The sequence below is a fragment of the Prosopis cineraria genome, unplaced genomic scaffold (assembly GCF_029017545.1).
Source record: "Prosopis cineraria cultivar Desert tree isolate PC_DT_omini unplaced genomic scaffold, ASM2901754v1 PC12, whole genome shotgun sequence".
NCBI lineage: Eukaryota > Viridiplantae > Streptophyta > Magnoliopsida > Fabales > Fabaceae > Prosopis > Prosopis cineraria.
The window spans coordinates 34,992,206-35,062,896 of record NW_026555343.1 but is presented as its reverse complement, the minus strand read 5'-3'; the positions used below and the strand labels follow the sequence as shown (position 1 = coordinate 35,062,896).

At 32.3% G+C, this 70,691-nt stretch overlaps 8 protein-coding genes across 11 annotated transcripts; 7 read left to right on the top strand and 1 right to left on the bottom strand.

The window, feature by feature from the left end:
* The first annotated feature begins 19,764 nt into the window (after positions 1–19,764).
* On the top strand, positions 19,765–25,516 carry LOC129288157 (uncharacterized). The gene is made up of 5 exons (XM_054924579.1): positions 19,765–20,310; positions 23,561–23,611; positions 23,903–23,965; positions 24,059–24,127; positions 24,775–25,516. Exons 1-5 carry the CDS (start codon positions 19,957–19,959, stop codon positions 25,024–25,026), a joined length of 789 nt encoding a protein of 262 aa, XP_054780554.1. The 5' UTR covers positions 19,765–19,956; the 3' UTR covers positions 25,027–25,516.
* Positions 25,517–29,494: 3,978 nt separating this feature from the next.
* On the top strand, positions 29,495–31,843 carry LOC129288156 (uncharacterized). Its single transcript, XM_054924577.1, has 5 exons — positions 29,495–30,557; positions 30,693–30,775; positions 30,967–31,078; positions 31,212–31,264; positions 31,371–31,843. Exons 1-5 carry the CDS (start codon positions 29,588–29,590, stop codon positions 31,512–31,514), a joined length of 1,362 nt encoding a protein of 453 aa, XP_054780552.1. The 5' UTR covers positions 29,495–29,587; the 3' UTR covers positions 31,515–31,843.
* A 3,466-nt stretch (positions 31,844–35,309) lies between these two features.
* Positions 35,310–36,272, top strand: LOC129289285 (uncharacterized). The gene is made up of 2 exons (XM_054926062.1): positions 35,310–35,537; positions 35,583–36,272. Exons 1-2 carry the CDS (start codon positions 35,310–35,312, stop codon positions 36,270–36,272), a joined length of 918 nt encoding a protein of 305 aa, XP_054782037.1.
* Positions 36,273–36,323: 51 nt separating this feature from the next.
* On the top strand, positions 36,324–37,849 carry LOC129289284 (uncharacterized). Its single transcript, XM_054926061.1, has 4 exons — positions 36,324–37,038; positions 37,114–37,318; positions 37,411–37,589; positions 37,686–37,849. The coding sequence occupies exons 1-4, from the start codon at positions 36,324–36,326 to the stop codon at positions 37,847–37,849; spliced, it is 1,263 nt and encodes a 420-aa protein (XP_054782036.1).
* A 17,418-nt stretch (positions 37,850–55,267) lies between these two features.
* Positions 55,268–57,950, top strand: LOC129287473 (cinnamoyl-CoA reductase 1-like). Of its 2 annotated transcripts, none has more exons than XM_054923637.1 (6): positions 55,268–55,507; positions 55,693–55,862; positions 56,545–56,730; positions 56,996–57,161; positions 57,337–57,523; positions 57,615–57,950. In XM_054923637.1, the coding sequence occupies exons 1-6, from the start codon at positions 55,309–55,311 to the stop codon at positions 57,751–57,753; spliced, it is 1,047 nt and encodes a 348-aa protein (XP_054779612.1). In that variant the 5' UTR covers positions 55,268–55,308; the 3' UTR covers positions 57,754–57,950. The 2 variants fall into 2 exon arrangements, with proteins under 2 accessions (XP_054779612.1, XP_054779611.1); XM_054923636.1 differs by having other exon boundaries at positions 55,693–55,939; positions 56,535–56,730.
* Positions 57,951–58,742: 792 nt separating this feature from the next.
* Positions 58,743–61,561, top strand: LOC129287474 (cinnamoyl-CoA reductase 1-like). The gene is made up of 6 exons (XM_054923638.1): positions 58,743–58,982; positions 59,217–59,386; positions 60,025–60,210; positions 60,405–60,570; positions 60,761–60,947; positions 61,202–61,561. Exons 1-6 carry the CDS (start codon positions 58,865–58,867, stop codon positions 61,332–61,334), a joined length of 960 nt encoding a protein of 319 aa, XP_054779613.1. The 5' UTR covers positions 58,743–58,864; the 3' UTR covers positions 61,335–61,561.
* A 1,744-nt stretch (positions 61,562–63,305) lies between these two features.
* On the top strand, positions 63,306–67,360 carry LOC129288545 (uncharacterized). 3 transcript variants are annotated; one of them, XM_054925173.1, is made up of 8 exons: positions 63,306–63,816; positions 64,252–64,336; positions 64,648–64,689; positions 64,787–64,955; positions 65,424–65,476; positions 65,588–65,809; positions 66,716–66,762; positions 66,855–67,360. In XM_054925173.1, exons 1-8 carry the CDS (start codon positions 63,572–63,574, stop codon positions 66,907–66,909), a joined length of 918 nt encoding a protein of 305 aa, XP_054781148.1. In that variant the 5' UTR covers positions 63,306–63,571; the 3' UTR covers positions 66,910–67,360. The 3 variants fall into 3 exon arrangements, with proteins under 3 accessions (XP_054781148.1, XP_054781149.1, XP_054781150.1); XM_054925175.1 differs by having other exon boundaries at positions 63,606–63,816; positions 64,232–64,336; XM_054925174.1 differs by lacking the exons at positions 66,716–66,762; positions 66,855–67,360 and adding an exon at positions 65,894–66,285.
* A 633-nt stretch (positions 67,361–67,993) lies between these two features.
* LOC129288685 (uncharacterized) lies at positions 67,994–70,026 on the bottom strand. The gene is made up of 2 exons (XM_054925399.1): positions 69,322–70,026; positions 67,994–69,039 (listed from the first exon to the last, which is right to left on the bottom strand). Exons 1-2 carry the CDS (start codon positions 69,866–69,868, stop codon positions 68,168–68,170), a joined length of 1,419 nt encoding a protein of 472 aa, XP_054781374.1. The 5' UTR covers positions 69,869–70,026; the 3' UTR covers positions 67,994–68,167.
* Positions 70,027–70,691: the final 665 nt, after the last annotated feature.

The window sequence follows — 70,691 nt, the reverse complement described above, 5'->3', positions numbered from 1 at the left end:
CCCCACCATGTCCAACTCATCAAAGAAAATAAAAGGCTGGGAGGATCAAGAAAGGTGAGTATATCACTCTAGAGACTGCTGTAATTGCTGAAAAGATTGTAAGTAGTTAAATAAATTTAAATTTATGACTAATTGTTTTTTAGGATTAAGTAATAATTTAGCTCAAATATTGTAGGATTTACTCAATGAGCAAGTTTCTCAAGGTTCCTTCACTCCAAATGGAAAGATGGATATTTTATCAACTGTAATGGGAAAGCCAGAACATCCCAGTCAAGTTAGAGGCATCGGTAGAGGAGTTGGTCTTAGGCAGTACTTTAGACCAACTCCACAAAGCTCTTATAGAGGTATGTCCAGAGATGAGATCCATCAATTGGTGGCCAAGGTTAAGGATTATACTCAAGCTGAAGTTCAAGAAGAGGTTAGACAAGAGATTCGAGCCGAGGTTCGATAAGAGGTCGAGTGAGAGTTTCGGAATCATTTCGGGAAGACATGATGGCCCAACTTCATGAAGAGATGAAATCTATGGTTACTAGTATGACAGTTTAAGGAGTTGATTGTACACCTCAGGTATGTATTTAATTTAACAATTATATAAATTTATGTTTAATTTAACATAGATTTGTATTTAATCCAGACGTCCCCTATTATACAAAGCAATAATCCATAGGGGACAATGGCAATAGCACTAGTTAATCTTGATCCTCCCATACCAAATGACAATAAAGGAACTTCTTATTATCTTTATCTAGAGATTCCAAAAAATGTGTCATTGCCAAAGGTCAAGCATACAAGTTTGGGTCCACAATTCATCATCAGAAGATTAAAGCAGACTAAGTTAGGGTGACAATTACACGTGTTTGAAAAGGTGAGAATAATGTACACGTGCCATTTCTCACTTCTGAGATTACAACAATAGGCCAAGCAAAAGGTTTTTTCATTTATGGCTTAAACATTTTATGTTAGAAATTGATACAACATCACCAGAAATAAATAGAAAGTTAATATTATCTTATTTTCTTTCACTTAATTAATTACCTACATAACTCATTCATTTTGTGTTTTAATAGAAACCTAAAAATACTATTAAATTTCCCTGCCTGGCATAACTGTATCAAATTTACAAAGATATGACGGAAGGTATTATTGTTAAAATGCCATTAGGGGTCATAGCTATGGAAAGGGGATATGATTTTGGAGTTAACAAGAGAGATCTCAAGGAGTTCTTAGATTTAAAGGAGCTGGATATATCATGGGCTAAATTGGAAATCTTGTGACTTTTCTATATACTTTCTTCATTTTTTTCCATTTCATTTACGTACTACTAACATTTTCATATCATTTGATGATAAGTACCTCTAATATTTGTTATGCAATAGAAAAACAAAACACATTTGGATTTTTGTGCCCAGAAACTATGCAGAAAGCTCACAATGTAGTACATAGAAGGATAACATATGTGATGAATCATATGTTAGATATGAAATTGCCATGTTATCTAGCACCAATTATTGATGGGCAAGTATTTTTTATTCATGCATGTGTGTGTGTGTGTGTGTATTCGCGTTATTTAATACCTATTTAAATGATAATATGTTTTCATTTATAAATGATAATAGTGCACTTGAGACATATTATATGCTTACTCTTAGGGAACGCAAGCCAAAATCATCAATGGAAAGGATTTATCCAAATATAAGTAGATATGAACTTTTAAATTTTATATTTAATTATCCCTCGTATTTAATTTTTAAATCTTCATTTATTTCAGTGCCATAGGCAACCAGGAAGCACAAAATGCGAATATTATATTATCCGTTACATGTATGAGATAGTTTAAGTTGGGACTACAGAAAAATTGCAAGAGGTATTTTATTTTTAGTTTTTATTTTAGTTTAAATTCTTGTATTTAATTCCATAAAGTATATTATTCTAATAAATTTTATTACTTAGATTTTTGAAAATATAGAGCCCTATAATGGAGAAGAGATTGACAGCATTTGAGATGTATTGGCTCAACAACTTCTCCAAGACTACTTTTCGAAGTGAAGAGAGGTTGAACAAAATTGTATAATATTTTAGTAGCTGAACAATTATATATAAATTAACATATTAGTTTTATGGAGAACATATTATTTTAATTTATTTTATAAATATATAGTATAGTTGAATATTCATTGTGAATCTGCTGGCTAGCTGTTTGTATTGCTGTATAAACTATAAAATTTACAGGTTTAAAATTTAGATGTCAAGAAAAACAAAATAATTTATAAAAAAAGACTTTTAACAATGGTTGTATAAAAAGCTGATGTAAAAAACTTCTAATATCAATTTCTATTAATTAACCGATGTGGAAACTTGACTTTCCACATCAGTTTCTAGTAACAACCAACGTGACTTTCCACGTCAGTTATTTATATTAACCGACATCGACGTGAAAAGTAACTTTTCACAACTCTCCTTTTAACTATTTCTTTATAACTGATGTAAAAAATTTAAAATAACTGTTATAAAAAATCCATCCTGCAACAATGAAAATGTCACTATTTTGACTTTCTATATCATTTGCTTTTTAACTGATGTAGAAAGTGCTCCGTAAATTTCATATTTTGTTCTAGTGTTGATGAACTTACACCATCCCAGGAAATCCTTACACATTTCAATAAGAATTGATGCACATTGCTTTTTATATTAAACATTGAGGTGAAAAAATAATGAAGAGTATATAAATGTGTGGATATTTTTTAATTAGGTCAAAGTATTCTTTCATTCTGAGTACTTTCATTTACTTTTTTTTCGATTTATTCATAATAAATAATGTTAAAACAATACAGGATTGATCGCTGTCCATGAACTACGAAGAAACACAAGTGAAAGTTTGGCATAACTGCCAATCAAAATAAAAATGAATGAGCAATTTTTTTTATTTGCAAAAATATTAAAAATCTTAATTTAGTAACATATTTTATTAAAAAAAATCTGTTTTGTTAAATGTCCCACGTTACATTGTTGCTTTAAGTATGAACACTTCGAGGCCAGAGGAAACTTTTTCTTTGCCAAGACATAGAAAAGTTTGGATATGATTAAGATCTGAAAAAGCCGCCACTCATGCATGTTGAAATTCACTTTAATTCATTGTATGTTTTCTTTTTCTTTTTTTGCCTTGAAAATATTCGTTGTAAGTATAATAATAACAATAATCATAATTTTGGATTAATTTCAATTTTATGTGAATTATTGTTATGATAAAAAATATTTAATTGGTTCGTTTTTGTTTTTTACATATTTGGGTGATAATAAAGATTTGGGGATAATTTGGCTCAAATGTTCATTACATGACTTGCCCCCTTCAAATAATCTTTTTTTTTTTTACAACTTGCAATTTGTTATTTCCTCCCTCATCATCTTTTGTCCATATAGTCATCTATTTTTTTTAGATCAAATTTATTAAAAAAGGTAAAAAGTTATTTCACAACAAGGTAGTCATCTAATTAATTGCAAATCAAGATGTAGAATTTGCATGAGGTGGCTTTCATTGCATATAATACCAATAAAATTAAGTTTCACGATAACTTTGCATGGCAACAAAATTTTTTGGCTTTATTTATGGGGCAGATTTTTTTTTTATGAAAAAAACGTAACATATTGTTTCGCTAGTTGTAGTTATAAATATAAGACTTGTCATTAAACTGAGATAAGGCACCAGCTCAAGTGTCAATAGTATTATCATGATCAAATCACAGTCAAACTATTTAAAATTAATTTAATATATTTCTGATGTTATATGTTGAATATAACATTAATATATCCAATATTTTATAAGTTTTATTTGATAAAATTAAATTTATAAGATGAGATTTTTTTTCTATTTTGTGCTAAATTAAACATTATTTTATTAGTACATGTATAAAAATTGAAAGGTAAGAGGGTGAAAGGTTGAATTGTTTTCAACCTATCAAAATTGTTATAATAAGTCTTCAAAATTACTCTATAGTACTTTAATATTCTAGAATGCACTTTTATTCTATGAAAAAAATGGTAAAAATGATAAAATATGAAGAAAATGATAAATTAGGAAGGGAATGTTTGAAAACAAAATATAAATAAATTCTTGAAGTATAAAAAATAGAGATATGTTATTACATTAAAAAAACAGTTCAAAATTCAAGCAAAAACTAATGGGAGAATGACAATAAAGTCACAAAACCTGAAATTTATTATGACAGTTAAGTTTCAAAAAAATTTAAAAAAAATAAGTTACTCATATTGATTTAAACAATTTAAATAAGAGATATTTAAAATTTAAATATCTTATTTGCAATTAGAACTTTTGAATTTATGACTACTTAAACCAATATTTAAATTAATTTTTTAAAAAAATTAGTCGAGAACTTAACTATTATAAATTTATTATTTTAGGACTTTTAAGATCATTCTCCAAAATTAACTAACGATCAAAATGGGAAAAAAAAAGAGAGGGAGAAACAAAAGTTTGTGGATACTATCAAAAATTCAAAGCCCACATAAGCCCCACACCGAAAAAGATAGTAACAAGAGGGGGCGACACACTTCCTATAAAAAGCTGATGGGAAAAGCTTGATAGGGTACATACGTTTGGCAAGCTAGCTGTGGCTGAGTTGGGATTTTAGTAAAATAAAAATCGCAACTCTATTATTTATTTATTTTTGTTTTTTAATTAGCTTTTTTGTTTGTCTTTTTTTTTTATTTCCCTTCATCCGGTTTAGGATTGGAATAATCTGGCTTTGACCTATTCATATTTAGTATTTACAAGGGTTACAATTGATGATTAAATATTAGGTCGGTTTATGGTTTACTAGTTGAACAAGCAAGTCGGATTCATTTTTATAACATTGACTGATATAAGGATGAAAATTTAGAGTCTGCCTTCAAGCATCACGTTAATTGGAAGATTCAACTTATAACTAGGTTTGGAAACAAATTTGAGGAAAACTCAACCTTTATATTACCAAATGTTGGTTGGAATAGTAAAAATATGACTTATAATTGGAGTTGAAAATATGAGTTAGGTTACATGTATTGATATGAATAACTTGTTATAAAAGTTGGGTTGGGTTGACAAAATTAATCCAAATAAAAATGTATTTTTTCTAGTTCAAACTAGATAACCCATTAATTAAATGGACTAATTCTAATAGATTAGGATTGCCCATTCAACCCATATTATTTCTTCAAAAATTGAAAAATAAAAGTTGGAGGAGTTTTGACACCACAGCCTTATAAGACAAGTAGATTTGGAATGACTCATGATGAAATTGACATATAATATTAGAACTTATCATTTAAATGTAATTTTTTAAACAAAAAAATTATGAACAAAAATTAAATGGGTTGGTAGAGAAAATAGGCTAACTCACCAACTCAAGAGGAATGGGTTGAAATTTTTTTAACCCATATAAAAATTATTTGAACTCAACACAATTCATATGATTCGGGTTAGCTCATATTCCAAACTCTATTCATAATTTACAAAATTATGAGTTCAAATCATTGCTTGTGTGAGGATTTTATTAGTAAATGATCAATAAATATTTTTGTAATTTTTCAAACTCAAAGGTATGTCTTAGCTTTGACAAATCTCTGGGTTTATTAATTTTAGATTCAAGATAAAGAAGTCCCATTATGTGTCATGTTATACTTCAAAGTGTAACATGTGATATATAGAACTTTTAACAATGAGCTGATCAAATTAATTAAAGAAAATATACTTTAAAACTAAAACAGTGAATTATGTATAATATATACTTCCTTCATGTGATTTATCTTGTTTTAATGTTTGTAATACATGGATACATACTTTGCTTTCAGGCCCCAAAAAAAAAATGCATACACTTCTTTGAAATATGTTTTATTAGTACAAGTTTTACTAGGACCAAGTATTTAGTATCATGTTCAATCGTATACATACATCCATACACACATATACATACATACATCTATATGTTGAGTCAGACCGTTTTATTCAATTTTTGGTCAAATTAATTTGATTTTGAATACTCTTTAATCGATAAATTTATAGTTTTATGAAATTTTGCATGAAAAATACACAAATTACTTACTTATAAGTTCTAATATGAAACCTGGATTAATAAAAAATTAAAATTTTGGTTCCATTATCTCTTTTTTTTTTCCGGCCAGCCTTTATCTTTGACGTTATTTACTTTTTCAAATTCAATTTCTGACAAATATCCTTACACAAATGAGAAGCCCAATATAAATCCAGGTCCAATGGGCTGGAGGCCTAGACAGTGGACTAGCTAGTAGCCAGTTTTACATTGCTCGGGCGCTTGTTTAAATCCTCTCTATCTCTCTATGTGGGAAAATTATGGTGAAGGACCTCAAAAAAATAATAAAAGTTAACCTGTAAGTCTTCATAGTTTTTTATTTAAATTTTAAATTAGATTCTTATAATTTATTTTATTTTAATCAAAATTTTATAGTTTGACCTAAGTTTTTAATTTTTGAAAATTAAAATCCTTGAATTTTTTCCTAAAAAATGAAATTAAGAATTAATATATTTTTATTAAAAGATTATATAATTTAAAATTAATAACATAATTTTTATAATTTAAAATTTATATACTTAGATTATGTCTTCTGATTAATTTTTATACATAAAAATTTGTAGGGATTCTTGTTCTTCTTCACTATTCACTTGTCGCACTACCTGAATACACTTGATATTTATTCTTTTTTAATCATTTGACAATTTTATTTTGAAAAAATGATAAATAAATCCCCGCAAAATATGCAAATAATAAATAAATAATACCAAACAATAAACATATCCAGCAATATGAGAGAAGAAAGCATATCCAGCAACGCATCAATGAAAAAGTAGGGGGGGGGGTTAACAGAGGGGGAAAGTGATTAATTGCCGTTAGACTCTCATATGCCCATTGCACTTGAAAACACACGCAAATGGCAGATTCAACCAAATCACCAATTTTAAATAAAAAAGCAAAAGCACAAAATCTTTGGGTTACAATGGATTTAAAAATCACAAATTAGACTCAACGGAATTGAAGCATAAATTACCAGTCTCTGTTGCTCTAAGATCTACCGACGAAGCAGCTTTTCTTTATTCTACCAGTCTCATGTCTACTTCGCCGTCCAGCTTGAAACCTCATTTCTTCAAGCATATGAACCGGAGATGAAGAAGAAAAAGGAGAAGAAATGGGGGAACGAACACGAAGAAGCAAGACCAAAAAAAAAAAAAGCCAAAAGGGTTAACAGGGGGGGGGGAGAGGGAGAGAGAGAGAGATGACAGGAGAGGAGCTGATATAAATAGGAAGGGAATGCCAATAAGGTTGGAGATGAAGATCACAGAAATGATGAGATGATCAAAAGTTGTGAAGCATCATCTGCAGCCAACCATTCTCATCAAGTTGGATGTCCAGCATCAATCTCAACCTGAAATGGAGAGAAATCATTTATAAGAAATCACCTGATGCTCCATGCCACAAATCGAGCGTTAAGCTGACCCAAAAAAAAAAAAACAAAGAAAAAAAAAGAAAATGAAATTAGAATGAGAATCAGAATTTTTATAATTGGAGTATGCTTACATGATTAGCATGAATGGTATGGGAAACGATTTGATGCTTTTGAAAATAAAGAAAAAGATGAGACATCAAAATAAAACCTAGAAATGAGGAGAAACAAATAAGTATTTAATGACATTAAGCTAGTACATACAAACAAAGAAATGTAATGGTGCTCTAATGCTCTTATAGTTACAACAATGATGGGTTGGCATTATTTTAAGACTTCATATTTTAATTCACAAATTCCTTGGTCATCACTTGTGTCATGGGAAAATGACACCAAGAATCATACATAAGCCACAATAATGAAAACAAAGACCACTTGTTAGCGTGGCAAGTGAATAATAGATAATGAAGATCCTATTAGACGATAGACAAAACTTGTCAAATGTTAGAAAACCAATAAATCAAACCATTCTGTGAATTAAACAATTAGTAGACCAAGTCATATGAAAATAGAACCAGAATTTCGACAATCATTTAGAATAAAAAAAGTGATTTCATAAATAAAATCTAATTTATGCACATGATGAAGTTCTATATAACCGACCCCACTTAATAGGACAATGTTTTTTTTCTTAGAAGCAGTTCCAAATATATGATAAGATGACTCTCGATCTGGAAATTGCCATCATGTTTTTTGTGAATCCAAGGTACCATTCCATTTTTAAGATGTGTATGTATCCAATTATCCATACTACTTGCATCCAATGGAGGAGCATCGGCAATACTAACATCACCCGATGTCATCTAAAGTTTTCAAACAATAAAACACCAAATTAAAATGATACTCATAGGAAGATACAAATGATTGTATGAGAATAGCTCGCGTGAGATCTTCATCCTTCAGCTTTGCTATTTGCCTTTCTCCATGCTCCACCTCTAGCATTGATCTTGGCTCTACTCCTACCACACCCCGACACTAAGGTTATGATCGGCATGAAATGTGAGGTGAACTCATATTCTATAAGTCTTGACTAATTAGGAATTAAGCTAAAATACAAGAAAGACCTAAGGAAAATTACAAAAAGGACCCAAATTCTTTTAAAAATTAAAAAAAATAAAATTTGCTAAGCCCTTTTTTAAATAAAGTATCCTTTGAGAGAAAAATCTTGTTCAATTTAAAATTTAAGGTCATTACAACTTTAGCTAGCAAATGCATGCCACGTAATCACGCATGGTCCACCTCCAGTATTGACCTCGGCTCCACTCTAGCTAGTAGATGCCCACACTCTCCATCTCCAAGCTCCAACATCGACCTTGGCTCTACTCCAATTAGCCTTGCATAGTCACGTACGTTTATCTCTAGCCCTCGTAATTTGAATCTGACCAATAACCACCCTAGTTGGTAAGTAGTAAGTACATGTTTGCCACATTCTATTCTATAAATTTCATACTAAACGTCAATCTTGGTGGATTTTATTTTCCTTTTAACTGCTTGATTCTTGCTCTAAGAATGGATATCTTAGAATTTGATTTAATCTTCTAAACCATAAGCGCTTATAATTTTAGGGAGCTTCTTTTCTTGTTTTTTGTATTGAAGATTCTATTATTGAAGTGGGATAATAGAAGTTAGTTGTTGGATCTTGAATTGAAGATGAAAATTGGTTGTTATTTCAACAAGTTAAAAACAAAGTAGTGTTTGGGGAATGGATTCTGAAGATATTTATTTCAACAGGATTTCAAAGACATTTGTTTTAAACCTAATAGCTGTGTATTGGATTTCCAAATCTACTTGTTTAGTTATATGATTGTCTTTCTATATTTAGTTAATTTCTGCAATCAATTTTAAAGTTGTAATTTCTGGTACTTCTTGAATAGGCTTATCTCTCTGTTATAATATTGTTCTAGCCCTTACGTGAGTGCTTATGCCATTACTATTTAAGTGTTAGATTCTATCTATGTTATTATAAACTTGTAATTTTGTTCATATTTTAGTTAATGTGATGTAACTAGTACTAGATATGTTTGTGATTGGTTTGGTTTGGCTACTGTATAGTTTTTACTTTTAAATTTATTATGAAAAATGTGCAAGTTATGGAAGTGAAACATGAATCTAAGTTATCAGCACTATCACCATCCCAGCAACACCTACTGAATCCAAAGCTACACAAGTTGAACAAGCGCCACCCCCTAAACAAAAAAGGAGTACAACATCTGAAATGTGAAATCATTATGAAAAGCTTATAAATAAAAAAGGTGAACATCAGGGTAAATGCAACTATTGTGAAAATGATTTTGCTAGCCATTATTCTAAAACTGGGACTAAGAACCTTTGGTGACATTTTGATTCTTGCCTAAAGAATCCAAACAAAGCCAAAGCAGGACAGTCCTTATTCTCTACTTCTTTTAGTAAATCAATGACTCATTACTCGTATAATGCAAAGCAATGAAAAAAAGTAGTTGCTGAATTCATCATCTGGATGAGATGCCATTTCGAGTTATGGAAGGGCGAGGTTTTAAAAAAATGTTAGGGGTGCTTGAACTGAGGTTTACATGCACCTCCCGTACCACTATGGCTAAGTTATGCTACAAGATATATCTAGAAGAAGGAAAATGTTTGAAAAGATATTTTAAGAAATCTAAAGTTTGTATGTCACTCACCATAGATTGTTAGACTTTAATACAAAATTCCAACTATATGTGTCTGATAGCTCATTAGATTGATGAGGCATGGACATTACATAAACAAATTTTGAATTTTTTATGTGGTTGAAAACCATAAAGGGGATATCATTGTCTATGAAATTAAAGGATGCTTATTCTATTGGGGTATTGAGAAAGTATTTGCAATTACAGTTGATAATGCTTCTTCTAATGATTCTGCTGTTGTCTTTTTTAAAAAACGTTTAAAGGATTTTAGAGGCTTAGTATATGATGGAGAATTCTTGTAGATGCGGTTTGCTACTCATATTTTAAATTTAATTATTTCAGAGGGCCTTAAATATATGAATCAATCTATTGAACTCATTTGACATGCAATCAAGTTTGTTAGATCTTCTCCAAGAAGGCTTAAAAAATTCAAGGAGCTTATTGAAAAATTGAGGATTGATTCAAAGAGTCTACTTAACATGGATTGTCCCATTAGGTAATTTACATGATTGTTACATTGTGATTTCATCCCTTTATGATATGTAATTTTTCCTAACATTTAAGTCTTTTGCTCATGTTAATAAGTGAAATTCAACATACCTCACGTTGCAGAATGCCGTTAAGTTTACTAAGGTCTTTAATAGAATGGAGAAGGAAAATCAAGATTAAAAGAACTACTTCAAAAAGAAAGTTAAACGATCTTCAAGCTCAAGCTATGTGGATGATAGGATTGAAATGAAGGATAAAGATGAACTTGGTGATCATGATAGTGATGAAGGTATAGTTAAACCTCCTAATGCCTAGGACTGGAGTGTTGTAAAGGAATTCCTCACCTTTTTAGAGTTGTTCTACAATATAATTCTTTAATTTTCTAGATCAAATTATGTCACATCAAACACATGCTTTAAAAATATAGTTACAATCAAGACACGACTGGATTCAATCACAGCTAAATCCAATTCTTCATTGAGTGACATGGCAGAAAGGATGCAAAGTATGTATGACAAGAATTGGGAAAAGGCAGAAAACATACATGAATCCATTGTTGGTAATAATTGTGATTCTTGATCCTAGATACAAATTTTCTTATGTTTAGTTGCTTTCAAACATTTTATTAGTGATTATGCAAAAAGAGAAATGATGACAAAGAAGATTATAAGGCTTTTACATCATTTATTTGATGAGTATGCAACTCTTATAGTCAATGGTAGTGAACCATCTGAAAATGGTATAGAGGTGGGGGATAGCAGTGCCAGTGGCGGGGGAGAAGCAAGTTCCTCCATCTTTTAAAAAAAATTATTGATGTCATAATGCAAGATTTCTTAGCCACTACAATGAGTAAGTATCTGAAGAAACGTATTTTAGAGGTGGAAAGAGTATCTAAATGCAGCATTAGTTGATGCTTGTGATGATAATTTTTACATTTTGACATGGTGGAAAGTGAATTCTTTCAAGTATAAAGTTTTGGGTTTGATTGCACGTGATTTGTTGGATATACCTGTCTCCACAGTGTCTTTAGAATCTGCTTTTTGTATTGGGGGTCAAGTACTAGATACTTTTAGGAGTTTCTTGTCTTTGAAAATGGTTGAGGCACTTATTTGCACCTAAAATTAGGTATCATCAACATCATGCATCCCATTAGAAGATATTGATATTGACAACTTTTTATGAGACTTTATGTGCTGTTGATGGTAATCTAAATAAAGTATTTAATTTATATTCATTTTGATTCGCCATATTATATAATATATATTATTATCTACTGATCTAACTGTCTTAATTTGTCTTGTAGAGGAAGATTCAATAGCTCAATCTTCTGCTATATCATTAGGTAACTCTAAAGAAGATAATCATTGAATGATCCATGAGGCTAAATGGATTATGACTTTAGAAATTAGAATTATTAATCCTTGTTTATTTACTATTAAAATATCTATCCTTATATTATTCAGAGATTTAAACTTTTAGAATGATACTACTTAAATACTTATATTAAATTAGAATGGGATAAAAAGCATATGTTTTGATTCAATTTTCTTTTAAGAAAATGGGTGTTGCAGGTAAACGAGTGGCCCCAACCCATCCGTCCCTGTTTGCACCTGTTTAAGCAGGTACAGGTAGGTGGCCACCCGTCTACCCATAAACAAGCGGGTAATGGATACGGCTACTCGTATTCACCTGTTTACACCCTTACTAAAGATGTAGGCACCCACTTTCAATGGATCAATGCATTCAATGGTAATTTTTCTATCAAAGCTACCTAAGAGTTCCTAGGTAATGAAGTTCAGGAGGTGGTCAATGGTTTTCACAAAAAACTTTGGAAATGGAAAATTCCTAAAAAGATAAAAAAAATTTCTTTGGCAAGCTAGTCAAGTGAGAATTCTAACTAACTCTCTTATAGCTAGAAGGAGCCTTTCATTAGATGATAAATGTCCCTGTAAGTGTGATATGAGTGAGAGTGTCTTGCATCTTTTGAGGATTGCAAAATTTCTCGTGGGATGTGGAGATCATGTCTTGATACTAACTTCTTTCAAGAGTTTTTTAGCTTACCTTTGTTGGAATGGTTGACATGGAATGCGAAAGTGGAAACTGGGACTAATAAATTCAAACGCTAGCAATGGCACAAATTTTTTAGTTTTGTTTGCTGGGGATCGGATTATGGAAGGCACGATGTAAATGTGTCTTTGAAGCAAAGAAAACAAATTCAAGAGAGATTCTTCATATTGTAAGTATGGATTGATGGAGGATGAAGAAGCAAGATGCCATGATTAAAAGATTTATTGCCTAGAATGCTGTGGGAAGGATATATAGGAGCCACCACCTCAGGACTATCTACGACTGGATACAGATGGTACGATGAATACCTAAAGAAATGCAACGTGTGCTGGTGTGATCAGGAACTCTCGAGGACAATGGATAGTGGGATTCCAAAAGTAGTTAGGGAAAGGCTTGTCTACAGAAGCTGAATTAGAAGCAATGAAGGCTTGCCTCCAGATATGCCAAGACAAAAATTTGGGTAAAGTTATACTGCACACTAACTCTTTAGAAGGCCTAAACTTAATCATGAGAGAATGTGGACCTCAGCATCCTCTTCTGAGCTTAGTCTATCAAATCTGAGATCTTATAAGCCTTAAGGAAGATGTGGAAGTCATTTATACTGGACGCAACTCAATCTGGTGTGTTGATTTATTAGCAAAGAATGCGTTTCTTGGCGCGCCTGGCTTACAAATTTTAACTTAGATATCCACTTGCTGTTTTGATATGATCATTAGAGAACAGAGCCTATGCTCAAGTGACTAATTAGATGTAGTTATCAAGCTTCGGCTTACCCTTGTAAAAAAAAGAAGAAGAAGAATTATGCATTCTCCCTGATGAAAACTATTCAAATTGAAAGTTAAAATGTTAGTTAATAAAATTATAGGATCTAGAATTTTCAAAATATCTATTAGATAAAATGGAAGGTACTGGGTCAAAGAGGGGTTGAAAGGTGTGATTTAAGCTCTAAGTATGGATATATTTAATGGCATTGTCTAATATATTCATTTATAACTCGAACAAAAATGAGCAACCTCGAAATGTCTTCTGCAAAGCCAAATATATTCAGCAATTGCTTAATACAACTTCTTTATGATTTAAGCAAATCAAATTACACTCAATAACAATAATTTTCCCATATCTCAATCACTAGTCTTATGATAAATTTTAAGAATATGCGCAAATTGTTACATGGCAAATAAGAAAACATAATTTGCAATGGGAGAAATTGAAATGAGGATCAGTATGTGATATAATTGATCGTGGGCCCTAAAAATTTTTCAAATTTCAGTTCAATTTAGGGAGATAAAAGTGAAAATAATTTTAATTGTGAAAAGACTAAAATGCTATTAAGTTGTTATGTAAATCACTAGTTGTAAATTTTGTTACTTCATTTGTTAATTTACCAATATCAATAGTAAATCACATCTGTTTATCAGACAAGTAATAATATTAATTATTAATTTGCTAACTTTACTTGTTAATTTACTAATATCAGTCTTCAATTACAAGACCTATCAGTAATTTACAACTGATGTTAATAAATTAACAAGTAAAGTTAACAATTTAACAACTAATGTTACTGCTTATGATTGAACAATTGATGTCAAGTTTTATATAATCATTGACATGTCAACTCATGTAATTTACAATTTATATTGGTAAATTAACAAATAAAATAAGAAAGTTGATAATTAACAATTTTGCATAATAAATAAATGGTGCTTTAATCTTTTTACAATTGTATTTTTCATTTTTATTCTTTTAGATTGAATTGAAATTTTAAAATTTTTTTAAATCTCATTAATAATTATGTCACATCTTTAATTTTTATTTAACATTCTCCCATTTGCAATAAGCTGTAACTTTGGGGGGGGGGGAACCAAGCAATGACCAGGTATTTAACTTTAAAAGGGCCTCTCTATTTAACTTTAAAATGTTACCTTAAAATTCCAAAGACTTTATTTTAAAAACAAATACCAACAGAAGCCCAGGTATTCTCATCAAACATTTCGTGAGAAAATCTATGGCCCTATAAATAGGCCCAATGTGCCTTTGCTGAATACCCAGAGAAACGCCCAATAATGTGAAGCCCGGGGTCATAAAAGAGAGTTGACAATAAACGAGAAAGTTAAATATTAAAATTAAAAAAAAAGATCATAGAGAATAAACAAAGGATTTGTGTAATTATTCCACCAATTATGAAATGGGAACAATTAATGAGGATTTGTTTTATTTTGAACTTAATATTTAAAAACCAAAGTAATCACTTTAATAAAATATATAATTTCAATAAAAATTAACTTATGCTAATCTATTATAAAATTAAGAGAAAATTAATCTTTTAGTCCTCCAATTTTTAAGTCACTTGTAACTCAGTCCCTCAACTATGACTCGCTATGACTCAGTCCTTCAACTATAACTCGCCTATAACTCAGTCTCTCAACTATAACTCGCCTGCCTATGACTCAGTCCCTCAACTATAACTCGCCTATGACTCAATCCCTCAACTTTTGAATCACTTATAAATTAGTCCCTTAACCTTTGTTAATTTTTTTTCATGTTAGCTTATATCTTATATTAATAAATAAGAAGAGGATATTTTAAAATAATATATGAGCATTTTTTTATTCCTCTTATAAAAAAATTTAAAAAAATTAAAAAATAAGGACCGAGTTATAAGTAAATCAAAAGTTGAGGGACTAAATTGCAGCGAGTTATAGTTGAGGGACTGAGTTACAAGTGAGTTAAAAGTTGAAGAACTAAAAGATTAATTTTCTCTAAAATTAACATTCAGGATGGCTCAAGAAAAGTTCAACACTCGGGAAAAAAAAATTCGATTAACTGAACGAACCCACAAAAACAAGAATCAAGCAATCACAAAACAAGATCCACTCTTAAAACCCTTCTCTTCATTTGCTCATCACTAATCCAAACACCCTGGATGGCTCATAAACAATCTCTATGGTAAGAAGGAGGGTAACTCAATCTAAAGATCCCTGTTTCTTTTACTAATGAGGTTGATCATTTCATTTGAGACTCTGATTCTTACTTTGTTAGATATGGCTTTTCCATATCCTCTTATAGCCTTCAGGATAATCCCCTTTTTAAAGAGAAACTTTTGAAATTTTTTCTGAAAACTTCATTTGCCTTATAAAAACCCCCTTCATTTGGAAATTGATTCATGAGGTGATACCTACAAGGGATGTCTTATGGAAGCATCATCTTAATTCCTCATTTCAGTATACATTTGGCTGTGATTCATTAGAGACTTTACATCACACATTATGTGATTGTCCCCACACAAAGGTATAATGGTTTGGATTATTGTCCATCTATTCTTAGAACATCTTTTTCTTGTGGTTTTGTCCCTTAGTTCTTACAAATCACTAAATCTTTGTTCTAGAATCAGGGCATTCAAACTTTGGAATGCATCTACCTTCTTCATTTGATCTAGTATAATAGATCTCCATACAAGGAAGATAGCCACTGTTGCAAGTCATTCGGCATTTTAATGAACAATATCTCTTCCTAAAAGATACATGCAAATGGAATAATAGATGTAATACAAGGAAAGCTATAAACTACACGGTCACAGAAAAAAGATATTCACTTTCTTTTGCTCACCCTCACACTCAATTTCATTTTCTAAGTTAGGAAGAACTTATTGTGTTGTTGTATCTTTATCACTCAACCATGAAGGATGGATCATATTGTGTTTGTTGTTTTTTTTTGTTGGCAAATCTAAAGCCATCTCCCTGCATCATTTCTTAGTTTTCTGTATTTGCTACCTCTTGTTTTGGATCGAAAACTTAAACTTGCAAGTTTGGGGAATTTGAAGATTAGAAACAACAAGAGGGTTCGCTTCTGTTATAATCAACAGCATCTCGTGGATCAAGACATTTCAAAGTTTCTGCATACCTTTAACAACTAATGCACCCTTAAGAAAATGTGGTCCCAACATTTTGTGTTTTTTCCTTCTCTTTCTTTTATTTTTAAAAACCTGTTTTAAGGCTTACTTTGTAAACTTATCTTTTCTTTTATTAATATATTTGCTTTTTTACCAGGGGAAAAACAAGATCCCCTCTTTATAGCAGTAGAGATTAATAGAATGAGAATGACAAGAGATAACTAAAACAACAATAATCAATGAGTTAAAAGCGATTAAAGTTTTACATACAACCCAAACAAAAGCTATTCCTATTAACAGTCAAGTCACTGATTTTGGAATCATCAAAGGCAATAGTTTTAGAATCCATGATTTGATTAAGATTTGAATATAACAAGTGACTTTAATCTATTCACTTAATGAGTGTGCCATTTATAACTATTGAATTTCATCCATATTTAAAAATTATCAAGATACATTTCTCTTAAAAAAATGTAAAACAACCCTCATAATCAAAATACTTTTCATATATATTATCCTCTTTAAAAATTTAAGATTTGATACCTTCTGAATATATGACAAATCTCTAATAGCCATTCGTTCAAATCAAATGATTATTATCATATCATATGAAACACTTATTAAGTGAGTGGCTAGCATTCATTGGATTTAGTTTCCATTGGATTATGGTTTAACTTGTGGTGAAGAAATTAATATGTTATTAAGTATTTACTAACTATATCAAACCAGAAAGATAAAAGAAATAAAAAACATAAATATCTAAAACATTAATTTGAAATAAGTAATGATAAAATAAAATTAACAAATGGTTTATAATTTTAAAAATAAAAATGAAATATTTCGGGAGAGTCAAGATATCCATAAGATTGCTTATTTTATCATTTACAATTTTATGACGTATTTTATGGTGCAAATTTATTGCTAATTTGTCTCCATTTTTCGTCAAAATATTTATTTAGATTAAAGTTGATAATTCAAGCTTGAAAAAGCCTAAAAAAAATTTAGGACCTTGCTTAATAAAATCATACTTTTTTAATATTCAGATTTATTCAAGCAAACCTGACTGAATTCAGGCTTTACTTGAATACCTAAATAAAAAAACTACTTTTAAAAATATATAGAGTATTAATTAATTCTTTAAAATTTAGGTCATATAAGATACTATATATTTAAATATAATATTATAGATATATTTAAAAAATAAAATATTTATATTGACATATTTTTATTATTTTAATCTATAAAATATCTTAAAATAATATTTAAAATATATTTTAATATTTATTTTTAAATTTTAAGATCTACATGTTTCATTTTAAAAGTTTGAGTCTTCTACTTCATTTAAGTACCCAAAAAAAATATAAAAATTAAATTATAATTAATTTAAAAAATAGATAATTTGAATATTTGAGTTAGCCCAAATAAGTTTAAAAAGGTTTGGGTTAGGTTTGACTATCTAAGTTTATTTATAAATTCATCTTAATTAGGTTAATTTGAATATGCCTGGCTTATCAAATTACTGATTTTAATTTATAAGAAAAAGAAGAAAAATAAAACATGAAATCGTCCAAATTTTAGCATGGTCGAGACTGTGCAAAACAAAACTTTGGTCAACAAGTTTAGCAAAGCTTGCAAGCGCGCTTTAATTAGTCCCCTTTCAAGCACAAGGTTTACCCGAAGTCTGACTTTCTATCCTCTCGCTCCAGCGAAATCCGGTCTAGGTGCCACTAGCGATTTGCTTATGGGTTTTTGCCAAATCCTTCGAGTGGGCTCTCCAAATAATTTTTTTAAATTTTATTTATAAAATAAAAAAAATATTTATATTTATTCTATTTATAAGGATAGCTCAATGATTTTTGTGTTTATCTTTACCCTTTTATCATTATTAAATGTTAAAAATGTTATTAAATATTAGTGTATTTTATTTTTAAAGTATATATTTTTAATGGGGATAAAATTAAAAATTTATTAAATTTTTAAACAAAATTAATGAAATTTAAATTTTTTTATTATAATAAAAAATGTAAAAGTAATTTATAAATAAAACAGGGGGAAGAAACTTCAAGTGATGTCATGAAGAGGCAGCGACAACTCTTAATTAACGAACTCAACGTGGTATTAACTGAAGCCTAAGTTTAGGGCTTGTGGCATTTCATAATTTTGAACAACCATACAGGTGCATAGCAATGTAGCATACAAATTAGATATGTGCTCGTATAATTAATAAGTATTGGTCGTAATGAAAGAATCTATGATCAATCAAATACATTGTCTTGTTAATTTTGCATAAATGTAGAAATGTTTTTAGGAGATATATCAATGTTTAAGACCGACTCAACTTGAATTCAAATTAGCCAGAATCCAATATGATTTTAGATACCAGACAGTTTACTACAAATAAAGTGCTACACTTAATGCCTTTATGCATAAAGTAGAATTCTCACCTCATGGCATGTATAAGCGAAGTTCATTCACCAATAACATAGCGTTGGTGGTATATATGATAGGGAGCTACTCTTGCAATTGTTTATGCAATGAACAAATGATGGTGGCACTATATGAGTATTATTTTGTCCATTTACCATTTTTAGTTATAAGAGAACTTCAAGTATTTGCAAGGTTAGTAAGTCTGAGCTATAACATTTGTGGCAACAAGACTGGTGTTATTGCAATGTGATTTTTTTTTTTCTTTTTGATTCGATTACTTGAGAAAATGTCAAAGAGTTACTCATGGTGATCAGCCATTTCTACTCGTTTGATCTTGAAAAGAAATGAAAACCTGATCTCCTCATTGAGAAATGGTGTTGATTATTGAGAGAAGCGAGCCCACAAGGGAAAACTGGGCAAGGTGGTTGAGAAAATATAGATGAACGGTCCAGAGAGCTTACAAGAATGACAGGCACAAAATTCATCCTTGGCAATGACAATATTCCATTAGGCAATGAGAATCTAGTGTTAGATCAAAGGAACGATCGGGATCACTTGAGTGGACTGAGCAAACCATGAGACAAAGCCAACGCTTTGAGAGAAAGCCCCAAAGAAGGAAAGTGGACCCCGATGAGAGAAGAATGATCCACAAGAACAAGAAAAGGGTTTGTCAACAAAGACCATCCTCTCTCTCCTCTATCTCTCTCCCTCTCTTGCACACAGTGCGACACACAAACACGCACAGAGCCCCCACACCATCGTGATTCATTATTCATTATTTATTATTTACTTAACATTCCCAACGACACACACCCCCATACAAGATTTTCGCCTTCTCGCTTCCTTCTCCTTCGCCACTGTCCATCTCTCTCTCTCTCTCTCTCTCTCGCGACGCCCTTCAGTGTCTGCGAGATGTGCGACGAAGACTGGATCAACGTGGCCATGTCCGATGACTCCGTCGTCGTCGAGATTCTCCTCCGTCTCCACCAAGATACTCCACCGCCTCCTCCTCCTCCTCCTTCTCTGACCAAAAAACAGCCTCCCTGTCTTCGCGTCGACTGGACTGTGCGTCAGCGTCGTTCCAGGTCGGTTCCCAGACACCGTGGCTCCGAAGGGAAGGATGAACCGACGAGAGCTAGCCCTACCACGCCGCTCTCCTGGAGCTGTGCCACGTCTGCTAGCTTTGGCGGCGGCGGCGGCGCCGTTGATGGCTGCGAAGAGTCCAGCTGTCCGATCAAACGGGTGGAAAGCTCGAGATCTGAGAAGGTTTGCTGCTTGGTCTTTCTATTTCGGTTGAATTTTTCTGTTCTGTTCTGTTTTTTTTTGGTCTTCCGGTGACAGACCGGTCTTCCGGTGACAGATCTCCGGTCACCGGAGATGCGTTCGGTTTTCCTGTGGTGTGTCTTAGTTTCGAACGTCAAATCACACGGCTTCGAAACTTCTCTATCTACGTAGCGTGGCGGTTAGTTCTTCAACTTGGATATTTACCTTGACGAATCCGTGTTAAGTCAGGTGGAAATAATTTAAGTAGATGGCCCCTACCGCGTTTTCCTTTGCCGTCGTATCAGTTTTGGACCAACCTTTGTTCGCCTTGTGGCAGCAGATTCACCGTTACGCCATACCGATAATCCCTCTGACGGCTGGAGCTTCTCCAGTAACCGGACCATTTCCTATTGCCTAATCTTGCTCAACAAGATGCCCTCCGAAAAAGTTCGACCCTGATTTTTCCTGTTTATATTATCACGAGAGAATATAGTTTTTGATGTTGACGATTCAGCCTTCCACGGTGTCTTCCTTGAAACTTCTTTTTAGTTTTTGACTCGTGGTAATTAAAAACTACTAATATCGGACAAATCCGAGATGGATCCACTTTATTATCAATAAATTTCATTTCAAGTCCTTCAGAAAAAATGAGTGACCTAAATTCCGCGCATGGAGTCAGAGGCCATCACGTTTCCTTCTCGCACTTTTCCGCTCTGCGTCACGCATAGTCTTGAAATGACCGAAAAAGCCCTATCACAGATGGGTGCGTATGTCTTTTTCATGAGTAGGAAGATTGAAGAACTGGACTTCAACTTCGCGGTCGCGCTCTTTACCTGCTTTGTCGCGCCTGCATTCAACGCTCCGACTGGGTGAGGTAAATAATAGTATTTGTACAAGGGATTTACTGGGAGGGGTATGTCGGTAATATCATCCTTGCTTCACCTGCTGTTTTGATAGCGTGTTTTCGTGGCAATATTGTCTGCGTGCAGTTTGGTGTATTGTTGGTAGTGGTCGGACACTTTTGAGTGTTTGCTCTTCCGCAGGCGCTTCACCCTTTGCGTCGTGGTTTCACGCATCATGCGTGAGGTCAAATGAGTGTGTAAATTTTTGATGGAATACCACCGTCAATAAATTAATTATATATTTTTAAATTAATTCTATTTTTTTATATTTATTTTTATTAAATATTTTATAATAAATATAAAATACTTAAAAAAAAGGTAATGATTATACTTCAAAACAATTAAAAATACCTAATATTTTTAATCAAATTTTTTAAAAAATACCTTATGTTTTTTAACGAATGAGTATATATTTTTTAATTAACTATAATTTAGTTATTATATTAATTATATTAATGCACACACTCTCCCTCCCCCCGTCTCTGTTTACAAGACAATTTTGGATGTGATTTAATTATATTTATGTGATAAATTATAAAATTTGAGGTGTATTTAATATTTTTTTTTTCAATATATCTGCATAGAATATATGTCTCTTGTTATAAATACTGTATTCTCATTTAAAGTTAGCCAGTGAAATGACATTAAATGAGGGTAGAAATATGAAAATAAAAGTAGATTTAAATATAAATTAGTTAAATTAATTTAATTCATGGGAGAAATAATTTTGTAGAAGCAAGGGAGGGAGGAAGAGGGAGTATTAATTTCAATGTAGTGTACCGCATCTGTTGCTTGACAGCATGATGGCGATCCTTTCTATTCGCGGGAAAGATGGCAACGTACATGATCAGCAAAGTCAAAAGTGGATGGAATTTTTATTTGGGGCTATTCATTAGAATGACAGGCTGCTGTACTACTAGTGTTTTTATGCTTGGTAGGGTCCAAAAAGTAAGAATCTAGCAAACATCAATGGCAATGGTTGGGATTGAAACGATCAGAAGATGGAATTAGAATTAGTTTGGCTCTTTTGTTATGCCCTTCTTAGATTTAAGTTTTAAGATGATTTAAAATAAAATCATATCTCCTGGAAAAGGAAATGAAAATGTGAATGACTAGAAAGATGCTTCTCTCCGTTAAATGCGAGGAGGAAGACTAGCCGTGGAGGTGCCATTTTGCTAGCCTCCTATATATATGGGGACCACTTGGTCACCATTTCAAGGGCATAAAGCAACTCAATCTGGCTCGTTGCTTCCAAATTTTTTTTTTTTTTCCTATGCCGCCCATGAAAAGGTCTTAGGCTCAAAAGTTCCCTTCTTTCGTGTCGATCATACTTTTCTTGACGGGCTTGGTGTTAAGACTTCAGATTTGAGAGGGTCTAGGACCGGAAAGTGTCTATCTTTCGAATCCATCGTACTTTAATTAATTCTCCATCCGATCGAATGAATTTACTATTCACTGCGAATGCGTGCGATGGAGTAGGTAATGTATTTTTGAACTGCAATATTTACCCCAGCCACAACCAAGCTATTGCTCTGTGAACGAGATTTATGATGGCAAGGAAAATATCAGTTGGGCAAAGAATATGGGACATTGAGTACGGTAGCTTTGTGAGAGATGCGTGCTTAAAAAGTAAATCTATATTTTTCTTTTTAACATGTATCTGTATTTTGCTGAGTCAGTGTAGAACTGTACAAGTCTGTCTGATTTTTGGCCGTTTAGTGGTAGTTTATTGAGATTGTACCTTTTCTGAGTCTCTTGGTTTCTTCCCTCCTCCCCGTGCTGCCGCCACCGGGAATTTATCGCAGCAATTTTTTTTATTTTTTTACCGAGGAAAAGATATATTATGGTATTATCAAAGACTTTGGCTTGCCATGCTGACTAAATTCTTGGTATAAGTTGATTATGAATCTGCATAGAAGCATATTTTCGGCATGTATGTGGATTTTCGTTTGCGTGGCAAAGGAGCGGGAAAATAAAAGAAATCAAGGTTTGTTCATTTGCTTAGACAAAAAGGAAACAGTATACGTCTTCCTTGATCACAATCTTGTATACATCTTGTCTCTGTTCTTCAGTCATTTCGAATGGTATTCATGAAAACTAAAATCATTGTTCTTGGTTTGTTTTAGTATTAATTTCAAAGATTATCTTTCCAATTCCTCTCCATCATGTACTCTTGAAGTTTGAAACTGCTGTATGAATGAGCCACCCGACCTACTTGTTCTTAATCGCAAGCACTTGTCCTTTTACCTAAGATTATGCAATTATCAAATTCCTAAATTCCATATTTTTGAATAGTTATTTTATTTTCATATGATAGGATTTTGATGGTCCAGTCTTTTGTTATCTGGCAGGTTAAGAATCCAAGTGAAGCAACCAGTACAAAAAGATCTCGAAGAAAAAAGGTAATGTACCTACTTTTTCACGAAACAGCCAGCATTGGATCCACATGTCTCCTTATATTTGTTTCGAGAATAAAGATTATTTGTATTAAATGTCATGATAATATATATATATATATATATATATTAGGCCGTTGCATGTGTTAGAATCATCAAATAGAGTGGAAATGAGCAGGAGATACATATATACACGCCTTTATGGTCAAGTCACCTTGTTTTGGTCACTTTGCTGTCATCGAACCTGAGAATTCATCATCTGCCTGCTTAACACATTTTGATGATGCTATTTTGCAGACTTTAGTTGAACTAAAGGAGGAAGAGAATTTCCTGTTAAGGGAAAGGAAAAATTTGAAAAATGTACGTTTTATTATGGACTTCAAAGATTTTTGGTTTCGGTCATAACTTATTTCTCGTCTTATGTTTCTTTGTATTGTCATGAATCTTGAACAGGAACTGGCCTCCTTGCGTCTCACTGTCGAGAAACATAGGGCCGCAAATAAAAGCTTAAAGAGAATGAAGGTGACCTTCCTGTTCTGCTTTATGTTGTCTGCTTTTTTTTCTTTTTTATGCTTTATGATATCATGCGTTTCCATAATTATGCTCAAGTGTGGCAATGATCCAATCGGTCATTGAAATTTGAAATAGGGTTACTTTCTTCCGCTAGTTATAATGCACCCTTCTGTTTCAAGTTTGACCAATCAGCTCATATGTACCGCGAGTTGTCACCACTATTACAGCCAATTACTGCTCATAGTTGTCAAATTCATTATGTCTGTGTCATAAATATTTTTCCCTTGTATTCTGTCCTTTCCTTGGTTGACACATGTGACATAAATAGTGGTATATATATTATATTTTTTGTAACTAAAATAAAATCATACCTTGGTCTTTTCATAGATGAAGTATCTATCGATTTAGTTCCTCACAAAAAAAAAAAAAAACCGAAATTTTTCAATTTGGTGTCTCACAATATCAAGTTGGGATCTTGCATATAAGAATGCTTTATTAGGAACTAAATTGAAATACTAAATCTGTAAATAATCAAAATGAGGTTTTACTGATTCCATTGCTAAGTTCAAAACTTATCCTAACAACTATTTTATGGTTATTTTAGCATTCAATATGATGTTTTATAATCTAATTTATTCCTTAATTTGTCGTAACAGCTTGATTTGGAGTCTGGAAAGGCCTTTAAAACAGACTCAGCGTCCGTGGCCACTGAGGAGGAACAGTCTCATTCATGTAATGCAACCTCATCGACAAGCCTCACGAACAAAGTTCTTAGTGATGCGCCACCACATATCTGTCCAACCAATCCAATCAAAGCACAAGAGACTATTGAGCAAGAAGTCTCATTCTTACTTCCTGATCTAAATCTGCCTGTGGAGGAGGATTTAAACTCCAATGCTTTGACATGAAATAAACTGGGAAAAAAGGACTTGTCCTTCCTGATTGATATTGCTCACAAGTTGGACCAGGATTACTCTGTTCCTAGTATATATGCTTGAATGAGATGCAACACGACAGTTATGAGTGAGCCCTAACCAAGTAGGCTGTGGTAAGGTAGCCGTAGGTCCTGAATCGATCAACGTCAAAACCATGATGGGAAATATTGTATTTTGAGGTCATGAAGGTAGCGATGGTAGTGTAGAGATTCTGACACGTCATCATGTGGGACGTAGTCTACATTCATTCTTTCATAGGTTTCTTCAACGTTGTCCGAAAAATTCTTTTGGGGCAAGCCTTGATCCTTCTTCTCCATCGTCTTGATAGAAATGATCACTGATAAGTGTAATTACATGTTGCGCAGATATGATAATTCAAGCATTTCGGTTCTTTCACTGAGGCCCTGTATATAATGTGATTGGTAGTTGTGCTGCTTATTTTGGTAAGCATTGTTGAATGGTACATGTGGTCTGATTGAGCCTGATGGGGATCGATGTCATTGATGTCTTGAACACAGTTACTTGTAATCAAGACTTCAGACAAGTTATAACTAGGATGTAAATATATGTAGTTAGGACCTATTTTAACCACATTTAATATAATTATGGTTAATATAGTGTGCCTAAAAGTCAGTTTTTCCTTTGGCAGCGTTTATTCGCTATGTGGTCATGGTCGGAGAATCTAAGCTAATTTGATATTTATAAAATTCTTGTATGTTCTGAGCACTGCTAATGTTTATCTGAGTGATTAGTTTATTTCTCTTTACTCTTTGGGTTGAGTTTTGTGCATCATCCCTATGGTAATTTCTTTTCCGTAAACATTCCTATGATAATTTGATAGTGGGGTAAGACGAGTTGAATTTTTAATAATTATTGGAAACTCATTGTTATGTTTGATGGCTTACTAGTTTAGTGGTCGTGATTTTATATTAAACCATGTTTCATTTTTTTATCTCTAACGTTAGGAGAATTTTTCACTGCAAAAATTATGTAATTTTCGTGGTTTATTTTGTGGTCGTTTGAAATAATTTTCAAATAAAGTGTGTAATGCTATATGTGCAATTTTTTTAAATCATCCAGGTGGCTAGCAACTTTTTTTTTTTTTTGGGGCGAGACATCATTCGAAAAGAAGGGTGGGGGATGGGAAAGGAGGGCGGAGAATTCATGCTCTTCCAATAGTAATAATTTTTTAAATTTTAAAAAAATTATGAAAAGAAATTAAAATTTTGAAAAATTACATAAAACTTTAATATCTTAAAAATATTGCATATTTTTTAATTATATTCTCAGTAAATATTTTATATAAGTGTCATAATAATATGGGTTAAAATATAATTTGGCTTTTAAATTATAAATTTAAGAGTGTTTAGGATTTTGAATTAGTTTTTAATACAATATTTTTCATCAACTTTTAAAAACTTTACAATATTATCTACTATAAACAAAAAATTATTTAAATTTCAATGCTCTTTTTTTAAAAAAATTACAGTTGAAATAGGAATATAATTAAAAAAATTAGTATGATATTATAGAGCAAGCAAATTTTTAAAAAATGTTTTAAATTGCAGTATTGATAAGAAATATTACAAAAAGAGGATGGGATGCAGATCCCAATTCATGAGCATGCACTAGGGTCCTCAATTAACGTGGAACCGGATCAATGAAAGTGAAAAGTTGCCTATTCTTGAGAGTCTCCTTAGCAATTTTGTCGGCAACTATATGTTCATCTCCCTCGCATCAAGTTGATAATTGACGTCAATACGGAGGAGAGTCTGTTGATGAGTATAACTCGTTGATTCACAAAATCCACCACAATTAGAATCAGATTGAAATATTAGGCCATAAGAAGGTCCTGACTCTTTAGGCTTCCTTTGAATATCCGTGGATCACATTGATTATAAAATTTGATTAATATGATTAATTTTAAATATAATTAATTAGGTTATGTGATATAATTAATTAGACTAAAGCATACTTTTAATTTTTTAACTTTATATAAAATTTTAATATAAGTTTTTAATTTGTAAAGTATATTTTTAATCTTTTAACTTTAATATTGTTAGTTTTAAATGATTAAATATTGTCAATTATTTTTATTTTTTAAAAAATTAAACTTAATATATTAACATTTGATAATATTTTGTCAATATCTAAAAGTTTAATGCAAAAATTTATTATAATAAAACTAATAGTGTTAGATTGAATTAAAAAAATATTTTATAAAGTTAAGAGGTTAAAATAAAATATTATGTAAAATTTAAAAAACTAAATGTATACTTTAATCAATTAATTGACAAGATTGATTTTAAGTATAATTGAAAAGAAAAATTAAAATATGGTTTTATATAAATATATTTAAATACATTCTATTGCATGACAAAATTAATTATGAATATAAAGTTATGATTATCTCATAAGCTATTATTTTTTATTTTTTAATTCTATTTTTTAAAAAATTTATTCAAAAATTATATAATTTTTTTGAGGTTAAAATACAAATTTGCTCAAGATGTTTACAAGCAGGCACAATTGATATCATTATGCTTTTAAAAAGAGCAATGTCGCTCCCATGCTTTTGAAGACAGTATAATTTTGCCAAACTGTCAAATTTGACCTGGCTGGTTGTTAATTGACCTGTTAATATCTACATGGCATGTTTGACCACCAAGCCCTCACGCCCTCCAACATCATCTGAGGCTTTCATTCTAAGATCAGAAGCAGCAATGGAGATGGGGTCTCCCTTCAGCATCCTCAGTCTCCCGTTAAGAGAAAGATAAAACTCCACCAAAGACTACAGTTGATTGAGAACCAGAAGCAAACGAAACCGACGCCAGCTCTGACGGCGTCCCCGACGCCGTCGAATATTGCGAAAAGTGAAGTGATCCAGCGAAAGAGACGTTTGAGCCTTGAATCTCTATTAATTCCATGACTCTTTGATACGACAATCTGGCGACGAACCCCAGTGACCCTCTTTGTTGGGTTTTAACCTCCTTTCAAATCCCAGGCCACGTCAAAACAAGGAAGCAATCAAAACTGTTTTGTGGGTTTTGCTTTTGTTCAAGCATATCGGATTTCTCTTTCAAGTCCATAAGCAATAATTGTTCATAGTCACAAGAAATTCAGATGCATATTTACAGCAGATAAACAAATAAAAATCAAAAATAAAAAAAAAATCCAAAGGAGATGAAGCTTCAACCGTTCAATGGATGATTTGTAAAGTGGAGAAGAAGCGTTTGGCATTGAGGAAGCGTGGTCTTCAGCATAGTGGTGGAAGAAGAAGAACCACCTACTGAACGTGAAGAAGGAGAAGAGGAGCAGGAGCAGGATAGAGGAGCGAAGGAGGAATGGGACATTCAAATCAATGATAGAGGAGTAGAGGAGGAGGATGATGAGGTGTAAGGTGAATGCGGGACCTACTTAAATTTATTATTATTATTATTATCTCATTTCCCAAAGAGAAAAGATGACGTGGATGTCTATGCGTGTGCCATGTCAATCTGTTATTTCAGGGTAAAATTATATCATTTTTGAAAACGTTGAGTGATATTTTTAAAATGTAAGGATATTAACCGCACTTTTTTGTCAACATTCAAGCAGGCTTGTGCTTCAATCCAATTTTTTTTTTCAATATGTGATAGTTTTGAATTTATAATTTATTCATATATATATATATAATTATTTTTTAAATATTTTTAAAAAAATTATAATTTTAAATTTATAATTGATTTTAATACGTAGAAGGGGTGTTTAAATATTTTTTTAAAAGTCATGAATTTAAATTAAATCTATAATTAATTTCAATGAATAATAACAATGTTTGAATATATTTTTAATTTTTCACAGAACCATAACTGTGAAATTTAAAGTTGATTAATTTTGTCACCCAAAATGCTATATGGACGAGGCCCCAAGCTGTGACTTTTTATGTTTAATTTGCTTGTGACCTGGGAGTGTAGTGGGTTTTTTGTTTTCTGAGTGAGTGATAACCGTCGAAATGGATTTGGATGCCGACAAAATTTAAATTATTAAAATAATTTAAGTATTATTATATATTATATTTACTAAAATAAAAATAAATAAAAATTATGAAATAATTTTAATAAATTTTTTTAATATAATTTAAATAATTTAATTTAATATTAAAATTTTTATAAATAATATATATTAACTATTTAAATTTATTATTAATTGATCAAATTTATATTAATATATAAAATATATTGAGTAATCAATATCTATTAGTTATAAAAATTTTAACATTAAATTAAATGTTTTAAATTAAATTTAAATTATATTAAAAATAAAAAATTTATTAAAACTATTTTATAATTTTTATTTTAATTAATATAAAGAATAAAAATATATAATAATTTTTTAAATCTGAACCATCCAAATCAAAATCTGGATGGTTCAGATTTTATTACAGTATTCATCGTCGCGATGGGCATCCAAACCGGACTCGATAGCAGTCACAGCGGTCGCTGTGATTGAACTTCTCCTAAACCCTAACCTTCTGAAAACTCAATCGTCCGCCATGGCTCTACTTCTCCAACTCAGAACGAGAACCAAAATGAATGCCTTCACAAGCCCTTCTATCTTCCATTACTTCTCTACCTTCAATTCCAACGACGATGATCCCGATTCTACCACTGCTTCCTCCGACGATCCTCCTTCTACAAACACTGATTCTCCCTTCTCTTCCTATTTCAGCGATGTCAAGAGGGCCCTGAAAGAGGGCAGTTCCTCTTCCTCGTTCACTTCGAGAAATCCCTCAAATTCATCTTCTGCTGCTTCCGGTTTCACTGCACCGAGGCCGTATAGAGCTGCATCGCTTGATGAAATCCGGAAGAACCTGTCCGAGTTCCGGCGTCGTCACCCGAGCTCAGATTCGACGCCTCCGTCTTCACCTCTCTCGAATCAAATCTCATTGCAGGAGATCTATAGGAGAAACATGGCTGGAAAACCGGGTGAATCGACGCCAAATGCTGATTTGAAGCCTCGTAAAATTGGAGGAAGACTTTCTTTCGATGCGATTCGTGAAAGCGTGCGGAATAGAGTGCAGAATGCTGCGCTCTCTGGAGGTGACATGAAAGACGGGGAGCTATCGTCGTTATCGGCATTTTCCCAGAGTTTAAGAAAGGAGCCTTCAGACTCCACTGGTTCTCGGACATCGTCGACGTTATTTGGGGGGACTGGTGAATTGCCAGCGTCGGTTTTCGGCAAGGAGTTGAGGGAGAAAGAGAGAAGGGAGGGATCCGATGAAATGAAGATGGAGTTTCTGAAGACATACAACTATGAGGAATTAGGAGAGAAATTGAGAAAATTGAGGCCGAAGCCAAAAGGAGGGGACTGGTTTTCTTTGAGGGAGTTGAATGATAGGTTGGTGAAATTGAGGGAAATGGAAGAGGAGGAGAATAAGCAATCACCCAGATCTTTTAATAAGGAACTTAGAGACATCATGATTCAAATGAAGGTTAATGAGAGCCAGGAAAAGAAAAGTATATGTAAGCACTAGTTTATTATGGTTGTTAATATGTCAGGTGCCTCTTTTCTTATTGTGATGTAGAGGGTTTTCTAAGCATATTCATTCATACGTGACAGTTTTATTCCAAAGTGAACTAACGATATGAATTCTCCAGTCCAGAGACTTGATATCTTGGGTGAGCTGGGCCGGACTCCAAGCTTCATGCTGCAACCTCCTAAAGAGAATCTTGTTGAGATGGTTAGTATTTTCTAAAGCAGACTACATTTTTATCACCTTAACTTGTCATGTGATTCAGCACTGTTCTGAGTTTTGGACAATAAAGTGAATACAAATTGTTATTCTTGTTTGTGTACTTAATTGCTGTTGACCACAATATAAACAGTTGTGATAATTTGATGCCTGATGTGGTTGCTTTATGTTTAATGCAGTACTTCCATCCAGATAACATGTCTTCAGCTGAAAAGTTGAAAATTGAGCTTGCAAGAGTGAGGGAGGAGTTTAAAATGTCCGAGTCAGATTGTGGATCATCTCGTGTTCAAGGTAAAGGGTATATCTTTGTTAATTAATTACCATTTTGGTTGACTAGGCTAAATAGATCCTGGTTAAAGATGAAGTGTTATTTTCAATCATTCAGTTTAATAAAACTAATACTTTTCCCCTGATTCCTTTGCAGTTGCACAACTCACAATTAAGATTAAGCATCTGTCATCAGTTCTACACAAGAAGGTATATCTTGCACAACTGACAACCAAGATTAAGCATCTTATCAGTTTTATATATCTAACGGCATTTGAGTTTAATTCTTGATTCATTTCCTTATATGACATTTTAGGATAAACATTCTCGTAAAGGCTTGGTAGCTATGGTTGAGAAGAGGAAAAGTTTACTGAAATACCTCAGAAGAACTGACTGGGATTCCTACTGTTTGGTGATTTCCAAGCTAGGTTTGCGTGATAATCCCAATACGAAGTACTGAAGAAATGGCATTTTCGTTTAGGTTAGTATGAGAATGGGAATAGTATCAGTCAGCCCCACAGCCTGTTTGAAATTTTGTGGGAGAGATGAATCACATGTTGGCTTTTTAATCCTATGGGAAACTTTTTGCTTAGTTATATTCTTTGGATAGATGTGCAGTTTTAAGGCCCTTAGTTTTTCATTTACAGACATGTTTGTGAATTGTTGATCAGATGAGTCATGAGATAGCCTTCAAAATTGGGCGGGCATGTTAGTTTTTCATTGACAGACATGTTAGTTTTTTTGCAACTTTTTTTTTTTTAAAATAATATTATGCCCAGTTTACCCTTTCCCTTTCCCTCACTGTTTTTTTTTTTTTTTAAATACTTGACTTAAATATTACGAAAGGAATGCAATGTTTTGTTCATAAAAAAGAAAAACTTGTATTGAATTCCGCGACATAAACAGGGCTCAGTTGCTAGTGCGATTACGTTTCTTTTCCTAGAACTAAAATAAAATCTTATCTTAAAATAAAATAATATCAATTTATCTCCTCATAAAATGGTATTTTTTGTCAATTTGGTGTCTCAAAATTTTAATTTTGTACTTTGCACATGAGAATGCTTTATTAAGAATTAAATTAAATTAAATTACTTGAATCAAAATCAGTGGCAGGCCATCTTTATTGAGCCTAATTGGCCTCCAATTCCCATTATTAACTTCATCCTGAATTAAATAAACAAGTGTTTTTATACAAATAATAGCAAGATTTTTTATTCAAGTACTAATTAGATGAGACAGGAGCGCCTTACCGTATGCCCCGGAAAGGATAGAGTTCCTGAGTTTTAGACCTTACAGCGGAGAATCTGCATGGTCAGAGTGGATAAGTAGAGTGCCATATTTGATCAATGCTTTCACCAAGTAAATCCCATCCCAGTCCATCATTGGCCTTCTCAAAATCAAAATTGATTGTCATAAAACTTTTTTTACCTTTTAAATTCCTCATAGAATGAATCACTCTATGTGCCACAACAATTTTAGCAGAGCAAAGTCTACCTGCAATGAAACTACTCTGATTTAGAGTGATTACTTGAGGGAGAAATCTTGAAATCCTGAAATCTTTTAATCTTGTTTGCCAACATTTTTGTTATATCTTTATAGATAGCATTACAAAGGCTGATCAGACGAAAATCCTTTACGGTGATTGGCTAGTCCTTCTTCGGAATAAGCACTAGAAGATACCATTCAAGCATTGCACAGCAGCAGGATCCCTGAAAATACCATGCGACACAGACCCTCGCACATATTCCCACAGGCTTTAGAAAAATAACGCATTCAATTCAGGTGATTTCAGAGCCCCCATCTCAAAAAAAGAAAAAAAAATCCTTCTTGATTTCCTCATCACCAAAATTCTGAGCGAGCTGGCGCGTTTTTGAACCCTCAATAGTATGATAAGACGTTGTAGTACAGAGCCGTTCAACGACCAAACAAGGTCGTAAAAAAGTTTCGAGCAGTGTTTTTAACCTCCTCCTCTTCATACGTCCAATTCCCATCATCATTCTACAAAGAAACAATTTTGATTCGGCTTCCTTCTGGCATTTCCACGAGAGTGGAAATACTTAGTATTCTTGTCTCCAACTTGGAACCACTCGCACTTATCTTTCTTGCCCATAAAATACTTTTTTGACGTAACACATTCTCAAGCTCCTTCCCTAATTGCGCCAGAAGATCATCTTCAAGTGCATGGTTATTACAACAATTGGGTACCGCTCTCGATAGTCTTTTAAGCCTGTTTAAGAAGTGGGCCTTCTTCTTCCCCAGGTGCCCAAACAAATCCTTCCTCCGCACCTGAATAGCCTTCGTAAATTGTTGAACATTCTCATGCCGGTCATTATTGTTCTTCCAAGTATCTTTCATGTGCCTGTCAAAGTCATCGTGCAAAACCCTTGAAGCCACAAAACGGAAGGGTCTTTCAAAACCAATATGACGTATGTCATCGTCTCTTAATCTCAAAAGGCAGGTTAATAGCAGAAGGATTAGGAAATTTATCCATGAACAGAGTTGCTAAGTACCCGATCCAAACGACTCTTACTTGCTTCCCTCTTGTGCATTCCAAATCAAGTGATCAACCAGTATGTTAAAGTCCCCTTCTAAACACCACGAGCCATCAATTCCTGTGCTCAGCCACTTTAACTCCTGCCATGCTAACCTTCTATTCATTGGCTTGGGGCTTGCATAAATGATTGAAGCATAACACAACTCTGAACCGTTAGAAACTCATATGAATAAACCGAAAATGTACCTCCAAGATCTCCACCTTCCACTGTCCTTCATTCCAAAGGAACCACAAACCTCCACTAAATCCACGTGCATCCATAATCTGAGCATGCTGGAAGCCCATACTCTTTAGCTAGTTCTTGGTAGAGCCAGTACTTTCGATGGTTCGAGGATATTTGGGCCAAACTCAATTCAAATTGATCTGAATAAACCTGATTTTTTGAAAAAGCCAAACAGCCCATATCCATCCTAAACCTCTTCAGGTTTTGGGATTATTCAGACTGGTTCAAATATTTGAATTATCAATTTTTTTATTTTTAAATTGATTTTAAATTAATTATAACCAATGATGTCAAACCCGGACCGAACCGGACGGTTTCGACCGGTCCGACCGTCATCCGGTGACTGAAGCGGTCTGGTTCAACCAATTGAAGCTATTGAATCGGATTGACCTAGAAAGAACCGTCCGGTTTTCATTGAACCGGAGTTGACCCGGAACCCGGGTCCGGTTCAACATGGGTCAATCCGGGTCAATTTAAAAAATAAAAAAAAACTTAAGGGCTTCTACGGTTTTGCAGTCTGCACTTCTGCTTTTGCGCCACGCCGCCGCCGAGGCCGAATTGAAGTCTAAAGTCTGAACTCTCAAGTCTCGACTTTGAAGGCTGAAGCACAGACACTGGCTACTCTCTCCCTCTGTCACGCCGTCTCGCCTCTCGCACCTCTGGTTCTGGTAGACTCTAGAGTCCAGACTCCATAGACGAACAAACGCGAGCTCACTCTCGCGGTCTCAAATCAGGGTGATCAGTAAAGTGAGGAGGAATAATCAAATACTCTCTGCTGCTTTCTTCACCTGGTGGTCCACGAAGCACTTTCGTTTTGTAGCTCGCCGACTGTCGCATTCCTCTGTGATTTATCACGATTCACGACTTCATTTTCACTTCACCACTGTGGTGCTCGGCCTCAGACACAGTCTCAGAGGCCAGAGCTCAAAACTCATTTTCCTCCAATCTGGTGAGTCTGGTCTCTCTCTCGCCTTTCTCTATTTCTCATCTTTAATGATCAACTAATCAAGCTTAAAATTCAAAATTTTGATTCATATCCTTCTCGCATCTTGCTTGCCATTCTCAGCCCAAACCCAGATTTTTCATCACCATTGTCAGCCATTCTCGTCTCACTCGCCACTCTGAGCTCGTGCCTCTGCCTCTGCTTCCAGCCCTCCACTCGAGTTGCCTCCAGCTCCTCCCAGCTCCAGCTCGTGCCTCTGCCTCTGTGTGATTCTCATTTTGCTCTAACTTGTTTGATTCTCGGTGTGCTCTGCTCTCCTTCCAGGTTCAATCTTTAGCTTATATGTTCTATCTATGTATTTGAGTTTGTAATTTGTATAATGAGTAGTATGTATGCACAATTCGTCTAGGACTCCAGGCAGCTTGTTTGCTTTATTTTTCATTACTTTGTTATTTATTGATATGGAATTCTGAATATGATCTAATTCTGCTCTCTTTTTCACGTTTTATCTGTACTTTCAATTTAAATTTAGAAAATGTCATCTGAACAAATATCTAGTACTGCATCTACACAATCTGTTAGAGCTAAGTCAGATCCTACATGGGAGCATTGCACTGCAATACCAAATGAAAAAGGTGGCAAGCCTCGCTTAAGATGCCTATATTGTGGAAAGGAATTTGGTGGTGGTGGAATACACAGAATGAAACAACACCTTGCTGGAAAAAAAGGAGATGCAACTAGTTGTAAAAGTGTACCACATGATGTTCGCTATTGATTGGAGGAAAACTTGAAAGAAATTGATCAAAAGAGACCAGCTAAGAAATTGAGAAAAGAAGAGGACAATCCATTGGAAGTGGATGATGAAATTGTGCAAGAAATAATTCCTTTAAGTTCCTCTCAACTAGCTAAAAGAAAGGCATCTACAGCTGGAGACAAATTCTTTGCCCCAAGGACAAGCTCGGGAGCACAGCCAGGAATTCGAAGTGCATTTGCAGGTAAAGAAGCTTTGCATAGAGCGGATTTAGCTGTGGTTAGGTGGTTGTATGATTGTTGCATTCCTATGAATGCTGTAAATTCTGTTTACTATCAGCCCATGATAGATGCTATTTCAGCTATTGGCCCTGGTTATAAAGGACCAACTTACCATGCTGTGAGAACCAAATTATTACAAGACATGAAAAAGGAGGTGCAATTATTAGTTGATGAATGTAGAAGCTTTTGGGCTGAGACTGGATGTACAATAATGGCTGATGGTTGGCAAGATCAAAGAAATAGACAGTTGATTAATTTTCTTGTTTATTGCCCTAGAGGAATGGTTTTCATTAAATCTGTTGATGCATCGGATATTGTTAAGGATGCTCAAAATCTTTGCAACTTATTCATGGATATGGTTGCTTTTACTGGTGCAAACAATGTTGTCCACTTGGTAACTGATAATGCAGCTAATTATAAAGCTGCTGGAAGGTTGTTAAATGATAAGTTTCCTTCTATTTTCTAGTCTCCTTGTGCTGCCCATTGCTTAAATTTGATTTTATCAGATATTGGCAAAATGGAGATTGTTAGTAGCTTAGCAACACGTGCATCCATGGTTTCAAAATTCATTTACAACCATGTCTTTTTGCTAGCTTGGTTAAGGAAAAGAGAAGGTTGGACAGAAATCATCCGGCCTGGTGCAACACGGTTTGCCACTACTTTCATTGCCTTGAAAAGTATCTATGAGCACAAGCATGATATTCAAGCTTTGATAACAAGTAAGACATTTATAGAATCTAGATACTACAAGGATTCAAAGGCAAAGGATGTGACAATGATTGTATTGGACAATCAATTTTGGAATAATTGTAAAATTGTTGTTGAAATTGTAAAACCACTTGTGAGATTGTTGAGAATTGTTGATTCTGATGACCGGCCTTCACTTGGCTATGTTTATGACGGCATGTACAGAGCAAAAAGAGCTATAAAGAATACTTTTAGGCACAAAAAATCCTTGTACAAGCCTTACACAAGTATTATTAAGAGAAGGTGGGATTCTCAACTTCGACAAAATCTTCATGCAGCAGCATATCTCTTTAATCTTGCTTTCCTTTATGATAAGGAAAATTTTTTTAGAAAGCCAGAGGTTATGCAAGGATATCTTAATGTGATAGATAGAAAAATTTCTTCTAATAAGACCAAGTTTTTGTTAGAAGGCACACAATACCAAGAAAGATGTGGAAGCTTTAGTCATCCACTGGCTATGAAATCTGCAAAAACCATGCGACCTGGTATACTTTTATCTTTGATATTTATTGTTTTTATCTTTAAAATATATTCTAATGACTTATTTTTTCTCATGATAGATGAATGGTGGAAGCATTTTGGGAGCAGCTGTCCAAATGTTAAAGACTTGGCTGTTAAGATATTAGGCCAAACTGCATCTTCCTCGGGCTGTGAAAGGAACTGGAGTGTCTTTGAAAGAATACACTCCAAGAAAAGGAATAAGTTGGAGCATGAAAGATTGAATGATCTTGTCTATATTCATTACAATTTTCGATTAAGGAATAGGTAAATTATTCAAAATTTTGCTTTCATTTGTAGTTATAAAAAATAAGTTACATGAATCCTTATACTTTATTACTATCGTGTGTTTTTATTAGAGTTGCTAACAAGAAGAAAGCTTTGGACCCTGTTGATTATGAAAGTATTGATCAAATTGATTATTGGGTAATGGAAGAAGATGATTGTTCTTTGCTCAATATTGATAATATAGAACGAGATCTCATTTATGATGACACAGTGCTACCAAAAGCTATCATTCATCAAGAGGATGAGGAAGGTTTGGTATTTTTTACTTAATGTTTTCACTTTTTTTATCACTTATCATGTGATTCTCATTAATTTGATTATATACATTGAATGTTTGTTTGTGAAGATAATGAGCAAAAAGGCAACGTGGCACATGGTGAAGCTATTGGTGGACTTGATTTACAATTATTTTCTCAAGAGGATGTTGATAGCTTTAGTGAAGATGTTGATGCCTTTGAGCCTGCACATGCTTGGATTAACCAAGATCCCCCAATATTTGATAAGCCATGAAAATTTAAACTTATGAATTATGATATTGTGAACTTTGCAATGATATGTTTGAGACATATATTTTGAATTTGTGGTATCTTTATTTGAGACTTTGAGCAATTAAAACATGTTTGAGACTATATTTTGAATTCGTGATGTCATTGTTTAAGATTTTGAGCAATTAGAACATGTTATGCAATGTGAATTTGTGGTGTTGCTTGATATATTATTATTTTTTTTTGTCAAACCAATGTCTTTTATATATATATATATATATATATGTGCATATAAATATTATTTTTTATTTAATTTTTATGTCACCGGTTTGATCGCCGGTCCAATCGATTGAACCGTGAGAACCGTGACCCGCTGCCCTTTCTGGTTCGATGTCCGGTCCGGGTTTCAAAACATTGATTATAACTTAAAAATTAATTATTTTTATTTTATAAAAAATATAAAATAGATTTTTTGAGATCATTAAAAGATGTAAAAGACTCAATTTTTTTAAAAAAATATGTTGCTCTTAAAATTTAAAATTAATATTAAAATATATTTTAAATATTATTTTAAAATATTTTATAGATTAAAAATAATAAAAATATGACAATGTAAATATTTTTAAGAAAATCTCTATAATAATGTACTCAAATATATTACTCACTCTGTTAAAAAATGTAAGGTATTTTTAACTAAATCTCACTTTTAATAAAGTAGCTACCTACTTTCAAACTAACCCTATCTTTTCATATTTATCCCTATTAATCACCCTATAATAAATATAAAGTCATTATCAATAGGGGTATTTTAGAAAAAAAATGTAATAATTACACATTAAAAGACTAAAAATGCTTTATATTTTTTAATATCTAACTCCTCAGAAAATGTTTTACATTTTTAAACTAAGAGAGTATATCTTAGTATAAAATGACCAAAAATTTAAAGAATTAATTGATATTTAAAGTTTTTTATAAATTTCAAAAATGAATTTTTTTTATTTCAGGTTTGGGCCACAAAGTATTATTTTGTTAAATGTAGTCCTAAATTTTTTTAGGCTTGGCTCAAGTTATGGACTTCAGTTGTTTGGCTTTTTGACCACTAGTTCGAATCTCCGAAAACGCAACACAGTCAAGACTATGTCTCTTTGTCAATTTTGACATGAGACCCAGTAAACTTTCAAATTAGTACCTCTAGCATTTCAAAAGAGAAAATTCATTTAACACTAATTGGTGAACAAACTCTAAACAATGGAGACTAATTATAAGGTGATGATCAAGTTAACATTCCTATTTTTAAATTCAAAGTTGTGCTCTTTATATACACAATAGGGTTATTAACAAGTGATTAACACCTAACCACCTTTGACCTCTAACATTCCAACACACTCAACTATTATTGGTCTTCAAAGAACCTCTTATAACGTTAAGAAGCTAAATTTTACATTCCATTACTCTTTCAAAATTTGAAAAACGCTTATTAAATATAGGGATAAATTGGCCAATTGGCTAAAAAAATTGGTGCCTAGAAAATATGGATCAAATTTTTAAAAATTTAAAAGTATGACTGGTTCACATTAATATACAAGGGATTTATCATTGAAAATTAAAAAATTTACAAGGAATTTATCATTTATATATAACATTATATCATTAATAAATATAAGAAACTAGCCATAATACAAAATATAATAAATGTTAAATTGTTTATGTGATTTGATCTTATAACATGGGTTACATTTGCAAAAACCCTAATATATAATATCAATTTTATCATTAAATGTTACTTTTTAATATAGAAATAAATTTAGATGAATTGGGTCTCTATGTTTTTATCCAATAAGGGTATGCTTTTAAACTTAAAAAAAATACTTATAAAGGTATCTAAATGTCGCTCACTAACAAAATCTTCATAAATAGTGGGATTTAAACTTATAAATTTAGAATTATTCTACATCTTTTAAATAAAAGGTTACTTTATATTCTACATCTTTTTGGTTGATTCTTCCAAATATTGTTATTGTCTTTCAGCATGTAAGATATGTTGGTCACTCAAGAAGGGGGTGAATTTGATGTCTTTTATTTTTTATTTTTTTTCCTAAAGCTTTTGACCACAGAAACTTATAATATGAATGATGAGAGATGATATACAGAGCTAATGAAAATTGTAACATCCTCAATTTTAAATCAAGATTAATTAAGTCCAAATAGACCAAATAAGTGTATTAGTGAGGTGTGTGGCTAGAGGGGCTTAACTTGGTGTAATTATTGTAAATTCAGTCTTAGAAGTAGGTTTGGATCAATGATGAGCCACCTGGGCAAGGAAAGAGGAAGAAAAAGCGAAGCATTGCTCTTTGTACCACATGTCGCGGTGCGTGGTAAGTCCACCGTGACGCATAGAGGCAGATTTGAATCCACGGGCTCTTTTATGCCATGCATCGCGGTGGGGGGCAACATGCGCCATGGCGCACGGCCAAAATTTTTTTATATCAGCTTCGTATGCGCGTGAGAGAAATAGAAAACAGGAAGAGAAAATGAAGAAAATGAAGAAATAGTGTTAGGGCTTGGGAGAACTTATTATTGAGAGTATTTTGAAGCTTCTAAACACCAAAAGTAAGCTTACTTAGATTTTCCTCTCTTCTTCCATTTTCTTGATGGTAGAGGTTAGAGTTTGATTGAAAATGATGAGTTTTGTAACATTCAAAAACTTTAAATCTGGGAAAATTGACTAATTAAGGGCTAAATTAGTTAAAAAGATAATTAATTAATTTAATTATATTTTTGGGTTGCTAATTGACTTTTTGAGTTATATTTGGCTCTAAATTGAGTTAGGATAGAAGTTGGATCAAGTCGGGTGGCATCAGAGGAGCAAAATTGACATTTTGCTTGCTGCATCGTGAGCCACAACTTGTGTGGCGTGCGTTTGGTGCACAGCATAACAGACAAGTTAAAATTTTGAAAATTATCAGAAAAAGATAGTTTTTATGTAAGGAGACCTAGAACATGAAGGGAAAAGCTTTGGGCACTGTTAGGGCATAACTTTGGGATGATTTTAAAGATAAATTAAGCCTTTAAACTCTTGAGTAAGTTTTCTACCCTTCTTCTCTATATTTTCATCTCATTTTCCATGTGATTTAGAAGTGAGAAAATTTACTCTAAATGAATCAAGCTATGAGTCTATATTTTAAAGGTTTTTATTGACTCTAAATGATTAATTTGAGTTTCTTAACCTTAGATAAGTGGTAATATGAAGTTAAATTATTGTTTGGTAAAAATTGGATCAAGCCTAACTTGATTGTAGGCTTTTAAGGTGTGACAAATTGAGATGTCAAGTGTTATATCGTGATAAGATTAGAGGGAGGCTTAAAGGGATTGTGTGAGAAACTTGTAATCTTGATATGAGTGAGAAGTGAGAGAATTGGGATGTTCTGGATAGCTAATAGTGCTTGTATTAATTGAAAATTAACATATAGTACTTATTGATGTAGATTATTGTGTGAAAAAACTTGCCTTGACACAAGAAGAGATTTAGTACCACGAGTAATCTTTTTTAGTAACAAAATGGTTAAGGTAACTAGATAATTTGTATTATTTATTACCTTGTATAAGTTATTCTGAAGTTGTTCTTGCATGATTTGTTATGTATATATGTATGAATTTTGTAAAAGTTAACTATTTTAAAAAATGAGTGGAGTATTGATTTGTAAAATATCATGTTTTTGAAGTAAGTGGTAATATTCATTATATTGGTTTAGAAAATGGTTTATATATGATCAAGTGGAGATATGTAGTGAAACGTGGCATATTAAAGGGTGGAAGGTTACCCTAGTGGAGTTAGTAAAAATTAAGTCTATATGGCACTGCTGGCATCTCGGGACGCCAGGTGCAGCTCATATTTCTTTTTAGTGCTCGAAAAAGGGTGCGGTGTTGGAGGCTTACTTTTCTTAGCACTTAAAAGGGTGCGGAATTAGAGACCATACTCCTTAGCATTCATAGGATGCCGTGTTGGAGTAACGACACCCTAATTACTTGTAATAGGGGGAACTAGTAGTTCAGAAGTAGTTTAGGACACCTTGGCTGGATAGTCCTACCATGGATGGTGAGCTTGGGAACCATACATGTGGTTTGGTTTCATGAAATAGCCTACCAGTTTAGCCAGGAGTATTGAAGAACCGGATGGTTAATGATCATGAATATAACTTGTGGTGATTTTATATGGTGTATTTATTATGCTTATTTTAAGGTTTGTTTATAACTTGACATGTTAATCAATAATGTATATTATCTTAGTTATTGAGATTTTTATCTCACCCCGTAATTATCATTTTATAGGTTTTACCGTTGAGTTTGAGTAGGGGAAGGAATCGGGCAAGGACTAGCAGATTTGCTGCATTATGAATAGTAATGCTCAATTTTGGTTTAAGTGGTGTACATAAACTTGTGATATAATATTATATATTGTCAACTAAAAATGCATATCATTTTGATTGGTTGTACTTGTTTCATACTATGTTTTTTGTATTTTAGCCCAATATTGTATATGATGTGAATGTGGCAATTTTTTTGGTAATGGACTGAAATACTAATACAAGTACAAGGAATGTTTTATACATGTAGTGACAATATATATGTGGTGTATTATGTGGCAATAAAGGCCAAATAGTATATGTGGTATTGATTTTGTATTTTGGCTATTTGAGTGAAATAGGCATTAAGTGACCAAATTTTGTGTTTGATATGTTTTTTGTATTTGAATGCTCAATCAAGTGTATTTTGGTCCATTGGTCTTGGTTCAAGCCTCAAAATGGGTTAATGGTATAAGTTTTTGAGTTTTGGGTACTTAGATGTTTGAAAATCGCTTTAAAAATTAATTTTTAATTCGAGTGTCTAAAATTTTCATACGATGTCAGATCATAATAAAGCTTATACCATTAGTTAGCTTATTAAATAAGCTTCATGTGGGTATTTAAATTACTCCAATTGGACATCGGATGTGAAAATAGCACGCGTTTGAAGTTCGTCCCAAAAAGCTGTCGTAGACACGTGCATCGCGGTGCATGATACAGTAGCTAAAAATTTGCCTTTTTATGCCACATGCCGCAGCATATGGACCACGAGCCATGGCGCATGTGGTTAAATACTCAAAAATGACATTTTTGGCCCTGTTTTCAAGTGTTTTGTTTCCCAAAACTTTTCCATGCTTTCAATACTTTTACAAATCATTAATTTTGAGCTCAAACTATAAATTTGAAGGGTTTTTATGGGATTCCAAATATTCCAAATTATTTCTAAAAGATTATTAATTTTAACTCTTATATATATAATGTGATCTTAAGAGCAATCATTGCTCCTAATTATGATTGTTTGTTGTGACTGTATAGTGAATTTTAGTAATATTAAGGTAGACATTTCAATTTTCAGTCCATAAAAACCATGGGTCCAAACCCATTGACTTAAATAAAGTTAATGGGAGTAGATTGAGATAAATAAACTTGATATTAATGGTTTTATGATGATTGGTGGTTGAAGGACATTAAATGTCTGAAATTCTCATAAATTTAGTAGTTGGGAATAATGTGGTATTAATGACCATTTAAGAGTTCAATGTTATTAATGAGTGTTAAAAGAAGCTAAGAAGCTTATGGGTATTCTTACATGAGTCAAGAACAAATCTTGAGCATGAAGAAATGATGAAGTGTTAGTGATTAATGGCTCACAAATTGATATTGATATTTTGCATGGTAAATGCCTGTAAAGTAACCACCATTGTCATCATTCAAGCTTCTTAGAAGCTTTGAGAGTGTGTAATTGAGGGGTGAAACCTTTGACCTCTTAAAGGTTTAAGGTAACCGATCATTAAAATGTGTAAATTAAAAAGAAATGCAAGTGTGACTTAATTTGTTAGAAAATCCACTAGATTGATTTTGTGAGTTTTATGCCTTCTGATGTGAAATTCTTTAAGAACAATATCGGTGGATTCTTGTTTTATGAAATAAGAGTTCAATGACTTTGTGATTGAGAAGAAACATGAATTTTGTTTATGAGAAGTTTAATGATATTTAAAATGGTAGAGTTCAATAATTTTGTGGGTATGAGGTACAATGATTGTAAAATCAGAGTTTAATAACTTAGTTGGTTTGAAGTTTTATGAAAATGTGTTTAAAAAGTTTAATGATTTGTGAAATAATAAAGTTCAATGAAAATTGATAATGTGAAGTTCTATGAATTGCGTATGCATGAATTATGACGTGAATGTGCATTGCATGATCTGGAGAGATGGAAGTTTGCCTAGGGAGAAGAGTAAATGACAAATTCCACGTGGTAAGGCCCCATTCGTGTTAGTTTTCCTGGATTGATTATGTCCATATTGTCTCACTTATTCAATGAGGGATTGTCCCACAGGTTCAACGAGGGACTTGAAGCTAGCTAGCTATCCACTGATTCAATGAGGAGGCTAGTTTAGGGTGTATGACACCCCATAGTATGAAAAATAGGGAAAACTGTGTTCCATAAGTGAGTCGAGTGTGCCTTAGTCAGGTAATCTCCTCACAAGTGTTTAGGCTAGGGAAGTCAAGGAATATAGACTATCCCATTGAATTATAGCCCACAGTTTCATGTCAAAGGAAGGAAAATATAAGGAGTGATCTTACATATAGTGAGTATGGGCACTTGTTGTCTATATGGTGTCCTTAATGATGATATCATGAGTTGAGTTTTAATTTCTTCCAATATAATTGTCAATGAATTGTGTGATCAACTTTCTTTATATGAAAAGTATTAAAAAGCATTGTTTCTCAAGAAAATGCTATTATGTGAATAGAATTGTGAATACTTATTTTCAAATGTTTTACATGGGTTAAAGTATTAACATTAACTGTCACTTGCATTTAAACTAATTGATATGCATTAGTATGGATTAGTCGAACCTTAGTTACTGAGTAGTTGTACTTACCCCATTATCTTCAATATTATAGGAAATAGCTCAAGAGGTGTGGACAGAGGAAAACACCCAGAGGCTTAGGACCGCAATCCTTTTACAGTAGGCCTCCTTATTTTGAGTAAATTTATGTGTATGACAATTTCAATTGTCAATTAAGAATTCTCATTTGTTCTTTACTTGCATTATGAAAATTGTAAATTATAAGTGTATTTTGGGTCTTAGGGAGTGAGTTGATGAATATACGTTATTGTGAAAGGCTAAAATACTAAAACAAGTAAGAGTAGATTATATTATGAGATGATTTGGGAGAACTTAATGAAAATTGTGGTAAACTTTCCTTTTCATGTTTTTGAATTCAAGGAGTTGAGTAGTGAAAATCTGAGCTGGAAGTATTTCTTGTGATATGGTGTATTGCACGAGTTAGTCTTAATAATTTATATGTGGCCAAAATGGTGTCGGTGGCTATTGGTCCTTAGTATTTGATTTGGCACTCAATTTTGTAAAAATTGTTGTAAAAGTGAAACTTTTAAAAAAGGTGTCTAATTTTATTTTTAAAAATAATTCAAGTCTGAGGCCAATGCTATTAGTTAGAACTCAAAAAGAGCTTTTTGTAAACACCTAGTTCGCGTCATTCGAATGTCGGACAGAGATTTAAGGCACGTTGGAAGTTGGCCCTAATGTTGTCAAATTGACAGCATAATTCACCATCAAAATTTATGCAATTGTGCCACGGCCATGGTGCCATGAGCCGCGGCATGTGTCACAGAGGCGAACATGCTGTGGCGCATGTTCAATGAGCCGCAGTGCATGCCTCAAAATTTTTCAAAAATTCTCTCGTTTTAAATTCTTAAACAAATACACTCATTTATATAATGGTCCCATGTTTTCACATACTTATGAGCTTTGATTTGTCTCATTGCAAGGCTCAAAAAATGAATTTAGTTGTCCCAAACTTGGGATTTGGCTTAAATTACGGGATTAAGAAGAGGAGGATATTACAAAAATGAGGGAGATAAAGGGCAATATATAAGGAATTTATCATGGTTCAACCTAATCCATTTGGCTTATGTTCAGTTCTTAGGAACCTCTTGAGATTTTTCACTATAACTACAAGTTCGATCTGGGCAGTTGTGAAGCCACAATTTAATCTCAAACTTAATGTATGTATCACTCTTCTTTACAAAAATTTCACAAGTTTGATCCATGCACTTATGAAGCCACTTACATTCTCTCAAACTTACAAGTTTATTTCTAGCCCCCTCACAAAAATAATTTTAACACCCACTTAAGATCCTTTAATCTTAAGTTTGCTCAGATAAATAATAGAGAAATTTTGATCCCAATACAAACTTACTCATTGAGCAGATGAATATATTGAAGTGCAATAATATCAAAAATAAATACAAAGAGTAGATGAAGATATCAAATATCACAACTTCTGCCACCCATTTCTCTACTTTAATCTTCATAAATGAGTCTTTTTATACTTAAAATTGATAAATGATATGTTAGACTCGTTAAAATAGCCGTTAGAGTCATCATCTTTTCTCTCTTAAGCTTTCTTCAAAAATGAGGCATTGTCTCAGTGCTTTTCAGTAGAGTTTCTCTCTCATGTAAAGTAACAGCTATATATATTTAAATTCTCCAGCAATATTACCGTTGAGAATTATACCGGAAGAATGAAGGCTCATCGGGAATAAGGATTTTTGGAATAATCAAGAGTGTTTAATTCAACTTAAAGTTGTGTTTAAAATGTTTCTAGAATAATTAGAGAGCTAATACAACTCATAGAATTTGAAAGGAATGTTTAGAGAATGAGTTTCGAAGAGACACAGAACTAGTTGAAAAACAAAGTATAAATCTACATACTTATTCCAAAATAAATGAGCTTATTTTAAAATAGTGAAGAACAAAATAGTGAGAGGTACAAGTTCGGTTGTTTTGAAATATCATTCTTATGTCAAAAGAAATTTACGCATGCGATGATATGAAAAGCTTTATTTGAGAATAAGAGAAGCTATTTTTAAATAAGTTATTCCTAAATAAGGTGACTATTTTGGAATAAGGACCTTAACATAAAAAGATTACAAGGGCTCTCAGAATTTAGATTTTTGATTCTAAGATTAATTTAGATACCTTTCAAGTAATACGAAAGGTTCTTATGAAATTAAAATCAAGTCAAATACTAAATCTTTTGAATGAAAGTCTATCAGAAAGGATACAAGAATAATTTAAAAGTTTCTTGACTATTTGGGAAAAAGAGATGATAAAAAAAGATGTTAAGAGTTTAAACTTAGTCAAAGTTGTATTTAATGTGAAAGGATTAAACAAGGAATGAGAATCGAAGAGACCGAGAATGAACACGTGAAATATTACATTATTGTGTTAGTTTTAAATTTAATTTTATATGATAAATTAAATTTAATAACTAACATGATATAAGAAGATATCATATTAGTTCTATAATTTAAATTTATGAGATAAATTTAAATTTGATACAATATCATATATTAAATTTATGAGATAAATTTAGTTAAATTTTTGTGGGCTCATAAGAGAAGACAAAAACCCTAATCTATATAAGATAGATAGGGTTGAGTTTTCTAGTAAGTAAGTCTCTTGAGGCAAAACTCTAAGAGCTATGAAAATACCCTAAAAAATAAAAGGAGCATTTGATTGACGGATGGACGGATATTAGATATGGAGAATGCTAGCATGCTATTTGTGTTGGAAAGATATTTTTGTGGAGATGAGTAGAGATAGCAGATTTATGTTGTTAGTTCCTGAGATCTAAATACTTGAAGAAAACATGTGAGAAGTTCAACAAACAAAAAGTAACTATTCTATTCACCTTGATTTAAAACGAGTTCTATTGGTCTGCAATCGCGATTCGGGATTTAAATTTTAATCTTCCTTCTATGCCTCCCAATCTAACAATTATTCTAATCATACTTTAACTAAATCTAAACTAAAGAAATGATCACTTATGCATAGGAATGACACAAGAAATACTAACATACTATCAATATACAGATTATGAAATATCATTATATTTTCTAACAACAATGAAATCAAAAAGGGATAATTTCCCAAAAATCATGAAATAGATTATAAATGTATAAAGATAAAACAATAAAATTGGGCAATGTATAAATAACTTGTAAGTAATTATAGATTTAGAGGGTGGTGAATTTTAATTTATATCAAGTTCTATAGGGAAAACTTTGTGATGAGCACATAATACCTAGTGTTTCAAGATAGTTTTGAGCCAAAACTCTCAACTTGAATCTTGTATCATTTTCAAGATAAGCTATCTCTTGAGCTAGACTTTTTTCCTATGAAAAAAAAAACAAAGAACAATATTGCTTATCTATTTCACATATGCATCCTTACTTATAAATCTATTTTGATTTTCTAACATAGTAAGAAAAGAAAGGGAGATGGACACGACAAGCAAAACAGACTTCAAATCATAAGCTTAAATTATGTACAATAGTAGTGAACTTCTAATGGGGGAACACCATACTTGGTCATTAAAAGGAAGCCAACAACATCAATCATCAATGACAATACCAAAATCCTTAGGGAGCAATTCTAGCTTGTTCACACCAACTTTTGCCTCAACTTATCCAATTCCTATCAAGTTTTATACTTGAGTTTTACAATTTATTCAATATCAAAGAAGGGAAATAAACCGACAATTATACTTTGTGCAATTTTAAAAATTCAAGGCAGATAGTTGTGTAACATCACAAAGTTGAATGGGAATTGAAAAAGACTACCTCTAACAAATAATCCAAGTGCGAGGGCTCTTAATGGCATAGGATATAAAGGTGCATAATCATAAAAAAAATGCATAACAAAATTTAGAATAATGATACAAACAATCTAATAGATTGTAACGAAAACAATAAATAGAGAGTAAATGATTCAGAAAATAAAGCAAAGAATGCAGGTCTTACCTTATACTCTCCCCATTTTTTATTGTTAGAGAAGCTATTACTTTTGACTTGTATTTTTTTATAAGCAAAATCAGTCATTCTAATAAGTATTTGTTATATATTTTTTAAATCACCCATTGTAACATGCTAAGTTTTTAAAGGCTTACCAACATATTCAATTAAATCTGGATAGGGATTTGAATCAAAGGAATGACCTCCACACCTCCTGCTTGGAGGTTACAAAATAATTGGTCAATTAAATCCAACCACACCGATAGACACTCAGGAGCAAAACAATGAGGTTGAATGGGTGGATGATGATGATACACGAAGTTGACAATAGACCCAAAAGCATTTAAAGAGGATGACATGGATGTTGGTGCAACACAAGAGGAAAATGAACGTGTAATAGTTACACCAAAAGCCAACACGAAAGTGCCATAATGAAAATATATATTGGGAGGACAAGAATTTCAAATTTTAAGTACACCCCATACAAGGCAAACTATGAAATACTATCGTTTCAGTCAAATAAAGAAATACTACTGTCCATGTACTGTTTATCTGGTCATCCCAAATTAATATAGGTATTTGATATTTCATCTGTAAGGAACCAAAATGAGATTTTCCTACCTCCATTACTAAGTTCAAAATGAACCTACCAACTGTTTGGTGGCTATTTTAATATTTATAGAAGATCAGTATGATGCCTTATAATCTAATGTATTTCTTAGTATGTTATTATAGATTCATTTAGTGTTTAAAAAGGCTCTTAAAATCACTTTATGGGGAGGTCTATTCTTTAAAACAGAGAAGATATTAGAACAAAAGATCTCATTAAATATATGCTTATTTTCCTAACCTACTTTAGAATGTTCCTCCAAAAGTCTTACTTCACCAACATTCTTAGAAAATATAAATAAAAAATTATTAGAAATAGACTTTGATATCAATTTTTATAAACTAAAAAAGATATTAATATTGAAAATTTTAAAATATATGAATTTTGAAATAGGATGAAATTATTTGAATGTACAAAAAAAAAGTTTTTAACACCATTTATAGGGAAAATGAAATAAAAAAATTATTAGAAACAGATTCTGATACCACTATTAAAATACTAAAAATGATATTAGTACTGACAGTATATTTCATTATGAGTAAGAAAAAGCGATGAGGGAAAGATCTATAATTCAAAAGGTGATATATTTTCTTGTTAATCTAATGTCCGACTTTTTGAGCTCACAATTATTTTGCTTTATATATTAGTAGCTTCATGTTAATTGAAATCTAGTATTTTATATTCAGATTCATTAGAAAATTAAGAGAAACACGTGTTCTAGTCATGTTAAGTACTGATTATGAATTAAATAAAATTTGTCTCAATGTTACATTGTCATTTGTTTCAAAGCTTACCCATGTCTTTTATATATATGAGGTATTTATCAATTTAATTCCTCACATGTGAAAATGCTTCATTAGGAATTGTGAGAATATTTTATTAATAACATAAATATTGTACATTACCTTGCATGTAAGAATGCTCTATTAGGAATTGAATTAAATTAAAATATTTCATTTATAATAAACTAAAATAAGATTTTCGTAACTTGATGGCTAAGTTCAAAACAAACCTAACAATTGTTTGATAACTATTTTAATATTTATAGAATATTAATATGATACTTCAATATATTTCTTAATATATCATCATAGAGTTATTTAGTGTCTGAAAAAGCTATTAAAATTATTTTATGATAGATGCTCATTCTTTAAAACAGAGAAGATATTAGAATAAAAAAATTAATTAGATGTATGCTTATTTTTTTCAATCTACTTTAAAATATTCATCCAAAAATCTCATTTCACAAGCATTCTTAGAAAATAAAAATAAAAAATTATTAAAAATAGGCTCTGATAGCACTCTTTATAAATTAAAAAATATATTAATATTAAAAATTTTAAAATATATAAATTTTTAGATAGGTTAAAATTATATGAATATACAAAAAAAAATAATTTTTTAACAAGATTTAAAAAAATTATTAGAAACAGGCTTTGATGCCATATTTTTATACTAAAAATAACATTAATATTGACAGTGTATTTTATTGTGAGCAAAAAAGAGAAGTGACAAGTGAAAAATATATAATCCAAAAGGATAAATCACATTTTTGTCAATTTAGTGTCTTACGTTTTGAGCTAACAAATATTTTGCCTTATATATTGGTAGTTTCATGTTAATTGAATCTTAGTGTCCTATATTTAGTTTCATTAGGAAATTAAGAAAGACATGTGTTCTACTGATTCTACGCACTAATTCATGTTAATTGAATCCTAATGTTACACTATTATTTTTAATATTTTATTGAAATAGAGAAAGTAAAATCTCGCCTTTGTCTTTTATATATGAAGTATTTATCAATTTATTTCCTCACAAAAAAGTATTTTCAATTCGTTCTCTCACAATATTAATATTGAACATTAGCTTGCATGTAAAAGTATTTTATTAAAAATTATATTAAATTAAAATATTTCATCCATAAAGATCAAAATAAGATTTTCCTAACTCCATTGGTAGCCATTTCAATATTTATTAAAGATCAATATAATGTATTATAATCTAATGAATTTCTTAATGTGCCATAACAAATTCATTAATGTTTGAAAAGACTATTAAAATCACTCTGTTAGAGAGGCCCATTCTATAAATAGAGAAATCACATTTTTTCTAGTCTAATGTAGAATATTCCTCAAAAAATCATGCTTTCCTAACATTCTTAGAATACAAAAATAAAAAATTATAAAAAACAGGGTTTGATATTACTTTTTGTAGACTAAAAAGATATTAATATTTAGAATTTCAAAATATATAAATTTTGAAATAAGTTAAAATTATATGAATATACGAAAATAAATTTTGACACCATTTATAGAAAAAAATAAAATCAAAAATAGTTAGAAAAGGCTCTAATATCTATTTGTATAGTAAAACAAACATTAATATTGGCAATATATTTTATTGTGAGCAAACAAAATGTAAAAAAGATGTATATCTAGTGTCTTACTTTTTTTATTTATTTATGAAAATGTATAATTTAAAAAAATCTGATTTAAAATAAAAAAGGAAACAATAATTTAAGGAAGACTTGCAACAGAGGTTATAACATATTATTTTAGACTTTAAGCCCGCAATTATTTTGTTTTATATATTAATTTCTTTATGTTAATTGAAACTTAATATCTTTTGTTAAGTTTTATTATGACATCATTAAAGACACATTCTTTGCTCATTCTAACCATTGATTATGAAAGAGTCTAGTGCATGTTGAATTTCTTGTCCTAAATCATTTGAACTTAATTTAAAAGTCTGACTCCTATTTACTTATGTATTAATATCTATTTCTCTTTCTCATATGTAAGTCCTAACTTTTGTAAGCCATATTTTCAGACTTAGTTTATATTTTTTAATTGACTACTTTGATATTTATATGTGTATTGAGGGTATATTGCAAAACCCTAAAAATTTTAGAGTATTAATTATTTTAAAATACATAAATTTAAAAATATGTTGATATTTTTTGAATTGTATGAAAATATATTTTGATACCACTTGAAGGGAAACAAAAATAAAAAATTGTTAGAAATAGCATTGATACTACTCTTTGTTTACTAAAAAAAGGACAATAATATTGGCAGCATGTTATCATTTAATAATCTATTTAATACTCAAGATATAAATTTAGATGGAGTGAGTGAGTGAGAAGAAGCAGAGCAATACTGTTGATAGAGTTGACCTCAAGTATGGTTATATGTAAAAGTTTAGCCTTCATGAAACTCATTTGGTATTAATGATTTTTTCACTTTCTAAGTTATTTCCACCTTCTCACATTATTAATTTTATACTTTAACTTATATATGAGAATGTTTTATTACAAACTAAATTAAATTAAAATACTTCATCTATAAAGAACGAAATTGAAGTTTTCATAACTCCATTGCATAGTTCAAAACTTAACCTAACTACTATTTGATGGTCATTTTAATATTTATGAAATATTAGCACGATGCCTCATAATTTAGTTTATTACTTAATTGTCATAACATATTGATTTAGAGTTGGGGCATAATGTTTTTATATTTTTAATACATGGGGGATAATAACTTTTGAAACTTTTGCACATAAAACCCATTTAATAAAATTAAATAAAAATAACAACCCGACATTTTAAATATTTTGCAATATGGCTAGATTAATATTTAATTTAACTTGAAATGACAAGAATGGCCCTTCTCTTCAAATCTGAAATCTCACTCCCAATCTTAAATTTGAAATAAATTATACCCACTAAGCTGAAGGTGAAGCATTCAAAAGTGTTTAAGTATTAAAGTAATACATGATCGTAAATGGCTATGATTATAATCATTCAGTTACAGGAGTTTTGCTATTTGTTACACAAGTTTTTTTATTTGTTTTGGGATAAAATGGGAAAATCACACTCCAATTGATCATAAACGAGCCACATTCTAAAATTTTCAAAGCTTCTTTCAAATTTTTTAATTAATATATTTTTCAGGGCCATTATGCCACATTACTCAATAACCTTTTATTTATTTTTTTCAATATGCACATGGTATATTATTTATGTTGTTAATGTGCATGGGGTAAAAAATTAAAAAATAGAATAATATGTTGTATATATTGTTAATATGTATAGGGCTTATTAAATTCTAAACTAGGATATGTTATTTTCAAAATTTTAATTTGTGCATATATAACACATAAATTTTAAATTTTAAAATTAAAAATTAAAAGATAGAGCAAGCTTTAATTTTATTATTTTTTTGGGTAATAATACATTAGCTTTAATTATAAGATAGAACAAGCATTAATGTTTTTTGGTAAATGAACAAGCATTAATTTTAATTTATGTGAGGATAATACATTCTTGAAAACTAAATTGTTCTTTATATTTGTTACACATATAAGGTAACAAATTATAAAATAATTTGTGTGGGAATGAAACAAGTTATTGTTCATATTTTTAATTTTTAATTTTTAATGTGCATGAGGTAGAAAATCTATTACTTATGCAATTTGCAATTTAATCTTGAATATAGCCTTGGATATATATATATATATATATATATAATTTCTTCGTTCAAAAATGTAAGTATTTTTTAAGGAGTTGGATGTTTAAAAATGTAAGGCATTTTTAATCTTTCGAGGTGTAATTATTGCCTTTTTTTAAAATGTCCCTATTGATAATGACTTTATATTTATTGTAGGGTATTTAATAGAGGTAAATATGAAAAAATAAGGTTAGTTAAAAAGTAATTAACTATTTTATTAAAAGTAAAATTTAATTAAAAATATCTTATATTTTTAAATGAAGGGAGTATATATACATAGTATATATTTTGGCTTTTGAGGATAATTTGTTTTTGATAAAGAAACCATGTTAACCTTGTAATAGGTGTGAAGCAATGTGGTTATCACAGTGTATATTTGGATTAAAATTTATAAAACTGAAGTTTTTATAAATTAAAATTTGCAAACGAAGGATAAGGTAAAATTTAATAAATTAAAATTTGTTTGAATTATATAATTTAAAAATGAATTTAGAAATATAATGACTTAAAAGGGCTTAAATTTTGTAATGTAGATTTATTTGTGTAATTTGATCTCTTTAATAAAATATTAAACTTTAAATTAAATTTTTTTAAAAAGTGCATGTATAATTAAGGAGCATTATTTGTAAATTTTAAAAAGCTAAAATAAATTGATAAATGAGCATAAAAAGTTAAAAGCAAAATAAAAAAAATCAGTTTCGACAATTTTAAGTTTAAACTAAAAGTCATTTACCTACCATTTTTACCCAAACAAGATTTTTTGAATCCAATATAATTTTGAAAACACAAATCCAAACTTTAGTTTGGGTTTAAACCAATTTGCTACATCGAAGAGAAAGGCAAAATAAACAACAGTGCGTTGAATGAATCCTTAAACACTTTGAACCTGATTTTTTCAATGCAAAAGCAACAAAAAAATTTGCTTATGCTAAAATCTGATGGAAGATAAATATATGTTCTCCAGTTGAATATATTTAAAAGAAAAAATTAATTTTTTACTCTTTTAACTTTTAATTTACTTGAAATTCAATCCTTTAATTATGACTCGCTGTGACTCAGTCCTTCAACTTTTAAATCACTTATAATTCAGTCCATTAATTTTTGTTAATTCTTTTTTTTTTCATGTTAGTTTAGATTTCACATCAAAGAATAAGAGGAGGGTATTTTAGAATAATATATGAGCATTTCTTTTATCCCTCTTATTTGATAAGGAATTTTTTTAAAAAAATTAAAAAATAAAGACTGAATTAAAAACAAATCAAAAGTTAAGAGATTGAATCGTAATGAGTTACAGTTGAAAAACTGAATTATGATGAGTTATAATTAAAGGATTGAATTATAAATAAATTAAAAATTAAAAATTAATTTTCCCTATTCAACAAATAAGTTGGGTTGGGCAGCAGCTAAGCTTGCACCCTGGTTGAGTGTTGACCCTATCGGCCATTGGCCGCTTGCGTGGCCCGAACTCAAAACATGGATCCAAATGAAAGTAGAGTGTGCTCGTGTAGCCTGGGTGCTTCTTCGAGTCTGAGTCTTGCTTGCGAGGACCTGGAAATGGCAGGTGCAGCTACGAAGGTTTGCGTGACTGGTGCTGGAGGCTTTATCGCGTCTTGGCTCGTTAAGCTTCTTCTTTCCAAGGGCTATTTTGTTCACGGCACCGTCAGAGAACCTGGTCTTTTCCCATTTCCCCCTGCTTCTGAAATCTATCATGCTCTTTTGGATTAGAAAATTTTCATTTACTGCATTATTGAATCGCATTGTTTTCTTTTTGCAAGTCTTATCAAGAGTCATGTATTTATTGTTTTTTTTTTGTTCAGTTGTTCAAAACAATTTCTTAAACCCTCTATTTTTCATCAGGTAATCAGAAGTACGATCACTTGCTTAAATTCGAGGGAGCTTCTGGGAACCTTAAGTTCTTCAAGGCTGACCTCTTAGATTACGAGTCTCTTTCTTCGGCGATTGCTGGATGCAGAGCAGTTTTCCATGTTGCTTGTCCTGTGCCCTCCACAATTGTACCCAATCCTGAGGCAAGGTCTTCCTGGGTTTCAAATAAGCTGAATCTTACTGTTTGTTCTTCTAGATTGTTCAGGCAAATTTTTTATAGGCAAACTGGTTTGGAATTATGCCTTTATCAATATTGCTTCGACTTCAAAGCTGAAACTGTTAGTTTGGAACTGTTAGTTTAAGTAAAAGCACACGTGTGTTTAACATTTTATTGCTTATTGGTGGAAATTGCTTCGGAAGTGGAAACACCCTCCAAATTTCAATTGACTCCTTCATTGTCTTTTATTAGTTCATCATATTGACATGAAATTCTGACTTGGTTCAAAGATCACAAGTTTTTTTTCCATTTCCTGTATACCCACTATTCCTTGATATTTTCTTGTATCAATTGGTTTTAGAGTTTCTTAATTTCAACCAATGGGACAATGAGCCTTTGTTTATATCGTTTTCTTCGATATAGAACCTAATATGTGAATTGAATCAGGCACGCAATACTTATTTTATTTGATTGATGTAATTTCTATCTTGTCTCTTAGTTAACTTATAATGAAATTTATGCTATGTTTTTTTGTATATCAATGGAATTGAAGTCTCAGATGTTAGTATCGTTTGAGAGCATTGCAATATTGAGAGCAAGATTCTGATTATAACTGGGACTTGATATTTTCTAAGAGTTTTGCATGTTCTACTAAAAGTTTTCTACAGGTAGAAGTTATTGAGCCTTCTGTGAAGGGCACTGCTAATGTCCTCAAAGCTTGTCTTGAAGCAAAAGTGGAACGGGTTGTCTTTGTATCCAGTCAAGGCGCTGTTTCCAGGAACCCCAACTTGCCCAAGGATGGAGTAATTGATGAGTCCTGTTGGTCTGATAAAGATTGGTGCAGAAGAACTAAGGTCTAAAGCTTTGAACTGTTGTCACTTATGAGCTTATGGTTTGGTTTTGTATTTGGCCCTTTATTTTGAAAGTAATATCGTTTTTCATCTGGCATACTATTTTACTCGAATTTCTATTTGGTAAATAGATTGAATTGATATCTATATAGCCGGCCCTATTTAGTAAGGTTAGACTTGTCATTGTTTTATTTGGTAAAGTTACTTTGCATGTTAATCACTCAATGATCAAGAATATTTGCTCACTCTTTTTTCACTCATGTTCCAGAACTGGTATTGTTATTCCAAGACAGAGGCAGAGATGCAGGCCTTGGAATTTGCCAGAAACACAGGGCTTCCAGTGGTAACTATTTGTCCTACCCTGGTGTTGGGGCCAATTTTACAGTCAACCACTGTCAATGCAAGTAGTTTGGTTCTCCTCAAACTATGTAAAGGTGCTAGCTATTGCCTTATTAAATTCTGTTTTGCAATATACTGATGTTGATGCCTCATTGTTTTATACCGTAGACACAGCTTTTTTTTTTTTTTTTTTACTATAAAATAGAATGAATTTTGGGTCGGCAATTGATTTGACCATTTCTTCCTTGCAATATTTGTCTGGAACTGAAGGTCCTGAGTCACTGGAGAATAAACATCGGTGGATAGTAGATGTGCGTGATGTAGCCGATGCAACACTAATGGCTTATGAGAAGCCTGAAGCAGAAGGGAGATACATATGCACTGCACATTCTATCAACACAGATGAATTGGTGGAGAAATTAAGACGATTATATCCTAACTATAGCTACCCTAAAAGGTGGTTTTTAAGAGCATAGGAAATATATGGTATGGTCGCCGCTCATGTGTACTTTATGTAACCTTGTTTAATTAGTTTTGTGCTTTTGCAGCTTTATTGAAGTAGATGATCGCATAAGGTTAAGCTCAGAGAAACTGCAGAGGTTGGGTTGGAGATACAGGCCACTGGAAGAAACACTAGTTGATTCTGTTGAGAGCTATAAGGCCGCAGGGCTTCTGGAATCAAAATAACTTTGATTCTCTCTGTAGCGGACGCACTTTGACTTCGGAACCAATTTGGATCCTTTGAAACTAGTTGTTATTTATATTATTAATATGTATGGAACTAACAAATTCTAAACTAAAATGTCGAAATTTTAATTTATGAAATATAATTTTATTTCAAAATAACAAATTATAAAATAAAATCATGTTTAAATTTTAATTTATATGATGACAGCACGTCTAGAAATAATACATCTTTAGATTGTTTTTTCTTTTTATTTGATAAAAATCTATATATAAACCTTTGGGTCTCTGAATGTGCATGCAGCCACTTAGAGGCCTACAATGTATTGTTGCCTTTTTCCCCCTCTTGTTTCAGTGTTCCGAGGGTGAGTTCATGTTGGTGGGTTCAAGAAGGAACTGTTGCTTTTGAGTTGCTTTAGCTTTTTCAAAAGCCACGTTTTTTCAATTCTTACAGGAATAATCTATATGTTTTAACTCCTACAATTTCTTTGAAAGTTTGAATGAAAGGAGGTTTAGAAGCATTTTAAAATCACTGGCCACAGTACCCTGCATAATGAAGATATATCAATTAATGATGGTCTTCTTCTCAGGCAATTAGTTCTTCTTGATGACGTCGTCTTTTTGGTTTTGTTTTGTTGTCGTGGTTTTTGTTCTCTTCGTTTGGGTCAGATTTTCTTTTTAATCCTCCGGGCCTTTGTTTTTGTCCCAATCTAAATGAGTTTGAGTGTATAGTTCTACTCTTTGGCCTAAAAATGTAAGTTCAACTATTTTGCCTGGGCCTTTTTATTATACTCATCAATTTCCTTGATTAAAAAAATTTGACTTTTTATTAAAAAGTATATTCAAAATTATAAAATACTTTTAATTAATATATACATCTAAAAATTAGTTGATAATGTCTTAAATTACACATTCTTTTTTTTTTTTATGCTTACCATTATTTAATAAGTATCTCAAGAAAAATACTCTAAAAAAAGGGTTCACTAATTTGAAACGGAGAAGTAATAATGGGTGCATTCAGGGAATTATTTGTCCATATAATTTTGTAATGATTTGTTATTGGGTTTACCAGAAAGTTCATAGTTCTTGAAGTCTGAGTTGCGAGGATAAGGAAATGGCAAGTGTAGCTACGAAGGTTTGCGTAACTGGTGCTGGAGGCTTTGTGGCGTCTTGGCTCGTTAAGCTTCTTCTTTCCAAGGGCTATTTTGTTCATGGCACCGTTAGAGAACCTGGTCTCTTTTATTTTCACTTTCTTCTTCCATTTCTCCCTTAATTTTGAAAGCGTTTATACTCAATTGGATTAGTTCGATTTCATTTATTGCATTTGCGTGATTGAATCGCATTGTTATCTGTTTGCAAGTCTGATCGGGACGCGTAGGTTTTTGCCTCTTTTTTGAAAAATAGAATTGCTTTCCCTTACCCTCGGATCAGTTCATCAATTTCTTTAACCCTTTGTGTCTGATCAGGTAATCACAAGTACGATCACTTACTTAAATTCGAGGGTGCTTCTGAGAACCTAAAGCTCTTCAAGGCTGAACTCTTAGATTACGAGTCTCTTTCTTCGGCAATTGTTGGATGTAGAGCAGTTTTCCATGTTGCTTGTCCTGTGCCCTCTACAACTGTAGCCAATCCTGAGGTAAGTTTTTGCTCCATGGGTTTAAAATTAGCTGAATTCTTACTATTTTGTTTTTATAGAATGTTTAGGCTACCCTTTTTGCCATGCAAGCGCGTTTTAAATTTTGCCTTTATCAATATTGCCTGGAAGTTGAAACTGTTGTTTTAAAACATACGTATTTGAGATTCCATTGCTTTTTTGTGGAAACTGCTTCAGAGTTGAAAAGTGAAAACATCCAAATTTCATTCAACTGACGCCATAATTATCTTGTATTAGTTCATTATGTTGACTCGAAATTCCGACTCAGTTCAAAACTTCAAATATTGTAAATTTTGTCATTTCCCCGCATGCACACTATGTCACTATCTCCCTTGATATTTGCTAGCAGCAATGGGATTTAGAGTTTCCTTCTTTGAACCAATGCAGCATTATCTATCATTTGTAACATTTCTTCAATATGGAACTTGTATGTGGAGTGAATCAAGCAACCAATATTCTTGTGATCGATGACATTTCTGCTGTCTCGTGAGTGAACTCAATGAAATTTAGGCTATGAATATTTTTATTTCATCGTAAGTCTTAGATGTTAGGTTTTGTTTGAGAGTTGCAACATTGAGATCAAGCATTGGTTTATAATTGGCACTTGACATTTTCTACAGGTTGAAATGATTGAACCTTCTGTGAAAGGCACTACTAATGTCCTCAAAGCTTGTCTTGAAGCAAAAGTGGAACGGGTTGTCTTTGTATCTTCTCAAGTTGCTGTTTCCGTGAACCCCAACTTGTCCAAGGATGAAGTAATCGATGAGTCCTGTTGGTCTGATAAAGAGTACTGCAGAAGAACTAAGGTCTGAAACCGTAAACTTTTATCACTTACGAGCTTATGGTTTTGGACCTGAAGCTGGTCCTTTATTTTGAAAGTAACAGTGTCTTTAATGCGGCATGCTATATTACTTGAATTTTTATCTGGTAATAATACATTACATTTCAGTCCCTCGATTATCAAGAATATTCCCTTACTCTCATTTCACTCATGATTCAGAACTGGTATTGCTATGCCAAAGCAGAGGCAGAGTTGCAGGCTCTGGACTTTGCCAGGAATACTGGGCTTGCAGTGGTTAGTATTTGTCCTACCATAGTGTTGGGGCCTATTTTACAGTCAACCACTGTCAATGCAAGTAGCTTGATTCTCCTCAAACTATTTAAAGGTACTTGCTAACGCCTTATCAAATTCTTTGTTTTGCTATCTATTGGAGCGTCATTGTTTTGTACCACAGACACAGCTCTAACGCCTTATCATCTTAAGAACCGTGAGGCTTTATCTGTACAATAGAATAAATTCAGGGCTGGCAATTTATTTAGCTGTTTCTTTCTTGCAATATTTGTCTAAAACCTAAGATGCTGAGTCGCTGGAGAATAAGCAACGGTGGATAGTAGATGTTCGGGATGTAGCTGATGCAATATTAATGGCTTATGAAAAGCCTGAAGCAGAGGGGAGATACTTATGCACTGCACATTCTATCAACACAGACGACTTGGTGGAGAAATTAAGGCGTTTATATCCAAACTATAGCTACCCTAAAAGGTAAGCTTCAGTTCCCGTGGTTAATAAAATCAAACCATATATGCTCTAGTTTTTATCTAGAGAGAATGACAATTGAAGATCATGTGAGGACATTAATGGAAAATGAGGAAACGTTTACTCGTTAAGTTTATGAATTTGCTACCCAAACTCCCATATTTACAACTTCAAAGTTCTTATTTAGTATTTCACAGTTTCGGCTTCTGTTCTTGTGCACTTCATTTCACCTTGTTTAACAAGTGTAATTACTTTTGCAGCTTTATTGAAGTAGATGATCGCATAAAGTTAAGCTCAGAGAAACTGCAGAGGTTGGGTTGGAGATACAGGCCACTGGAAGAAACACTAGTTGATTCTGTTGAGAGCTATAAGGCCGCAGGGCTTCTGGAATGAAAATAACTTTGATTCTCTCTGTAGCGGACGCACTTTGACTTCGGAACCAATTTGGATCCTTTGAAACTAGTTGTTATTTATATTATTAATATGTATGGAACTAACAAATTCTAAGCTAAAATGTCGAAATTTTAATTTATAAAATATAATTTTATTTCAAAATAACAAATTATAAAATAAAATCATGTTTAAATTTTAATTTATATGATGACAGCACATCTAGAAATAATACATCTTTAGATTGGTTTTTTTTTTTTTGTTTTATAAAAATCTGTATATAAACCTTTGGGTCTCTGAATGTACATGCAGCCACTTAGTGACCTACAATGCGGTGTTGCCTTCCCCCCCCCCCCTCTTGTTAGTGAGTTCATGTTGGTGGGTTCAAGAAGGAACTGTTGCCTTTGAGTTGTCTTTGCTTTTTCAAAAGCCACGTTTTTTCAATTCTTACAGGAATAATCTATATGATTTAACTCCTTCAATTTCTTTGAAAATTTGAATGAAAGGAGGTTTAGAAGTATTTTAAAACCACTGGCCACAGTACCCTACATAATGAAGATATAGCAATTAAAGATGGTTTTCTTCTCAGGCAATTAGTTCTTCTTGATGATGTTGTCTTTTTCATGCTTTGGCAGATGATATCACATTAAAACAAAGATATCGTATTGCAATTATGCTGTCTTTTTCTTTTTTTTTTAACCAGCAAGGTAGCAATCTTTGGGTCCATTTGGTCGAAAGACTGTTTAGAAAACTCTGTTTTGATAGACAAAAAAATCAGGCCGACAACGATTGATGAATTTTGTATCTAAAGGAAAGAAATATAGTTTGATACTTGATTTATGTTTGGGTAGATAAAAATGATGGAGGGAAAAAATAATAAATCACTAAACATCCCTATTGTGAAGAATAATAAAACAATTGGTTGTTAGTAATTATAAATAATAAACTATATTAACATATTTATTTTTATAATTCTTAAAAAATAACTAACAGGGTTTGATTTATTGAAATGAGCTAGTCCTTTATAATATGATAAATTAATATTTAAATTTTTATTAGAAAATGTGTTCACATTTAATGTTTAATTATACTTCCAATAAGATTGCTTTTTAGGTATAAACAATCATAAAAATAGTCACGTGTACTATTTCAGCTTTTGCAATGGAAGATTCATTATATTGGCCAAAAAAAAAAACAAAAAGAAGATTTGTTTTAGAAGGTTGACAAAATCAGAGCTAAATGAAAAAAAATAATATATTTTTCTCTAGCTGTCCTAACTAAAAAAGAAATCAACAAAAAATACTTTTAAAGCTATAATACACAGATATTGATATATATATATATATATATTTATTGAATACATAAATAATTTTATTTTTAAAAATATAAGATATGATATATTATTGATACGTGCATATATATATATATATAGATAAAAACATAAAAGACATTAAAAATATAATTTTAATTTAGAAAATATTCAACTAACATACATATATAGTCTTCCATCCTTATCTAATTACCCACCATCTAATTTCTATTAATAAGTATAGTATCAGTATTTTCTCTTCCTCAACTATTATTTGAAAAAAAAAATAGCTTCTAGATCTTGTTTTACTTGCAACTTGCAACTTTATATATTATAAGATGACATTTTTTCATGCTTTTATAATTAAGAAAAATATAATTTTTTTCATTTATTACATCTAAAACTTATTTTTTAAATAAAATCTAATATCCTACTTTAAAAGCAAGTAAAAGAATAATAATAAAAAGTTTAATATCATAATTTTTAATAAAATTTGATTTTTTTAAAAAAAATTTTGTGTTGGCTTTAAGTATCGATTCATAATTTAAAAATATTATATATATACATATATATATATTAAAAATTAAAATTTTTTTAAATTAAAAAAATAATATTATGATATTTTACGAAGACATATCATGAAAGTATCAGCGAGTATCGACGATAGTTGAGGCAGTTTGATGTGCATAAGCTCTCTCCCTTCGACCCTCACTTCCCTCTCTCGGCGGCTCAGCGCGACCCTCACCTACGGCATGAAACGCGTCTCCTTCGTTCGCCGGAAATAAGAAATCCACAGTTCATTCCTCCCTCGCCAACCCAGAAGCCTGGCCGCCGGAAAAGCCCACCTCCCTTTCCCCTCTTCCTCGCTGAAGTTTCTGTCAACCAAACTAGCCGTTTATGAATGGTATAGAGCAAAGCTGAGAAATTCTCAATGATGGAAACCTTAGATTCAACAACATCCTCTTCTTCTCGAACCAGCGATTCCAAACCCCAGAGCTCGAACTCGACTTTATCTCCATTGCCACCGACGGTGGCCAGACTATGGAGGCCTGCTGCGCAGCGAAATCTCAGGAACCAGTGGTCCAAGTTAGCGTCTTATAGGAACCAATGGTCCTCTGTTTCTTCTATCGGAAGATCTCGCGCAACTGCTCTTGTCAACTCTCATCTCTCCCAAAGGTAATCAATATGCAAGTTCATTTTTTCTTTTTTTGGCAACTCAATTTCACATTAGAAACTAGGAAAAATTCAAATTCTCTCCCAAATCCAGGGTTTTATTCATTTTATGAAATATTAAATTCTAACTATTCAAAAATTGATCCAAGGGTCGAGATGGGAAGAGGAGAGAAGCCAATTCCTTTGTTCACTGCAAGTTTTTCACTAGTTTTATCCTTTAGAAAGGAGAAAAAGTGCTCCTGCCGTGATCACAATCAAATTCCTCGATCCTGCTAATTTTTATCTTGTTAGAGTGAGCTGATAATAGGTTTTTGCTCCCATGTGTGTCCAACTTTTTATTGGCATTTACAAATAACGTTTTTTTTAATACATTTTTCACTGGTTGTTTTAATATATGATTCTTATAAGGTGCTTGTAGTTATGCTCTTGTTTATGCAGGTACATGCCTAACATGGACTTAGGTGTTTTGAGCGATATGCCTGATATAAGAAACAGAGCTTGTTTCAAACTATCAAAGCAGCAGGTAGTTCTTATTCATGTTACTGGAATTTGTATTTCTACTTTGATAAATCTCGCTGCAGCAATTTGAACTTATATTAACTTATATTGGAGGTAATTGTAACTAGGGCACCAACACCATTCAAAATTGTCTGAGTTTTGGGATATGTTTTTTAACATATAATGTCAAAATTAATGTCTACATCTTTCAAGAATTTATCATTATTTTGTTTTTGGTGAATTCTTCCAGCATCATATATTACTAATGTGATTTATAAATTATAAATTTTGTCATATTCTTATTATTTACTGCTTCACTATTTGTGTCTGTTTCAGGAACTTTTAAGGAGCCAACTATTGTCTACGTATAAGGACATGGTACAGTTTGTATGATATTGACATGGTTATGGCAACAATGCGCTAGATGTTACTGAATTGATTTATTGTGCATGTTTTATTTTTCATCTAATTTCAGGTGGGTGTAGTTAGTGACATTTTCAATACTACCAGATCAATGAGATGTTTCTTTAAAGGATCAAATAATAGTCCACTACTACAGTTTTCTAGTTTTTCTGAAGATAAGAGTGAGTCTGGAGATGGTGGTGGCATCCCTGTATTCTCATTTTTATCGATTGCTTCTCATGGTATGACTTTTTGACCCCCTTATTCTGCATCACCCCCCTTAAAGAGAGGGAGAGAGAGTTTCTTAAATTATATGCTTGTTTTAATCAACTTACGAATTCTTCATGTTCTATGCAATTATGCATAGTTAGGCTATCAATTCTGAGGTCAAGTTTTGGCCAACCCAGAGTTATAGAATCTTGAGACTTTCGTGAATGACAAAAGGAAATACATAGAATTCATAAATGACTGCATGAAAACTGTTGACATTGTGATTATAAGCTCTGGTGCCCATAAAAGATGCATGGTAAATATGAGAAAATAAGAGTTTAATTGTTAAAATAAGTTTGATGGGCTTATAAATCAATATCATGGTGTCCTTATTTCCATCTAACAAGATGTGGAGTTAAAAATAGTTCAATGTATTTTCTAACACATCTCATTTATGGGATTTACTAATGATAAAAGTTACAACTCTTGAAATCTCTCAGAAAAATTGGCTGAGGAGCTGGTTCAAATGTTTAAATGGGAGCTGTGTTTGAAGGTGAACTACAGCCACTTGTCTTGTGATTTTTTTTTATTTTTAAACTTCATGTATGAATTCTGATTATCCCTTTGCTTTGATGCTGCTGTGGAACCTATTTTAAATGGGCAGCGATTGCTTGTTCTTGAGTTCTTGTCCCTTGGTTATGACATCTCACAAGGCAACCAGCTAGTTTGGTCAAATGAGCTTTATGTTGGTGAATTCGATCACTTGCAGAACTGCAATCTTTACTGTGAGGAAACCTGCAGACCGGTTCCTCCAAGACTGAGGGATGGGAAATCTGATATGGAAGCTCTCAAATTTGACAACCAGCCTATGCCTGAGGTTTTACAGGTACTGTTATATATTATATAAATCTATGACAAGTAATACTATTCGTAAGACTTGAATCTTGAATAGTGTGGTTTGCTACATTAGGCTTCTTGCAATAAATTGGCTCCGATCAAGTTTGAATCAATTAGACAAGTTCAGGGATTCATATGCTGATTCTGTAGCCATGTGCTTGAATCCTCCGAGCTTCAAGTCCCACCATGTTGCCGTTGGATTTATTCCCTGGACGACTCTAAAAAAAGGAGCCCTTCCTCTCCCCAGCTATATTGGCTCAAGAAAATGTGAAAGCGCCTTTCTCTCTAGGAAGTGTGTGTTCTGAAGTGTGAAGTGGGAGGGGATTTTCATGTTGTGTTTTGAACAAAACAGACTTTGTATTATTCATCCTTATTATCTGTCAATATGAAAAAGTAATAAAAATGAGAGGTGTTGCAAGCATCTACATTGAAGTTTAAAACTAATATATAGTCTTATTTCTGTCATGAGGCCCCGTTCATTCAATACACGGCCCCAATCTAGTTTGAATCAATTAGACAAGCTCATGGTTTCGGTTGCTTGTTTGTAGCCTTGTGCTTTAAATCCTCTGAGCTTGAAGTCCCACTTTATCTCCACTGGATCTGTTCTTTGGAGGACCCTAAAAATAGGAACCTTTCCTCTCCTCAGCTATATCGGCTCAAGAGAACATAAAAGCACCTTTCTCTCACTAGTCTCTCTAAGAACCACATGTTCTGAAGTGCGAAGTGGGAGAGAAGGGGTTTCATAATTTGAGTTTTGAATAAGACAACCCTTTCACTTTTCATTTTTATTACATTTTTCAATGAAAAAAATAATGAAAACATGAGGCGTTGCAAGATTTAAAACGAGTACATAATTATATTTCTGTCATGAGATCATTTGAATTCTACATTGCAGGTTTATTTAACAGCGTGGCTTGCAGAAGTGAACATAGACACTAACAGGTAGGCATAGCATGAGTGTATATAAATTTGTTCATCAACATGCGTTTGAACACTAAATGCATCGCTATCTTCCTCTTTCCTTCTTTTCGTAGGGTGGACGAGATATTTGCTGTTGTTGGGGAGGAAATGCATGTTAGAATATTTTGAACTTTCATTGATTACGACTGAACTGAAAAGTCTTCAATACTGCCATTAGAAGGTGTCAAACAGGACAGTTTGCTGTCCACAGACTGGTAAAAAAATTTGTTTCACAAAGAGCTGGTGACTCAGAATGTGGAACTGTCTTTGTAACAAGTGGCCAGAGAAATATTGGTTTCTCAGTGCAATACTAGAGAAATCCAATACAAGAAAACAAGCTATCTGGGTCTCAAGACATGAACATGATGCCAATGAAAGCTTATTTTTTGGAAGGTTAAAAGCTCTCACATTGTGATTCTTTTAATTCATTTTTATTAGAACATTTGGTGAAGAACTCTTGAAAATGATGTTTTATTATTGGCCCAAAAGAAAGAATTATATCTTGTCAATATATCCAGTGAAGCTGGAGAACAAGTTGCAGAAATTGAGAAATACTGTTTAGTTTGATATTTTGGTAAATTATCAGTTTCTCCACATGATATCCGTATTTTCCTTGGACCTTCTTTGCCTCTAAAGCTCCATTTAGAATTAGCATCTCTCCATAAATTCATTGAACATTCTCACAAAATTAAAAACACAGATTGATTGGTTATAATTTACTCACAAAATCATTTACGCGGCTCATTCGCAGTAAAAACATTTGGGGATGAGTATATTCATTCCCTCTGACCTCTGCTAATCACCATACTGCAAAATTTTATTTTATTTTAATTTTTTTAGAAATTAGTTTAGGCATTCCTTCCAATTCTAGTTTCAATAGAAATTAAAAAAAAGAAGAAGAATGGATTAACAAGGCAAATCTATCAGTCACAATTGTGAGAAGATAAGGGGCGATGATGACTATCTAGGCAGAGATAAGGAGGCAATTAGAGAAGCATATCAGTATCAAACAAAAAAAAAAGTGAGTTTCAAAATTAGAGAAGGAACAAGATTTCTTTGGGATGCAGCGCTTGAGGGAGACATTCTATATTTATAACAATCGTGAAGAAACCTTGAGGTGCCATGTGTCCTGGTTTGTCATTAGAGTGATGCATGACCATTCCTTTGTTTGTTCTTTTCCAACTTAATTAACACAAGAAACAGAAAAACAATGTTTTCCACTGGTAATCACAACTTCATTACGATTGAAAATATAGAGTGGTCTTCCAAAAGCATAAACATGCTAAATGCAAATTATTAATTTTCTGAGCAAATTGTTATAGAGAAATGAAGAAAACTTATTTTACATATCAGAGAAGCCCTCCGGAGACTCTACAGCAGTCTAGCTCTAACAAACACGGCATCCATGACGCAACAAGAGTTTCGTCAGGCTCTCACTAGCACAAAAACTGGGGGGAGCCATTATTTTTCTCAAAGAAGAGCTTGAAGATACCATCCATGGAATAATATCAGCACATACTTTATTACAGTGCTTCAAATTTATCTCTCTCAGTCTGCTTGATTTTTCTACCACGTTCCTCACTCCGTTTGATGTCACATTAAAGCAATTCTGCAACTCCAAATGTGTTAGCCCACAGCAAGTCTTTGAAACTGTTGAAAGGGCTTCATCATCAATCCTTGATTGCGATAAGTTCATCACCTGCAGTTTGGGTAATTCAAACCCTATCTCAAATCCGCTCACTGCTGCACAGTCAGCTAAGCTTAGGTGTGTAATCTTACGGCAGTCCCTTAAAGCTTCAAATACCCCTTTTGTAATATTCCAACAAGTGTTTATGTCAAGAAGCTCTAAATTGGGACACATGGAAACAAATCTTTTGACATCTTCGTCCTTCAATTTGAAGTTACTACCCAAATAGAGTCTCTTCACTTGAGAGTGGACAACAAAATCATTCAAGTAATCTTCTTTTAAGCCCTCTGTCCCAAGATCTGTCCTCTCCATTCTGATCTCACTAACCACAGGACAGTTTCTTGTGAGAGTTAGAAATGTTGAATTGGTCAGTTTCGAACAAAAACTTAGGTTTATGAAGGTTACATTACGGAGAAACAAAGATAACTCCCTCATATCTTGATCTATGAGATTAGCATTCTGAAGGTCCAAGTATTGAACAGATTGACATTTTGCCAACAAGCAAGATATTCCACTATATGTATAGTCGGAACATTTCCTGAGGATAAGCTTACTCAATGGAAGACCCGCATCTGCCATTGAACAGAGCAATTCATTCGATATAGAGACATATAAAAATTCGAAAACGGTTAAACTTTTCAAACTCGTCAGTGAATCAATAAAATTTGAAATAATAGGTAGTTGTAGATCCTTGACATTACTGAGAGAGATGGAAATCAGATACGGTCTCTTCAGGATTGCTTCCGCAATGCCCACTTGAGACACGAAACTGCAATCTTCAAGCGCCACTTCTCTCAAAAACTCACAATTCGCGAACAGAGAATGAAGAGAGACATCTGTGATGAAGCAATTACCAATTTTGACCGTGCGTAGGCTTTTCAGCCTCATAGTCAACGCCGTGAATCCAGAATCAGACACGGTAAATTTGGGATCGAATTCAGGGAAGCCAATGTGGAGCTCTTCTAGAAGCGGGAATGAATCAGCTATGAGGACTAGATCGCTGTCCTGAAGGTCGCAAATACCGGAACAGATCAAAACCCTCAGATAATTTCTCATCTTCGAACCCAATTTTTGCAGTCCATCGATGGGAAGAGAATTCTGATTCGAGATATTGAGGGAATCGAGGGCCAATCGAGATTTTGAAATCTGAGCAAGCACGGGATTGAGGTCGCCAGTGAAGTTACTGAGATCGATGAATTTGAGAGCGGGAAATCGGACAAAAAAACGGGGAAGGAACGGAATCGTTGAGTCGTAGATTGTGAGAGAGGAGTGAAGACGCTGAGTGATAGAGTAGAATTCTTTGCAGACCAAAGATACAGAGTCGTAGTCACGGCGGTGCTTGAGTGATCGGAGGATCAATTCCCAGCATTCACGAGGTAAATCTGCCCATTCAAATGACATCTTCGAGAAGCAAGAGAATCAATCTCAGTGGAGAAGTTCAATTCTGAAAATTGAAGAGCAAGGAAGGAGGGAAATTGAACGCAGGTAGAGGTGTGTTCTCTGTTGGATTTGTAAGGCCAGAGACGCCCGAATAATGAGGAGAGGATTTGTGAATTTTGAATGAAAGAGATTTTTTTTTTTTTTGGCCCCCTACAATGAAAGAGAAAACTTGATGACATTGTTTATGGCTTTAGGCCCCAAAAAAGGGAAAAAAAAAATGATTTGGGTCTGAAAGCCATATTACCCCACCATTGTGACACTCGGACCCAGATCCAAACCAATAAGGATCATTAGAGTGGGTCCAAAGATAAAGCTGATAATTTAAACTAAGCTTAACAGTTCAGTCCAAACTCGCTCTAAAAAGATTAAGATTTAGTTTGACTATATGAATTTTTTTAAGGGGATAGTATACTTTAAATCCGATCCAAATAAACCTGACCTGAATAAACCCAACTCTTGAAATTTTTCATCTCTATGTGTTTGTAGAGTAGGTAATTTTGGCCAAACTTAACGGGTTAGATTGAACCCTACCGAAAAAATTTAGGGTTGAACTTAATTGTATAGGCTTTTTTAAAAAGGTAAGATACTTTAAAGCTTGATTAGAATAAACTTAGCCTTGTTCGAATTATCGGCTTTATTCAGTAGGTCAATCTTATTTAGGTCAACTCAAAAAGGTTTGAGCATTTAAAAAAAAAACCAAAACAATCAAGCTAGTTTTAAACCTTTGGGTCTCTATTCAGGATTGGTTCAAATACTTGATTTGTCAATTTTTTTTAATTTTTAG

Bases quoted from the DNA above. Each gene is read 5' to 3' on its own strand.
- LOC129288157 (XM_054924579.1), top strand. From the start codon at position 19,957: ATGTGCGACGAAGACTGGATCAACGTGGCCATGTCCGATGACTCCGTC. The intron at 20,311-23,560 runs GTTTGCTGCTTG...GTTATCTGGCAG, and splicing joins AAAGCTCGAGATCTGAGAAG to GTTAAGAATCCAAGTGAAGC. The intron at 23,612-23,902 runs GTAATGTACCTA...GCTATTTTGCAG, and splicing joins AAAGATCTCGAAGAAAAAAG to ACTTTAGTTGAACTAAAGGA.
- LOC129288156 (XM_054924577.1), top strand. From the start codon at position 29,588: ATGGCTCTACTTCTCCAACTCAGAACGAGAACCAAAATGAATGCCTTC. The intron at 30,558-30,692 runs GTAAGCACTAGT...TGAATTCTCCAG, and splicing joins CCAGGAAAAGAAAAGTATAT to TCCAGAGACTTGATATCTTG. The intron at 31,265-31,370 runs GTATATCTTGCA...ATGACATTTTAG, and splicing joins CATCAGTTCTACACAAGAAG to GATAAACATTCTCGTAAAGG.
- LOC129289285 (XM_054926062.1), top strand. From the start codon at position 35,310: ATGTCATCTGAACAAATATCTAGTACTGCATCTACACAATCTGTTAGA. The intron at 35,538-35,582 runs GTTCGCTATTGA...ATTGATCAAAAG, and splicing joins GTAAAAGTGTACCACATGAT to AGACCAGCTAAGAAATTGAG.
- LOC129289284 (XM_054926061.1), top strand. From the start codon at position 36,324: ATGGAGATTGTTAGTAGCTTAGCAACACGTGCATCCATGGTTTCAAAA. The intron at 37,319-37,410 runs GTAAATTATTCA...TGTTTTTATTAG, and splicing joins AATTTTCGATTAAGGAATAG to AGTTGCTAACAAGAAGAAAG. The intron at 37,590-37,685 runs GTTTGGTATTTT...TTGTTTGTGAAG, and splicing joins TCATCAAGAGGATGAGGAAG to ATAATGAGCAAAAAGGCAAC.
- LOC129287473 (XM_054923636.1), top strand. From the start codon at position 55,309: ATGGATCCAAATGAAAGTAGAGTGTGCTCGTGTAGCCTGGGTGCTTCT. The intron at 55,940-56,534 runs GCAAACTGGTTT...TTCTACTAAAAG, and splicing joins TTCAGGCAAATTTTTTATAG to TTTTCTACAGGTAGAAGTTA. The intron at 56,731-56,995 runs GTCTAAAGCTTT...CTCATGTTCCAG, and splicing joins ATTGGTGCAGAAGAACTAAG to AACTGGTATTGTTATTCCAA.
- LOC129287474 (XM_054923638.1), top strand. From the start codon at position 58,865: ATGGCAAGTGTAGCTACGAAGGTTTGCGTAACTGGTGCTGGAGGCTTT. The intron at 58,983-59,216 runs GTCTCTTTTATT...GTGTCTGATCAG, and splicing joins TGGCACCGTTAGAGAACCTG to GTAATCACAAGTACGATCAC. The intron at 59,387-60,024 runs GTAAGTTTTTGC...CATTTTCTACAG, and splicing joins CAACTGTAGCCAATCCTGAG to GTTGAAATGATTGAACCTTC.
- LOC129288545 (XM_054925173.1), top strand. From the start codon at position 63,572: ATGATGGAAACCTTAGATTCAACAACATCCTCTTCTTCTCGAACCAGC. The intron at 64,690-64,786 runs GTACAGTTTGTA...ATCTAATTTCAG, and splicing joins TGTCTACGTATAAGGACATG to GTGGGTGTAGTTAGTGACAT. The intron at 65,810-66,715 runs GTACTGTTATAT...TCTACATTGCAG, and splicing joins CTATGCCTGAGGTTTTACAG to GTTTATTTAACAGCGTGGCT.
- LOC129288685 (XM_054925399.1), bottom strand. From the start codon at position 69,868: ATGTCATTTGAATGGGCAGATTTACCTCGTGAATGCTGGGAATTGATC. The intron at 69,040-69,321 runs GTAATTGCTTCA...GTTCAATGGCAG, and splicing joins CCTACGCACGGTCAAAATTG to ATGCGGGTCTTCCATTGAGT.